General features: G+C 39.5%; 3 protein-coding genes and 4 non-coding genes across 10 annotated transcripts in view; 3 read left to right on the forward strand and 4 right to left on the reverse strand.

Annotated features, from left to right (window-relative positions):
• Positions 1 to 1,743: 1,743 nt before the first annotated feature.
• On the reverse strand, positions 1,744 to 31,333 carry UBE2V2 (ubiquitin conjugating enzyme E2 V2). Of its 3 annotated transcripts, none has more exons than XM_055704301.1 (4): positions 31,175 to 31,333; positions 12,708 to 12,853; positions 9,346 to 9,471; positions 1,744 to 2,610 (listed from the first exon to the last, which is right to left on the reverse strand). In XM_055704301.1, exons 1-4 carry the CDS (start codon positions 31,188 to 31,190, stop codon positions 2,464 to 2,466), a joined length of 435 nt encoding a protein of 144 aa, XP_055560276.1. In that variant the 5' UTR covers positions 31,191 to 31,333; the 3' UTR covers positions 1,744 to 2,463. The 3 variants fall into 3 exon arrangements, with proteins under 3 accessions (XP_055560276.1, XP_055560277.1, XP_055560278.1); XM_055704303.1 differs by having other exon boundaries at positions 2,473 to 2,610; positions 9,333 to 9,471; XM_055704302.1 differs by lacking the exon at positions 9,346 to 9,471.
• A 4,830-nt stretch (positions 31,334 to 36,163) lies between these two features.
• TRNAA-AGC (transfer RNA alanine (anticodon AGC)) lies at positions 36,164 to 36,236 on the reverse strand. Its single transcript has one exon. It is a non-coding gene; the product is annotated as a tRNA-Ala (tRNA).
• An 11,294-nt stretch (positions 36,237 to 47,530) lies between these two features.
• Positions 47,531 to 47,603, forward strand: TRNAA-AGC (transfer RNA alanine (anticodon AGC)). Its single transcript has one exon. It is a non-coding gene; the product is annotated as a tRNA-Ala (tRNA).
• Positions 47,604 to 48,474: 871 nt separating this feature from the next.
• TRNAA-AGC (transfer RNA alanine (anticodon AGC)) lies at positions 48,475 to 48,547 on the reverse strand. The gene has a single exon. It is a non-coding gene; the product is annotated as a tRNA-Ala (tRNA).
• A 2,750-nt stretch (positions 48,548 to 51,297) lies between these two features.
• Positions 51,298 to 51,370, forward strand: TRNAA-AGC (transfer RNA alanine (anticodon AGC)). Its single transcript has one exon. It is a non-coding gene; the product is annotated as a tRNA-Ala (tRNA).
• Positions 51,371 to 57,870: 6,500 nt separating this feature from the next.
• On the reverse strand, positions 57,871 to 69,822 carry MCM4 (minichromosome maintenance complex component 4). Its single transcript, XM_055704299.1, has 16 exons — positions 69,593 to 69,822; positions 69,208 to 69,366; positions 68,325 to 68,488; positions 68,141 to 68,239; positions 67,890 to 67,985; positions 67,708 to 67,803; positions 67,110 to 67,248; positions 66,447 to 66,667; positions 65,823 to 65,943; positions 63,800 to 64,059; positions 61,551 to 61,916; positions 61,088 to 61,215; positions 59,525 to 59,732; positions 58,747 to 58,975; positions 58,494 to 58,627; positions 57,871 to 58,130 (listed from the first exon to the last, which is right to left on the reverse strand). The coding sequence occupies exons 1-16, from the start codon at positions 69,660 to 69,662 to the stop codon at positions 58,038 to 58,040; spliced, it is 2,583 nt and encodes an 860-aa protein (XP_055560274.1). The 5' UTR covers positions 69,663 to 69,822; the 3' UTR covers positions 57,871 to 58,037.
• Positions 69,823 to 70,526: 704 nt separating this feature from the next.
• The window catches only part of PRKDC (protein kinase, DNA-activated, catalytic subunit), an 81,518-nt gene continuing 80,193 nt past the window's right edge, over positions 70,527 to 71,851 (forward strand). For both annotated transcript variants that reach the window (XM_055704292.1, XM_055704293.1), the window contains exons 1-3: positions 70,527 to 70,699; positions 71,306 to 71,382; positions 71,479 to 71,571. In XM_055704292.1, the coding sequence (XP_055560267.1) occupies positions 70,558 to 70,699; positions 71,306 to 71,382; positions 71,479 to 71,571 (312 nt within the window). In that variant the 5' untranslated portion in view covers positions 70,527 to 70,557. The remainder of the gene's footprint in view (positions 70,700 to 71,305; positions 71,383 to 71,478; positions 71,572 to 71,851) is intronic.

Raw genomic sequence — 71,851 nt, forward strand, 5'->3', positions numbered from 1 at the left:
CTTCAGGTAGTAAGAGTTTTGAGGAGGCTCTCAACTTTATGCAGCAGTGAAAGACACTTTAAAATTTCATAATTAATTACACTGAAACTATTTCAGTGGGAGCAAAATGGAAAAACACCACACTTAAAAATCACTGCAGGCATATTTTTATAGCCATCTTTTATATTACATACTCTGGTGTCAGAGAAAAGGTCAGTTCCCTCCACCACTTGATTTTTCTTCTGCAAAACCTATGTGCTGGCAGCTAGATAAGCAAATTTTCACAGATACAAACGGTTACAGACAAGGAGGAATCACTCCTGCGGAATCAACCTGCACCACATACAACCAAGGGAACAACCAGCCTTTTTCATGCTCTGTGAATAAGTCAGTCTCTAAAATTGTTACCAACCATGTAACAGTCCACGAGTATTTCTCATTCTCTCAATAGTTTATGCTGAAATTTTCCCAAAAATTCACCTCTTAGAACTGTACAGTTCCATTATTTTAATTGATTAAATATAAATTAGCAGTGCCAGTGTAAGAAAAAAAGATTTAATGGCATAAAAATCATTCAAATTATATCAAGTAAGAAACTGTTGCAATGCACTTCAGCCAAACCATCACAAATGATACGTTATATAAATACAGACAGGAGGTAGCTGGCAGCTACAAATTCACCAATTCTGAAGTGTCCAATTTGTCTAAAAAGCATAAACTGACAAATACTAATTAAACCTTTCAATTTAAAAAAAAAAAAAACAAACCACCTAGTTTATTGCTTTTAAAGGTTTGTTCTTTACATCAGAAATAGGCAAAGGCATATCAAAGAAAGCTACCTGGCTATTGATGGCTTTTGATTATATTCACTTTTTCAAAAGAACCACCAAATAAAATTTTGAATGCAGACAGGCAAGTCACTCCCAATGTTACATGTTCTTACCAAAATGAACAAAGGCTTGCATTCTCCAAGGGGGAAAAGTGGGAAAGGAAAGAAGGTATAATTTCCGAAAGGATAGCATTGACTACTTTCTTATGAGAAATCAGTAACAGAACTAAAACCAGTGTTCCCACCAGACAGAATACATTGAAAAAAACAGAACAACTGCAGGAGAGGCAGAAAGCATTCTAGCTACAAAGACAGTCGTGTAATGGGATACGATACATGGAATGCAGATGGAAATATGAAGATCTGTACCACTGGAATAATTTTTATTAAAGCTTCCTTTTTGTGTGTTTCAGAAAAGGCGAAAGTGGAACAGAAAGAAAGGCAAGAAACACAGAAGAAGAAAAGGTGCAAAAAAGCAAGAATCAAGGCAGGAACTGCAAAAGCAAAACAAAGGACTGAGAAGTAGGGGCAGACTTCAGCAATGTGGTCTGACAACTGCTTAGAGGTCAAGTAAGTGAAGTGAAAGTTATGCTCATTTCTCAAAAGAATCTGGAGGGGAGGGGAGGGCAAAGGGAGGTGGGTAGGCAAGGTTTTTTTGTTTTTATTTTGGAGTTGGTTTTGGGGGTTGGATTTTCTTTTTAAACATACTTATCTGCACAGTGCAAGCTTGTCTAAAGAATGGTACTACAGGTGACAGAACTTACTCCCCTGCAACAAACAGAATACTTTGACCTCTCAAGTAAACTAAGCATATAAAAGTGGTAAGAATAAAAGGTGCACGTAAAACCAGCAGCAATATTATGTCTGGCTTTCCACTACTTCTGCAAGTTACTGTACATATGTTACATCACTATTATAGAAATGGCACAACCTCAGACACTTTCCACATTTTATTTACATTTTAAGACTAACTTTAATCTCAATCACATATCCATACATTTCCTTTGTTTCACTAAAACTTAAATGCATGGTTTATTAGAACAAAGACTGTAAACAAATATTTGCCATGTCCGATACATGTAACACACAGGAGCTGCTTAACAGAAATTAATCCCCCCATTTTATAAATACAGGTATCAAAACAATCCTGAACATACTTTGTGACACTACTAGTAGTCGGCACCCACACCCTTGCAAAATTAAACAAGATGAGCAATGGTATCACTGTACCTGCTACTTTAAAACAAATCTAACTGCAGCTCTTTTACTAAGCAAGATGGATAAAGCATGCCATTTATATTTTGCCTTCTCAAGAGATTATTTTTGGAAACATATATTATTCCACAGCAATCTGACACTTTCTGTCATGCTTTCATCTTGTAAAACCTGAATTCCTATTTTAGGCTATTTCAGGCTTATGCTTAAATGACAGTGCCTCGATAAGAGAAAAAAAAATTGTGCTGCCTTTTTCTCCCATAGTGCCTGAAAACATATTGGGCATACATATATTATATATATTCTTACAAATGTCCAGGTCATGTATACCAGCTGAAATTCTTTTAATGTGTGGGTGTTTGCATTGTGAGATTTAATCAAGACATTAACATGAGTAGAAGGTTGTTGTTTTAAGACAGAAGTTTGAGAATCAGCTAAAATTAATTGTTGTAAGTTTGTCCCTCTGGAGGTTGTGGAAGCTTCATATTTTCTTTGGACATCATTAGACGTCTTAGCTCTTGAAGTACAACTTTAATGCTATAAGAATTTTGCCATTTTGCTAACACTGGTATGCTCCGTGCATCCACCTGGAAAAAGAAGAAAGAGTTCTAAAGTTAATGATGAAATAGAACATCTCTACATAAACAAATTCTATTGACCTAATTCTTCTAAGAGCAGGTCTAAGCATTCCCTGACACTTTCTCTGTGGCATAATGTTCCTGTGTTCAAGAAATATTTTAAGGAAAACCACCATATACTTACACGCAGATCAGATTCTGCAATAAAATTCATGCAGGTGGACCCTTCCATCTGCGCTGATACTAACATTAGTGGACAGGAAAGGGAGGAGAGGAAGACATCAGCGAACTGTTCACTACAAAACTGGAGCCTTATCTTGTAAAATTTGTTAATTTGTTTCAAGTTACCCAAAAAAAGAAAAGTCACCTTCATTATGCCAAAATACACTTGGATTTTCCTTGGTTCTTCAAAAGAACCTGCCATGCAAGAGTCCACAGAATACCTTTCTAAAGGAAAAATTCCCCTTGTTTTTTCCCTTGCTACAAGTATTGATTCCTCTCACATCAAAATTACATGATGCTTCTGATACCACAAGTCACTACACATAAGAAACGGCTTGAAATATTGAAATAACTGATCCATAACGTTTGGACATTTCTTAGCTCTTTGCATCCTTCTTAGAGCAAGTCATCTTATGGAGCCGTGAAGATTACTGTACATCACTTACCAATTTGAATATGAACTGAAAGGAAAGGACATGGGACTTCTCCTATGCGTTTATAAAACCTGTGGGACAATTTACACAATTGTATTATAACAGGGAGGTTTCCATAGGAAAAGTCAGCAATTGAAAGTCAGCTTGGAAATTCTTTTGGCAGCGGGTAAGTCCTGACTACCCAGCCCCTGCAAGGAGGAACTTAAGACAGAGGGGTCTACAGCTGTGCAACTGCAAAGCAGGGCCGTGGGCAGGAACATGGCTATTGCATGCTACTGAATTCCATTGGCAGAGTAGCACAGGCAGCCCACATGGCTATAAAAGTGCTGGAAACCACTGGTTTATGACTTAGCTTAAAAAATCAAGAAGTTTCTTATCCCATCTTAATTAGGGCAAACTGAAAGAAAAAAACAACATTGGAATCAGAAAAAAGAACATTAACACAGGTATTTTATTTCTAGATTGTTTGAAGTGAAGCTAGCTATTTTCAGAACACCAGATGAGACTAAACCTTTTTGTAGGGTGAAACTAAGGCTAAGGTTTAACAACATGCTGGCTTGGGCAGCAATACTAACCCAAGAAACTTCTGCTCCCTCTCACTAGGCACTTGTTCCTTTAACAGTGCTACTGCCTATCACCTCAGGTGAACCATGAAACTTATGGGGAGCAACTTTCTGACCTGAACTGATAGAACACATCCAGTTAAAAAAACACCTTAGAAAGAAGTCCCTAAGCAGGATTCCTTGATCCAATTCACAGCTCACGACTCTAAGTGTTTCTCTTCACACAAATAATGTTCTGCACGGAGTCAGGAACCCCTTAAACTCAGCAAAGCTGCCAAAGACAGCAACATCATCAAACCACAGTATAAAAGGCAGTCAGATTACTTAATAACTGTTGTAAACGTTAATAAATTAAGCAGAAAAAGAGCATCAAAAGGAAAGCTCCATTATGCAGCAAGATCATGCCAATTTAAAATACACGAGTGTATGAGCTAATATAGAAAGGTTTTGAAAGCACTTTAGTCAGACCATCACTGTAATTCCTGGGCTACAATTACTTCTTTTTTAAAGGGGTATTTGGTTTAATGTGGTAGATAAGAGGCAGTATCACAGCAGAATAATTTTTGCAACTGGAGAACAGGTTCCCTTTTCTTAAAGAGCAGACTATTAGATAAACCCACCAGTGAATAAAAAGGAAATTCTGACAAGAGATCACCTGTGTTATCAAGTAGCAGCTTAAGAGTAAGGCATCATTTAGACCGAATCTTTGTTTTAAGGCACCAAGCTCTTACAGATCTCTTCCTCTCCAATATTTCCAGATAAAATTAAAGAAAGGTGCTCCAGAGTTTCTATCCAATGAGTCTGACCCAACAGGTAGGGAACAACATTAATTCATTTCACAAGTCAGAACGGTAAATATCACTCTACTCAATATTGTTCTCCATATAGAAAATGCCATGAGAAATGTATGAGACCACCATTTTTCCTCATGGGGTCCTACAGAAAGAAGAAAAACTTCATTGTGGTTAAGTATCATAGTAACAGAAGAAACAGGGGTTCAGATCTCATGTTCAGTTTGCATATAGCTGCAGATGTTTTCTCTAGCTTATTTCTCCCCCTCTCAGATACAGACACACTCATTAACATTTGTTAATACTTCTCTGCAGCTAACCTGACATCCTCTTCAATTTAGCAAAATGGAACAAAATGTGAGAGTACTCCCTGAATGCTTTGGTACAGGTTCTTTGGCAGATCAGTAGTTTAATAAATTTCCATGTTAGTCTCAATCACAATACTTTCTACTAAAGTAGCTGAGGAGAGATCACAGTACATGTCACTGACCTGCCAATAATTTAAAAAAAAAAAAAAAAAAAAAATCAATACTTTCCCTGAGAAAACCGGGGAGAAAGCAGCCACAGAAAACCACTGTCAAGAACCAGGTAATGGTTGCCACAAAAGATTTCCAACCAGCAAAGATGTGCACTTGGGGGTGAAAGCCCACATGATAATAAACTGTTTTAGAAAATCACTGGTAAAGCAACATGGATAATAAGAAAAAGGTATGTTTAGATTTCAGTAGGTTTGAGGAAGGAAACCAATATAATTAAATACTTAGATAAAGACTGGGTAAGCAAAAAATGGCTGGAAATGCAGTTGCTCTGGGACTCCCCCAAATGATTATCTTGTCTTCAGCCTGGCAGTTCAGCTTTTATGCTGTCTTCCTTCTGCTCACTTCTCAACTCTTCCTTTGTAGGCTCTCTCAAGTCTGGAGATCTGTCTCAATTACAGCACACAGCAGTCTGTCACCAGTGCTGTTCAGACAATGCAATTCTATATACACTGGATGTACTGGAATATGAAACCTGATCACTTAAAAGTAAGCTCCTCCAGCTTTTCTTTCTTGGCTAGGAATTTGTAACAACATACTCACAGACTGTAAACTCTGCTTTAACAATGTTATGAATGTTTTCTGAGTTAAGACTACTGCAACATGACATTTTTGTTGCTGTTTATCTCAAGTCTCTTTTCTGCAAGTCACCAACTTTTTTCTTGACATCTTGCAGCAGTAAAGATTTTGGCTCAGGTTCCATTTTCTGTGTGTTGCAGAATTTATTTCTGAGTTAGGGCACAATAAATTCCCTTTATGAAGAACAATAATAAGATATTTGGAAGAATGACACAAACTATGTTCAAATCACACAAAAAGCATTAAGTAATATGAAAGTACACATCCTGGGACACAGAAGGAGAAATTTCAAGGTCATGTAAAAGCAAATAAAACTGAAAACTGCAACCTGAAGCCTATTTTCTTCTGGGGGTACACCACTGTAAATCCTTAAACAGCAGCACAAGAAGCAATATGTATAATGCATAATTTTTTCTGACATTTAATTTTCAACTGAAATTATTACAAATATTTTTATACAATATATATTCAGTGTTTATAATCTTCCCAGTATCTTAACTTCAAGAAGTAGCAAACTGCTTTAGTCTACAATAAACATATGCAAAGCAATAACTGGACAATAGTTTACAGGTTTATAGCTGACAGTCTCAAGTGAGTTTAAAGGAAACAATTCTTTCCAGCTGTAAATAATACTTAAATGAACAGAAGTGATTGCAAATCCTGCAAAACAGACTGCTGAAGAGCACTCTCACAGATGCAAAAATCAGACATTCTCAAAAGACCATGGGAAAATAAACAGCATGTCAGAATGCAACCTGTGTTTTATCAGTACTAGATGCACAAGTCTCCAAGAGAAGAGACCCCACAGCATTAAGAATGACAATTTAAATGCAGTTTTACAACAGTGATGCCATTAGCATATAAAGACATTTTGTCTGGCCCTACATAAGTACATGGACTAGCTTTTTTGAACTTGGTACCCTAATTCCGTATACAACAGCAGTAGTTCCAGAGCTAAACTGAAAAGCAGATAACCTCAAAAACTAACCTGCAGATAAGGAAAGCAATTTAACAGGGCGATTCAGAGCACCTAAGTTTAGTCTTTTGAGACAAAATACTTCTGAAGCAACCCTCTCCTTTCCCGCGTTAAATTTATCAAACAGCAGTCTCAGGGATCCCTGAAGATATGCTGGTGGAAGTTACTAGCAAAACTCCTCTCTCTGGAAAATCAACAAGCTTGTAGCTGTCAGCATTGATAAATTCATTACACACAATGCACTTTTCATGCAAAGTGTAAAGGGACTTACTTGTAAGCCAAAAAGGCTGAGAACTGCTGCCAACAAGGCAAGGAGACTAGCTTCCTTATATCCCAGTACCTCTAGCACATATCCATCTACCCCCCTCCACCACTCACTCTCGAACTCCACAGAAATTATCCCCCTCTAAACTCATGCTGGGGGCCCTACTTCTCTTCAGGTGTTATATGGCACAGGTCTCCTGTAAAGCATACCTTAATGTTACAAATGTTTTGAGTAGCATGGCAATCCTGCTACAACATGCCATTTTGGTTACTGTTTATCTCGGGTCTCTTTTCTGCAAGTCACCAACTTTTTCATGACATCTATAAGGAATGTAATCAAAAGCTGACCACGCATAAAAAAACCAGGATGCATGCAGAAACATGGATAGTAGAGGTTGTCTGAAAACTCAACCCTATCATTCCTTCAAAGAATGCAGAAAACCACTTAATGATCCATCAAATGACAATTAATCATACAGTGGGAGAGCAGCTTGGAAGAAACAAGAAGGAACTAAAACAGGAAGCAGCAACGTGAACTGTTCCAGGATGCTAAATGTGCCCCCAGTTTATCTGACAGATTCTAGCAAGCACAACAGTCAAATAAGCTAAAATGCAACACACCAGGACAATGGGCACCTTAAAAATTGCATAGTACCTGTGTTTAAAATTCATTAGTTACGAAACTGTTTTCATTAAAAATACTATCTAGTCAAATCTATTTAAGTCTACTAAAAAAATAAGGTATGCATTTGCATAGCAAACACTTCGTAAGACACACTAGTTGGGGAAAAACTGAATGAAGGTTTTGTATAAGCTTACAAACTTATTAAAATCAAACACACCTGCAGCAATGACTGGATTTTAACAGTACTTTTAAAACAACCAGGTGAATTTCCTGTCACAATACTCACTATTCCTCAGCAAGCTGAGCAAGCATAATAGACTTCTCCAAACAAAAGCTCAAGTCAACTGGCTCAGTAAATATGAGCCTTCAGGCACAAGTTTGGGATTCTGCTTCCAGGAACCAACACCTCTACTCTCAGGCATGCACAGATGAAGCAATGAGACCACATTTCTTTGCTGATTAAGAATAATAGATGTTACTAGGGAGAGGTATGAAAAAAGTATGATAAACATACTAAAAGCTCTGCTGCATTCCAGATTGCCAGCTTTTGCTAGTCACAACTTCTTAATAAACACATATACTTAGGCAATGAGCCATAGTTGTGATGAAGAACAAGAGCTGGTTTGTAGATAGCAGTTTTAATAAAATCTTCAGTTAGAGTAAAATTATACACAAAAAGTCCTTTCAAATTAATTTTAGATTGTCTGAAGTGTTAGTGCACTGGCTTTGGATGACCAGCTGCTCACCACCCTACAGCAGCTGAAGTGAACCCCTGAGAGCCTCACCCTCCACCTACAGTCATGGAGATACTTAAGCTTCACATTTCAGTACTGTTAATCACACAAATGCAAGTCCATCTTTCTTTTAAATCTTACACATTATTTAAAATCCAAACACGCTCTCTGACTCCATGTTAACTATTACCTTAACCCAATTACTCTGCATTCGCTAAAGACAAACAAACAGATGAGTGTGATATATTATTGCATTTCCTGCCAATATACACATATATCACTGTAAATACAAGACAGTTCACACCTTTTTCCACTGAGCAATGAGGTATGTCAGCCTTACTCACAGCATTAAAGTGCTAGTAAATAATGGAGTAACAAACTTGCTTGAGGTGCTATCATCACTCATCCCACCCTAAGGGCTGGATCAGTGAAAGTATCTTATTGCAAATTGATCTTTGAAATGAAAGTTAAGACTATCTATTTCAAAAGATCTTAAGACTGAAGCTCACAATCACCCTAGATTTGAATAAACCCACTACAAAGAAAGTAAGAGTTTAAATATATCAGTTCATTACAGATGAGTTGCTACCTCCAGAGACTCATCAGGAATAACCTCCATTTTTTATTAATGGAAACATCAGAAAAAGTTTGTAATACTCCTGTTACAATATGAATCTAATCCCCTTTTACAAGAGTATTACAAGGGAGATACCTACACACAGCTTGAACACTTTTTTCTGTTCAAAACTAAAATATCCAGCTTCATTTAAAAGAAACAACTGTTTCAATACTATAGATAGTGCTCATCTCATCGATAAGCCACCAAGAACCACTAACATACTGTAAATACCTGAAGATGTGTAGTAGTAGGCAACCAAAATTTGACTTAAACTAGTACTTATATTGGAAAATTTAAATATGAAAGCTATGTCCAACAAGCATATTCCTCACCTGTGTTTTTCACAGAAATAATTTATAGTACAGATTAACAACATGGTTGATCTTACCATTTCAACTTACCATTCCATTGGAATTATTTATTCCATTCATATTAATTTTAGTTACAAATCTAACTGTAGGAGGTGCTTCTGGATATTTAGGTCCACACTCTACTTTCAGACTGTATATTCTGTTTTCATAGTTTGTCTAGAAAGCAAAAAGACAGACTAATGCATCTTACTGAAAGCTGATATTAATAAATCATTAAAAAAAACAAAGCAAAGGCAAGAAGAATAAAGATTAAGAAATATGAAATAATTATAAATCTGTTATTATGTCCAATTGATGGTCTTGGATTACTGACTGATATTCCACTGTTTTAGTTACATTGATTACTTGATAAATATGTATAAATTACACTACTTATTGACTATACCATACAGAAGTTTTAAGATAATAAAATCCTTTTTAATTCACATTTACCCTTATCCTTCCTACCCACCTGCATTCCTAAAACAACTTTGGCACAGTAGGGGGCTAAAAGAAAAATCAATAATTTTAGGAAAATTACCGCTTTCCCCTGTTAAAAAAAAACCCTATCTGAAAAAAAAAATAGAAATGGAGAAAGACAAAGATGCCAATAACCCAACAGTTAAGACACAACCAAGTACAAGACAAAAACAGTATTTGCAAAAAACATATTCTGGAGGTAATTAACATTCCAACAGATATCTAAGACTTCACAGCTGAAGATTGTTTGGTTTACTAGAGGATTTAGGAACTTTGGACAGTAAAGTGACAGCTTGTTTGCAGAGACATCACTACAAAGTGACCATGGAACTGATCATTGTAAGTGCAAATTATTTCATTGAAAGTCCAATTATAAATGAATACAGTCCTATCATTTTTTTAATCTTGTCAAGTAGGCCATGCACAACTAAAAGTATCAGTGGCTTTGCTGGTCACGGATGCACATACCTCTGTGTTCCAAAAGGAAGATAAACCCATTTTCTATACCTGTCTTTCCAGTGGCACAACACGTAACAGCTAACATGAAGAGCAGTAACATGCCTCTGAACTTTCCAGAAGCACCATCTTTCAGCTGTTCTGTATCAGCCAGCTGTCATTCTCTCAGAGTAGAAGTATCAATCATGCAGTCAAGCTATCAAATGACAGTCCATTTTGTGGTCAAGGCAGAGTGGGAACTGGAGTACTGAAGTACCCTAACCATGTCCTATAATTTCAAGGAGCCACAGAGACCAAGCAGCATGTAGGTCAGAAAGAAACAAGGCAAAGCAGGACATCCTTTGTTAGAAAAAAGGTTTTTCTATTATTCTTTCACATTAAAAGCTAAAGGCCCAATGAAAGTAATCTTGTCCTGCTACAGGTAACATAGCTGCCCCTACTGCAAGAAAACACAGCAACAGAAATTCTCGTTATTCTCTCAGATAAAACAATTTACTTCCTTCGAGAGGGATGCAGTCCGTTACAGTGGAAAGAGGCAAAAATGTATATACGCTACTCACAACTCTGAAAAATCCTAAGAACAGCACTCATTCTCATTCCTTTATTCCTAACCAGGTGGCTTCTCAATTTTGCTCAGTTTTTCAAGTCACTGCTTTCCTGCAAGCCAAGCATCCCTGGCCCGCTCCTCAAAAAGCCTAAAACCTCATTTTTGGGAGTCAGAAAAATGTTTCCTTTAATCTAAACCAAATCTTCCCCTCCTCCCTCCATGCTGGTTCACGTTTCAAATTAATCAAGAAAAAAAAAAAACTGATAAGCAATTTTTGCACAGCTCTAGAGAAGCCATATATGTGAAGACATGTATTGTATGTATTATCTATTATATAATATATATATAATAACATGGACATTATTAGCAACCCTCTCTGTGTTCCGACTAACTGCATGCTGTCTACAGAACTCAAGCAATTCCAAAAACATTCATCTTCTACAAATCCTGAAATCGAATATGCAATTCAACTAAAGGTGCCACCACTGGCTTGGGAGCCGGTGGCTTTCACTTCCTACAATCACCACATACTGCAAGTCATTCTATCAGCAAGACTACATATCTCCAAAATGTATTACTTGCCCAAAATATTACTTGCGTGCACTGTTTCATAAAGAAAGTAAAATGACAGCAATATAAATTGACCAGAATTAAAAGTAACTCCCAGGTTGGTTTCTTTTTTTATTTATTTTTTAAAACATATTAGGTCCTACATAATAATCGCTCCCTTCAAAGATGTGCTGGGCATCTACCTTACATTGAACCAGAAAGCAGTCACAGGCAGTTCTGAAGGCTATTTGGAGAGTCAGGGAGGCACTACTTAGCTCATATTTGCAAGTTCTTTTCAAAACCCATAAGACTACAAATTTTCTTCAAAATGTATTTAAACACTGTGATTCCACACAAGCTACCATCCAAAGTGTACCATCATTACGCTTGTATTTCAGATTGGTTCTTCCTCAAATGCACCCAAATCTTAGAAGCTCAGCACAATTATGCAGATGTTCAAAACAGTCTGTGCAAGTTGCAACTAACTCTGACTTCCACAAGGAACTTGAATTACACTGCGTCTATGGAACTCTTACTGTGGAAGGCATCTTCACTGAGGCCAAGTTCTGATCTCAGTTCTTGTTTTGGATAGTTCTTCCAGTAAGTCCTGCAGTACTGAAGGACACACATGGCAGTAACCTCATGTTAGCAGTGAAAAATATATGCTAACTTACAGCTACCTGATGTATACTCATTTGAAGTTCTCATTTACACAGTGATCTTTTGCATCATATGGTAGCTCATGAAAAAGCATGCACAAAAGTCAAGTAGAGATGTGTCCATTCATATCTGACGGGAACGATACTCAGACACAGGAGATGGTTACATCTCTTGCAGGTTTTATCAGTCTAGATGACATCCTACAGAACTTAGAAGGTCAGAAGGTTTTGAACTTTGTGTATGTACTTTATCTTAATAGAAGTAATGAAAAACTGCTTGGTCTTTAGGCAAGATTCAACTGAAATGCATAAACTGCTATACTGAAAGACTATTTGATAAAACTTGTGAAAGTTGAAAATATACTGCCAGTTTACTACATAACTGAAATTACTAGGCAGATACGATAAACTGTGGAAAGACAGTTATCCTGTTTACTGTACTATCACTGTATACTTACGTGCAGTAATGGTGGAAATACAGACTAAATATATTCCAAACTCGGTAGTAAGTCTCAAATCACAACTGAAAACACTTACTAACATGCCAGGAAGTGATGAATTCTAATACAAACACAGTGTTTCTACAACTTCATACACTGAATTTTAACTAATCCTTTACACTGTAGAAAAATAATGGTTTGGGGTTGGTTTGTTGGGGTTTTTTTTTTGCATTTGGCATTGCCTAAAAACTTAAAAAAGATATTTTAATTCATGACACTTACCCTTGGTGGCCCAATAATCATTCCTGTCCATCTGGTGAGTGTCATATCTTCATCATCTTCAAGGCCCCAGCTTACTGTACCATCACCTACTCCTTTCTGCCCTTCTTCAAGTTCTTCCAACAAGCGAAAATTACGAGGTACTTTAACTAGATAAAAGGAGAAAATAATTAATACTGCTCACATCAAGGAAAAGGTAAACTATTTTATTGCTTTTATATGCTATGTACTAGCAACTGCTGAATATACTTTCAAAGCCAAACAGGGATTTCCTGCGTGAATTTATTTAGCACTCAAATTGTGTTGAAGCAAGTAACCACTGGAAGCTAGTTACTACCAAGTGACAGCAATACAAATTATAAAAGAGAAAATAAGAAAGGCCTCTTTCGTTTGAGATGGTTTAATTCAGATGCTCTTTCCCAAGAACAGTACTGTTCAGAGTCAGTACATTTCAAAACCAATTTCCTGTCTATCAAAGATTTAATCAACTAGAATCCACATAAAATTCATGTGGCAAATTCCCTCCAGAAATAATTAAAGAATGCAACATTTAACACAAATGACCTTAATAAATGCAAACTTTAAGAGAAATCTTGAAACATCTTGATTTCATTTGATTTAAAAAACACTACTATCTGAAAACTGATTAAGTTGTTGAAGAGTGATAATGACATATTCGCAACAGAACATGAAGATGTACTTCCCCTAAAGAGAGCCGAGGAATACTCACTTACTGAACTATAATTACTGAATTATGACTGTAATACATGAAAATAGACAGATATTGATTGGTATTAAACAAGTGGATGCTTAATTGCTTGACATCACAGAAGCTAAAATGGTATTTCAGCACTGATGTAGGGAACAAAGCTAATTAACACTTGTGCATTCAATCATAGTATGCTTTTATTTTCATATAAAATATACACAATTATGTAGTACCAATATTACAATACAATCAACCTTCAGTTTTCTTATAGCTGCTTATAGCTATATATTTTTTCTCATAGCTACTTACAGCTATTGTGTTTTCCATGTTTTTTACTACAAAACCTTTCTTGTACCAGAAGAATCCAGGTACTCTATAAAACTAAAACTCTAAGACTGGGTACACACAAAGTTCTTAGCAAGGAATACATACTATGCAAATTTGAAAAAGATGGGGATCAAAGAAAACAGTTTTTCGTATCAGTTATTCAGTCGCTGGGATTTCAGGTTTTATATTACCCTATCCTGTATTACAAGTGGTCTCTGAGAAAAAAAATTAAGACCAATAGGACACAATATGATTATTTAGTCAATATATATGCATATGGGCCAGTATAGGTAAATAGATAAAACACCCTTCCAAAACTGTTCAAACAGCTTATCTCACAACTGCAGTTTCTCTCAAACTGTGTTTAAAACATTTTTTTTTTTTAAATAATGCTGACAAGAGAGAGGCTCCTAAAAATTGCAGAAGTTATTGCTTCCAAGTTTTCCAAATCCCCAGGGAAAAGCATGAAGAGTATAGTTATCAAGATAGCACAAGGAAATTAAATCACTCATGTATGGCCTCACCTTCCTTCCAACTTTGGTATTGCCACTCATCTGAGCCATAATGAGCTACTTCAGCTTGCTAACTGAGCAGAAGATTATACATTTTGGTTAGTCTCCTGACAGCTTAACAAACCAGCCCAGCTCACAGAGAGATCTAAGAACTAGCATGAAAGTGCAGCCATGGCAGCAAAAACTCAGATAACCTCAATGTAAAAATATGTTTTAATGGAGTCAAACTACTCTGGAAGCTTATTTTCACAGATAAGAGTTCACATAAGATTACCTGAAAGCACTAGCACAGTACATCAAGGAGCAGATCAGCTGGCATACTTCCTTTTAAAAAGCTTTGTTGAAATTCATTTGCCCATTCTTCTGGTCCCATCCTGACTTGTTATTACCATTAGATCTGTACATTTACATATCCAGTTCAGGCTAGGGATGAGAACTGACAATCATGCTTCTGTCACATTATAGAGCACAAGACATTTATTTTTGCTCCATATTCATACATTCTCTGGAATCAAATCTGGCAGTAAAAGGCTAATGCTCATCTTTTTTTATAAAATAAGTAAACCAGCAGAATAAACTTCTACTAAACTTCATGGTTTGCATCACATGACTGAATAGTTTCTGACTGGTACATGGAGCCTCAAACACAAAACCCCCACAAACAACCCCCACCCACAAACCCCATGTACTTAAGCCCCAGGAGAAGATAATGATTGGATTCTAAATTCCACCATTTCTCAGAATGCTTGCTCTGACTGCAGAACTTCTGATTTAGAATTCACCTCTTTAAAAAGCACATAAAGACAGCAGCAAACAGGCTTTAAGTTTGTTTCTGATCATTACTACCTTGCAGTGCAGCTGAGACGACCCAACTGCTCACAGCCGGGGGAGAAGACATTCTATGCCTTCTCCCAAAACTATGTTGCTCTTGCACTTAACAGGTTCCTCTATTATCCACTTTGGCACACTAATTTAGCAAAAAGACGTCTTTTTTCTTCAGGCAAAAGTGAAATCCAACCAGTTAATCAAATTTACTCAGAAAGCAAGATCAACAAATGCCAGAGCTGACTGCTGTGTCTTTCAGTGCCTTCCTTTGCAAAACCATGGATGCGGATAAGGGAGCTTTATGTAGCAAAAAGCCACTGGACTGGCTCAGTTCTATCATAAAATTGTACACAACACACTGAACTATAGGAGATGACAGCTGTTAGAAAATAACAACCCTTCATGACTGTCTTGTGTTCATCACATTTTTTCCACTGCATTGTCTGTGCTCACTAGATCCCCTAACTGCCCAAGGGGAGCAGTGAAGGGCTTCTAAATTATTTTCTAAAGGTTTCTGATCTGCTCTAAAAAGAGACAAAACTATCTGACAGCAAATGCCATGCTCCTCACACTAACATTCCTATCAGTGCTAGAACTATGTAGCAAAACGCTACTCTGTATTTAAGAGTCAACACACCTGGTGTTTAAAAAAAAAAAAAGCCCACAAAACCCACACCACACCACCCTACTGAGATTCCAACCCATTAAAAACACTCCCAGAAAAAAATAAATGTTAGTTTTCAAAACTGCACGAAAGTTATGTTCAAACAGGTTCCCTTTCAGAAAGTTACACAATCCTACAACATTTGAGTTGGGGTGACCAGAAATGATTGTATAAATCAAGATAAAACTACCATTTTGTAAGAGTACTTCTATATTTAAGGTACTTAGTTCACTTCTGCAAACATATTCTATTCCTTTATTTATGAGTTCCTAAGAAATGTGCAAGATCTTTCTGTGGTGGGTTGACCTTGGCTGGATGCCAGGTGCCCACCAAGCTACTGTGTCACTCCCCTCCTCAGCAGAACAGGGGCAGGTGGAGAAAATGGGAAAAAAAACACAACCTTGTGGGTCAAGACAAACACAGTTTAATGCAGCACTAGCAAAGGTTGCATGCGTGGAAGAAAAGGAAAACAAAAGATGTTATTCTCTACTTCCCATCAGCAGGCATGGGGATGCCCGGGAAGGTGGACTTTAGTACACATAGCGGTTGCTCTGGAAGACAAACATTGTAAATAATGAATGCCCCCCCTTCCTCCTCCTTTCTCTTAACTTTATGTCTGAGCAGACATCATATGGTGTGGAATAGCCCTTTGGTCACTTTGGGTCAGCTGTCCTGGCTATGTCCCCTCCTGAGATCTTGCCCACCCCCAGCCTGCTGGTGAGGATGGGGGGAAGGTTGGGCAGACAGCCCTGATGCTGTGCGAGCGCTGCTCTGCAGTAGCCAAGACACTGGTGCGTTATCACCACCTTTCCAGCTACCAACACAAGCGCAGCACGAGGAGGGTGCTATGGTCCTCAGCCAGACCCAACACACTTTCTTTAATGCAATTCTGTATTTAAAATTTGGACCACCTCTCCCAGATACCCTGATCAGTCAACAGACGTCAGAGGGGCAGAACAACAAGCTGTGCACATCTTAACTATAAATGTCTACTAGAGCTTTTTGCAACAAAGGATTACCACATCACTATTTCCTAGCTTGGAAAAAAACAAAAAAAAACCAAAAAAAAACAAACCACCAAACAAAAACACACCAAAAAGACCCCACTAAACTGCTTCTATTGCCCTGGCATACATGATTAACATTTTATCCTCAATACTTCAATTGAAGTCACTACTGAATGCTCTATTGGAAAACCACTGTTGATAAAATTTCTGGTGACATGGAATACTTTAAAAATTAACACAGTGGATAAAAAAAACAACCCTTACCTTTATAATTACAGTCCTAGAAACTACCAGCAAAATGACATAAATACTAATGCCGTTCTGAGCATTCCCTCATGCACTTTTGCCTTGGTCATGCTATATAACCTTCACACAATACAAATCTACCTAGCTTGAAGAACAAAACAAGCGTGTAAGATTGGGCTTTCTTTCCACTAAAACAACTGCAAGAACTTCTACCTATCAGGTAATGACAGTCTGGATCTTTTGGAAATTAAGGTTGCAAGTATAAAGTAAAAAATTCTTGTTCTTCCCACCACTTCAAATATTCTAGAAGGCACAACCTAAGTTGTATGTTAATGGTGCATACACTTGCAGTTGTCTCTAATTGAGGCAATACATAAAATATTTGCTAAAAAAACTTTGAAATACTCCTTCATGGAATCTGAATATTTCATTTACAGAACTTGGACAATGAAACAACATCTTTCTGTTCTAGTTTGCAGCTCTTCAGAAATAGGAAATCACAGAAACTACCCCCATTCTTCAGCGGACTACCAGACCTCAAGTGTACCTTCTGGAACAAACTGGCAATTGAGAGAAATGCATCTAGCCTTTTACCACCACGGGCCTGCCAAATACTGTTCTCCCCAGTTCCACTTCCTGATGGGACCACTAACCAGCTTCAGACAAATGCAGACAGGTTGTTTTAGTTCCCTGTAACAGGCATCCATCAGCTAAAACCTCTCAGTTCCAAGTGAAGGGGATTAAAGCAGTCAGGAGTTTTTATCACTGGCTGAGCTGTAGGACTGGTAAACTCCACTCAGTAGGCTGTGACTAACCACTAGGTACAGCATTGCATCCAGCACAGCTGTTTGCAATGATAGACTAAGGGTCTCCATGTGAAAATATAGCTGGGTTCATAAAGATTAAAAAACAAAATAAAAGCAACCTCACCCCCAACCTCTTTTCAGTTTCTCCGGAAAGCTTACCTCACTATGGATTTTACTGAAGAATACCTCCCAACCCCCCAGAACCATACACAGGAACTGTCAAACACTATCTACCAAGTTTTCACAAAGAGTTGAAGTAAACGTATTTCACCTAAAACAAACAACACCCAGTCATGCTTACATATACCAATGGGCTTTAATTTAGAAGTTTAAGCATGAAACTGGACTACAGAAACTGGTAGCTATTAGATATTCATTAAATTAACAGTGAATTTAATACCTTGGAACAATGAGAGAAGAATAAAGTCAGAATTAGTAAATAAATTAAGCAGGAGAGTCTACTTTCATACATATGCAGCTACTTCAGACATCACATTCTAAACTATTAATAGCAGCAAGCAGTACACTATCCCACAGCACACATTAGAAGTTTCAGCTACGCTTTCATCCAGAATATCTATAACCTGAAAAAACACCGGGGTGGGGTGGGAGCAGAGAGAGGAAAAAAAAAGGGGGGGGGGGGGGGAGGAGGAAATCTTCAGTATCCTTTAGTAGCACAAACAACTTTCCAGCCAACTCCCCTTTATTGCTCCAGTGATGGACCTGCTTTTGCTACTATGTCAAGACACAGTTCCACAGCTGGCAATGCCAGATCACCCACTAGTACAGAGATTTAATCAGCATCAAGACAGAACACACAACCGCACTTATGTCAAATTTGACAGAGCACACTGGCTATAATAAATCACATTTTTAAACAATTCACATGGACATACTCCTTCAAATACAGCTGGGAGTCCAAGCTACCTGCACATCAAATGATTCTTTACTGTGTAATAGGCAAGAGTGGGATAACCTACACTCTGCTCTTCTCCCTGCTGCTTGTAAGAGGGAGCCATAAACCTGATTTTTCATAGATTGGCTCACAACCTGAAGTGTGAGGTTTTCTGTTACATCCCAAACTATTTTTTATAATAATTGTCTATTACAGCATCATTGTTTAACCCCAGCTGGTAATTAAGTACCACGCAGCCGCTCGCTCACTCCCCCCTCACCCAGAGGGAAGGGGAGGAGAGTTGGAAAGGAAAGTAAAACTTGAGGGCTGAGGTAACAATTTAATAGTTGAAATAGAATGAAAATGAAAGAACAATAATAACAGTTATGACAATAACAGTTATAATGAAAAAGGGAAGGGAAAGAATAAAATCCAGAGGGAAAGGAAGAAGGAACACGTGGTGCACAATGCAGCTGCTCACCACCCGCTGACTGATGCCCAGCCAGTGCCCGAGCAACGACCTGCCTGCCCCGGCCAGCCCCCGGGTATATACACCAGGCAGGGAGTCCCATGGTATGGAATGCCGCCTTGGCTAGGTCAGGTCAGCTGTCCTGGCTGTGTCCCCTCCCCCCTCCTTGTGCCTCTCCAGCCTCTTTGCTAGCAAGGCCTGAGGAACTGAAAAGTCTCAGATCAAAGCCAAAACAAAGTACCATACTAGCTCCTTAAGAAGATAATTAACTCCATCCCAGCTGAAACCAGGACGTATAGTATCAATACCAACATTCAGTTTCTCTTAAAAACTCCCTTACCTCTTGGCTTCAATCACTCCTGGAAGTTACACCCGTACCAGGAGCCTTTTACCATAGTTACACCAGCACACCCCATACTACCAGCACGCTCCCCAAAACCACCATAAAAACAAACTTTAATACAGACCCAAGAACAATTATATCAATAAATTACACATTAACAAGCTAGGATACTGTCAGGGATACTGTTCTTCTTCATTAAAAGAGCTATGTCAGGAAAAGTCTGTAGCAGAAACGATTTTGAATGAATGAGTTACCTTTTGCTCACTGACGTTCAGCTAACAGAAACTGAAAAAAAGATATGTATAGCATGGTAACAAAAAGAAAAGCTCTCAAATCCCATTTAACAGCTTCAGGCTGGCAGAAAAATTAGTGTTTTTTAATGACAGGGAAAGGAAGAGGGATGTCAGCCTTGCAAATTCAAAGCCATAACACAATTTCTCCTGGGGCAAGGAAAGGAAGAAATAAAAAAATCCAAAGAGAAACACAGAAAATAACAGGTTCCTTTCAGCCTGAACAATTCAGAAGGCATCTTGCCCTTGACAAAAGAAAGCAAGAAACTGAAATACTGTACTAACAACAAAAACACACCATACACCCACAAAAAGAGCATAAAACAACCAAAACCTTAAACAGGCCCTGAAATGGGCAATACACAAAAGAGAGAGGGAAGACAGCAAGGGCATGTGAAATGCTAACATATTCTAAAAAGATATTCCTGTGGAATTAAGTTTTTGGAAGACATTGTTCTCTGAAAAAAACTACTTTTTAAAAAACATCATCTATACTTTTGTTTGCCAGTTACCCTGCTGATATCACATACTCTTTTGCCTAGCAAAATACTCTGTGAATATGCATACAAAAAATGGGTGACTTACTATTGGGAACCTACTGTCAATAAGTATTACCAGGTTTACTGTAATTATATGGTAATTACCTGAGGTTGATCACAGTAACCTGGCTCCAAAAAACAGAAGTATTTCTAGTAACCTGCCTATTAATGAAGTTGGACACAGGAATTTTGCCTACAAAAGAACTCCATCACTACCGTTAGTAGTGGAATGCAGCAATTCAATAGTAAACCACACTTTTTTTGTTTTAAATCAGAAACGTTACTACACACATAGTAAAAGCACAGTTTCCAATAATGATAAAAACATGATTCTTCAAGGCAAATAGACATTTTCAGTGAAAAGCAATACGTGTTCTTCCAGTAACTACAAAAGCATTCAGCTGCTGCTGTGGAACTCAATCTCCTCAACCATGCACTACCGAATGTACAGTGAGCCCACACTGAGAAAACCGTACCTTCTTTAAAAGGGTTTGATACATCTTGATATTTCTGTTAATTGAAACTTCTGCTCTCTTAGAATTACAGGTACGTTCCACTTCTTTGAACTGTTTTCCAACCAAGTTTCAATGTACTTCAGTAAAACTCAAATCCATAATTCTATATATCAGTAGTATTCATAAAGCTACATTTACTATACGCTATTTTTTCTACATGGCCCATACACATTGATCAGGATGGCGAATAAGGTACTAAGCAATTCTAGCATGTATGGATGAAACAGCCATATAATGCAAGTATAATATTTTCCACAGAATCATTCTAGTCATCACTGATTTAGTCACATAAAACCAAGTAGATGCATCTCTATCAGTGATAAAAGAATACAGGACTTTATTAAAGCTACTCAGTACAGACAGATGATACCAGAAGAAAACAGAAAACAGAGACCCCAGAGCACTCTGTGCTTCCAAAATTAATCACGCACAACCCCTCAAAAACAACAGTGATCTTGAATGCTTTCTGCCCCATTTTGCTGAAGTATGCATTGTGTCAGATCAATTGAATAGCGTCTTATTACTACTGTCCACAACTGGCAAAGCTGTAGGCAACAGCAATACAGGTTTGCAGGCTCATGAGGACTAACCTAAGATTACCTGTGGAAAATTTCTAGGAATAGAAGTTCAACAAAAACAGGTCTGACATAATCATGTAAAAATCCATTTCCATTATTTATCCCAAAAGAAACAAAACAAGACAACTAACTATAGGAATTAGTAAGAAAAGAGATGAGTAGCAGTAAATTTTCACAGCTCAAGTAAACAGCTGTACATCAATGAACACATATAGAACAAATTTATTCAATGTGTTCAATGTTTATCATAATTTGGATTATATTATTACTATCATAATAATTATTAATTTGGAGCCAGTTTTGCTATAATCCTAAATGTTAGAAAATTATCATCTTGCATGAATTAAAGAAATTGCCTGTACTCAGCAGAGCTTCTAAGAAGTGAATGGGCTATTCTGCTTCTTTTCAGGACTTAGGTTTTTACACATATATAACATGATAAATTTGATTATGTAACTGGTTAACTTCTTTTGCCTTTTACAATATTTAAAAATTAAAGAAAAATAAAGCACACGTTGGAAGACTTCACGGAGGTGGTGCAATTCTAGGAAGCACACTGAAGGTAAAGTTTGCATTTCATCAGTTTTGGGTTTTTTTCTTATGAAGACATACCACTTGCTGAGGAACATTTCTTGGCAGGAGCCAAGAAACAGTCATAGCAGTGTGGAAGTTACAAACTTTCATCTTAATACTTACCTTTTAGTTAAAGCTATATACACATATAACTAAAGTAATATTCCTTTACAGAATTACATTGGTGGTAATCTCTATTTATTTCACATAAGTGAAATTATACATTTGTTAGTCCAACAGACACAGTTCTGAACTAAAGTTAGGCTGCATGAAAACAACTTTGATAGGGATTTCCTTTATATTTTAATCTAGTCACAGCCATAAACATTCTATATATAGCTTATGAGAAACTATGTTAATACAGCAGAAGCTTCAGTCATTTATTGCAATCTAGCATGCACATTTTGGCAGAGGGAAAAAGGTCCAGAGGGCTGAAGGGGTATTTATATCTTTAGGGTAGGGCACAAAGACTAGTGTTTAAAAAAAAGCAGTAATTTCACTGAAGACGGAACACAGATTTACAGAAGCAGGTATTTTTACTTTTACTTTCAAATTCATTATGCATATTCATAACATGAAGACATTGTCAGTTATGTACCAGCAGTAATACTTGAAAATTATGAATTCTAAATAGAATGACAGTTGCATGTTGACCTGGTTTTTTGGTAGTAGTTCTAGTTGCCCTGTGTTAAAATTTGCATTCAATACAACTTAAGCTGCTTCATGTCATACTTTTGAGTTCAGCTGCCAAATACAGCACAACAGGTCCTCAAAGGAAAAGAGCTTACTTTATACTTGCATGTTTAGGGGGCAGGCAGACTACCAACTCAGAAAGGAAAGGCCATAAGCACATGTACGGCCCACTACCCATCAGCTCCCACTTTTGAGGCTGAGCCCACCTCAGAAGCACATGGTGCTATCCAGTTCTCTACCTTTCACATACATCCTACCAGGGGCATTCACAAAACAGAGGTGGCCAGCTTCATAAGGAAGGAGAGGTAATAATACCACTTTGCCTTACAAGGCCCCAACCTACATTTAATTCAAAACAAAAAGAAAGAAGTGTACTTAAGACACCAGCAAATCATAATAAAGCTTTTAATATATGAACAATATTAAAGTTTATATAGTTTGAGGGGTGGGAAGTAATTTTTATAGATTTAGGCATTAGTAGTTGGGATGTCATGAACATGCATCTGATTTACTAACACATTAAAATGGCTTAAACCACAAACCTTGATGCAGGAATAAAAGATCTCAGCATAACAAAACTGCAAAAGTGACATCAGTTAATTCAATGTGTTTCAGTTGCTGTTGTTTTCACACTAAGGATGCCAAGACCTCAAATTTGACTCTCCAGCAGAGTGAGCATTCCAAGTGTATAACTTCATAACTTCAAATAACTGCAATTCTAGGTTTTATTAATTATATTTGTAAATGTGAGACATTACTAACAGAACAAATAGCTCTATTATCAAGGCATCCTCACCTAAGTCCTCCCCTTCCTTTATCCTGCCTCTTGGATAACCAGAAGGAAGTGAACTAATTGCTCCTAGTAATTTTGAGTTCTACCAATTCTGTTCCATAATGCATCAGATTATTTACTGAAGGCAGCCTTTTAGACAGGACTCTTCCTGTGATGGTCAACAGCCTCCAGGATCTGTTTAGTTTTTACTCACTTCTAACCACGCTCATGGCCACTCCTCTCTCACCTCCTTCCCTGCTCCCCACTGTCACCTCTTTTGTCTTACCCTTCTCAGAAAAGCAGCAGAGGGAAATGCAGCTGCCATTAACTATCTGACTCATCAGAGCTGTTCCACCCGTTGACCAGCATCCACGGAGAAGCTCTTTCTCACAAATACAAAACTAGCATGTTTTTCTGATTCTGTGCTATCTCTCATTACCAAAGTTCATGCCTCACTGAAAACCTCCATTCCTCATCTCCTGCAGTCCAACTTCCAAATGACCTCTTCACTCTTCTGATTTTTTATGCAGCAATACCCTAAACATTCTAAAGTTGTATAAGGTACACCAGTAATGAAGTGTAAGAGCCAAAACGTGTATGTCAGTAAGCATTAGCACATAGAGTAGTTAAGACTGGATACATGCACACATAGAATATAGTCCAAATCTGAGAGAGATTCCAATTGGACTAACTTTGCAAGCAAAGATGCAACACTTAGTTTGTTTCACTCTGCCTCTGCATTTTCATGCAAATAAGATCATCTTGAGTACAGTTGCAGGCATGGAATTACTAATTAATGGTCATAAAAATTGCACTAATGAAGAAGCTTGCTCCACTACAGACACAAATGTTGTTAGACTATGGAACAGTGAAGGCATAAGCAAGTTCAGTAAAAAAACCTACCAAACAACCCAAAAAAAATCCACAAAAAAAGCTCCCACAGAACAAGTTTTAAGTAATTAAAATACCTCCACCGAAAAGATCCTCAAAAAATAGTTATCACACCAACACAAAACTATACTATAAACCCACTCACTAAACCACACTGCAGTTCCAAAAGAAAGTTTGTGTAAATTGCTTAAAATTCATTTCAGAAATTTGCACCAATATTAAGGGCATAAATTCACTAGTCTATACTATATCTAAGGATAATTTCATTGTTACAAACAAGACCATTGCTAACTCAAGAGTTTAGTTATATCAGACACCGCATGTCCAGTTGTGCCTAACCATAAGAAAAACCATACAGGAATTAAACAGTTAAACAGCTCCTCAAATGACATCCAAGCAGTTTTGGTGAAGGGTGGAAATGCACAGGCTGACTTCGGTTTAAAAGTTAACTCCTTATAGGCAACCTTTATATGTGAATGAAACATAAATGAGATATTAAATGGTTCAACTGTCTTCCCATATGCTTTAGTATATGAAATGCTAGATTATGAATTGTGATAATTAGCAAAAAAACTGAGAATTTTATTACTATTTCAATTTTGTACAAAACAATTGAGGCAGGAAACCAGTAAAGAGGGTTTAGAAAATATATCCATCATTTCAGAAACCACCAGGAATATTAATTGTGATTTAATAGTCTAAGGAATCAAGATTTTATCAGGCAAATCTTTCCAATTTCTCTTGTCAGAAGCTTAAAAAAATACAAAACACCAAACTTGTCCAGTACAAATTAACCCCACTAGTAAAAACATAAAAGCTATATAAAGCTAAAAAAGCTAAAGTAAAGGTGTAAGCACATAGGCTCAATCTCTGAAAGTTTTATTTTAAACCTGAGATTGTGTTGGCAGAGAGGAAAAAGGATTTCAAATACATAGTTTTTAAGCTATCTTTTAAAGTATGATGACGTAAGATATATTTTTTTTTCAGATAAAGGGACAGCAATGGGAGACTAGAGGAACCCAGCAGAGGGCAATATCTAGTCATGAAATGGCTTTCACTGGGTCTGCTTTAACAGTAAGAATGTAATGTGTGACCCAGATAACAAGAGTAGCATCAAGGACTTAGTTTAGCAAAGCTGTAAAGCTGTCTAAAACGGGTTATGTCATTGATTAGCAAACAGTTGTTCTAATATTTGCATGAAGGTCCTTTCCAACATGACTCAGCATGCACCCACCCACAGGCCAAAACAGAGATTCTTTATCTATATCAAATAACTAACACGATCCATTGTTATTCTTTCAGTTATACCCATAAGCGTATGTACATCAGCAATTGTACCAATCACCATGTATTTAGTAAAAAGAACTGCCATTAAGTTATTTTCCCACATTATTTTTATGACAGTCATATTTTAGCTTGCTATCCTCTATATGCTGTGGTACTCAAAAGTTCAAATTACTTAATATTTACACAAACATATATTCTACTTCAGTAAGAAGAAAAATCTTAGAAGTTTTTCAAGGAAGAAATTGTAAGTTATATGAATAAAACTGGACATTTTACTAAGACTGTGTTGGTATCCTGAGTAAAGGACACTCACTATTTTTACATGTATTGGGAAAAATGTTTTTGATTTACTCAAGCAAACTGCAAACACACAACTATCCAGTTACGAATAGTCACAAATGCACGGAAAGGAGGTGATTTTTCTTTGTGCAGTTTAAATGTCTAATGCAACATTTTTTTAAAAAAAGGAGATACTGAGTCTATCTAGATGTTAGACATCTTTTTTTAAAAAACCTAGTTTAAGCTTCCCATCCTTCTGAAATAAAAGAATTAATTTAGAGCTTAGAATTCTAAGTGTTGAAGGTTCCATTTGTTCCAAAATGCTAACTAGAAATGATTTAGTTACATACTTAAAGCACCACAGATTTTCAAAAAGGCTGTAAAACAGAAGCTCATGTTATTCAGAACCAGTTTGACAGCTTCACAGTCATAGGGTTTTGTACTGATTTTATTCAAAGTAGTATTTGAATTATATCTCATCAGTGTCTTCCAAATGACAAATACAAAGAAAAACACTCTTTCGGGCAGGATAGCATGTAGCAAAACCCTTCTGAGTACAGCTTAAATCAAGACCATTTTGAATGCTTTCCCCACAGCACCTTCTTGTCTCTCCACAATCTGTGCTGAGGCTTTCACAAGCTAATTGAGACAGCAAGGCAACAAAACCTAAGTGACATGAGTAGCTGAAGCTGATCTAGGACTTTTCATAAAGTTTTGGTCAGGATGAAATACAAGCTACAGTCTATGAAAAAACACGTAAGAGCAGGGAGACAGGGGAGGAAAGGTCTGTCAATAAAATGAAGCTGAACACTTTCACAGCACGTACTTAACACTGCCTTTAAGAAAGTTTTCCATAAGGCAAAACACAAACACTTAACAAATATGCATGTACTTCAACTCCACCAACTACTCAAAAGACCTGGAAATCCAGCTCTCTCACATGAGAAGCCTTTTCGTCCATGCTTAGATTTATGGTCCATCTACCTCCAACTGCTGAAACTGTGTGTGTTTTATCTATATTCAGGCTAAAATTTTCCAAGTATGTACAAAATAGTTTAGATAATGGGCTTATGCTTGATAACATCCTTGAATTTCAAACAAGCTCTTAAAACAAATAGAAGATTACAAAGTAGGCCACTTTTTTATCTCAGAAGGAAGGTGTTTAGCCTGTGTGGCAGAAAGACCTAAGTTGGGGCTTGTATTTAGAGACAGAGTTGTAAAATACCAGCAACAAAGACAGGAAAATGGTACAGGTAAAGCTCGGAGAAGAAACAAGAGTATCCTGCCTATTGCAAAGAACTGATGGTCTATAGGTAGTTTAAAAGTCATTTAGAAGCCAGATTGTTCTCAACCCAGCTGAAGCACATCTAAATTATTTGTGGTTTGCCAAGATGTTTTTAAGCAGGCAGAACAATCACAGTAGCAATTCCTTGTGCATAGGACAGGATGGAAAAATGCCCCACACAGAGTGCTTGCTGCCTCACAGAATACAGTATTTTACTTCTTTTGTTTTGTCTGATTACTTGCAGCTTCAAGAAGCCTGTGCTTACAGAGCTAACTTTATAAATACACGGAACAAACTTGAAGGAGTGTAAAATCCTAACAGCTTTTAAACTGACTTATTGGACAGGTTCTGGATAAGTGAACAATGTGACAGAAGCATAATAGAGAAAAGGGGAGAAGTAATACAGTCCTGAAGGTAAACTATACTAGATAAAAAACAGACAATTTTCCTCCACATGTTAAAAAAAAAACCAAACCAACCACCTCACAAGTGAGGAAACAGGCATCCAACAGGTCAGAGGTGAAGAGAAGCCTACCTGTGCAGTTTAACACACAAGTTTTCTAGATACAAACCTTAAGTTATACCAACTCCTATACGGAAAAAACAGTCTTTAAAACATTACTTATACATTCTACTTATGAATAAATTCCTTTATTACTCCTCTGAATGGCTCTTAATATCTAGGAGTTTCCACACAGGTTATGGTGATCCATCAATCCCTATCCCACTAAGCACAGAACAGACAGACATCAGCTTGATTTGGAATGGAGAAGAGTTGCTAAGGATTTAGGGGCAAGTATTACAAAACCTTATCTCACATTACAGAATCTTTTTGAATGGAGGATTTGGGGTGGGGGGGGTGGGGGGAGCTTTCAAACCAAACAAGAAGAAAAACCCCAATCCCCAGGAAAAATACAGTTAGTCCTTGCTTCATAACTCAGGGAGTTAGGCTGAACACACTCAAGACCATTTCTAGCCCCTCATTTTTAATATCAGCCTCTTTACAGCTGCATTCATGCACACTCAGAACCGCTTTTACCACCACTAAATGTTTGCAAACAGAAGTGAAAATCAAAGTTAAGAAAACAAGGCACTGACATAGAGCACTGTGCCATTTCTATTCAAAGAATGAAACCTATATAAATTCAAAGGAAAAGATCTTTTTCATGGGCAACGAAAGTCACACAAAGAAGCCAATTCACCCTTAGAGAACAGAATAGCTGGAAACGAGAAGTATGGATTTTACAGAAAAAAAATACTTGTTTGGGATCTAACTGCACTCCTTTAAAGACAGTAAAAGCACTTTCAAAAAAGGTTGCTTGTGACTACAAGCTGACTGTAGGTCAGTTGATTTCCACCCCCACCCCCCCTCAAGTACACAGTTTCAGCAAACGGAGGGGAGTTTGCCTTAATTTAGCCCTATTCACCCTCCCCTAAGCTCTTGAAGCCCTCAGTTGACAGGGAAGGAGATAAAAGCTTTAGCAGCCCATAGTTAGAGGAAAGTATTAGACACTGCTGCCTTAATTCTCATCTTTTCACACATAAGTTCTAACTGCTTAGTGACACGATCACTAATTTTAGAAGACATTAGTATTTTAGATAGGTATATCTATATCCTATACACATACGGTAATTTTAAGTAAAACCCAAATTATGGAAATGCAGAAATTAACTTCTGAATTAACTCCTTTTAATGATGTTACTGATCTGTCTCTCAAGTTACACAAGAGATTTAAAATGGCATGCTTTGGTAAAATTTCTTTTAACCTGAAACTATGCTTAATTACATCTTCTGCTCTGTATTCTCAAAAGAGATTAACACAATGAATCTCCAGGTAACCAATATAAAAATCAGCTAATTATATCAAAAATAGCTGTTTCTCTTCTTTAAAAAAATTTACTTGTTTCTCCCCAGAGCTCCAGCAGTAGCTACACAAACAACCTAGGTCCAGCTTCAAGCAGATGGAGTTGCAATATTGGAAGATGAATCAAACTGCAGCTTACAAATGTCCCATTTCCAGGACATACATATTTACATGTAAAATTAGACAATATAGGAGATTTTAGAAAGCAGGTAAGATACTTATTCAACAATAATACAACACTGACATACACAGTTTCTTTAGCACACATTAAAAAACAGCTACTTTCAAACTAAATTATTTGTTGTTAAAGGCACATATTTTTTTACATGATTTTTCAAAGAACTAGTGAGCCCAGGAAAGGAATTTCTGGGATGAAACTGAGACAGTTGACCTTAGTAAAAGTTTTGCTGTTGACTTCCTCAGGGCTAGCATTTCATTCCTGGCCTTCATGTAACCAAAACATTCTTTTTTTCTGAAATAAACAAGGATCAAGTTGAACTATAGCAAGAGCAGATTACATTCATAGAGCTAGGTAGAGTTAAATGTTATGTCTATAGCAAATCATTCCCTTCCCTCCTCCACAAAATACTGTAACACAGCTTCCTGGCAAGAGCAGTTCTTCTTGGCGAAGTCTTAAAAATCTGAATTCCTGCATACTATGTGGAAAGAACAAACCAAACAGACACATACACACACACGTCTGTGCATATAGCCATAAAAAGCCATCAGTACTTTCTCCACATGAGAAACTTCAGTTTCTCCAACATATCCATTCTAGTTCAGTTTATCATAGGCAATAACGTATCTTTCTGGACTGCTCTTTCAGAGTTGCAAGAGCTGCTCTATGCCCCAAAGTTTGTTGTAACCTTACCAAATTCCACTCTCTAAATCCCACACCCCCAAAGTTATGTTACCAAGTGCAGAGGACTCTCCCACCCCAAAAAAATCTGCCCAAGTTCTCCTTACAGAATCAGCAGTAAGGTACCACAATCAGCTTCAATACAAAGAAGTTTCTTCTGTTTTGCTATAATCTCAATCCCTCCATGATCCAGTGGATTGGGAGCAGAAATAAATCAGTGGTCCACATTCAGCCTAGACTGACCACTGAGGTAATTTCATTCCTCTGTGCTGAACTCTGTCAATCCCACTTACAAAGTTTCAGGGGTAAAAGAAGGGGAAAAAAGGCCCTGAAGACTTCAGCTTTTTGTATGGGGAAAGGTCTTTTTATATTTCAAGCCCCTCATGAAACTGAGGCAGTATAATTGTGCTTCTTAAACTTCTGCATTTAGTACCTGAAGCAATATTCTTGTCCCTTTCTTTGCCACCACCTTCAACAATATTCTGCCATGCAAATGCTCAACACGGGCTTTACTGGTTACTGATATGGGAATCCTGGTACGACTTACAGCTCTTTGCCTTTCTGTTTGCCTATAAGAGAGACCCTTTGGCTCCAATGACTGTCTAGCAAGACACAGCAAGATGCTTCATCGCTCTTCCCCACCATGCTGCAGTAACCACCAAACTGAAGTACCTTTGCTCCAAAACACAACACAGGCCCGACTCCTTTTCCCCTGCATCAACATGGGAAATAGCCAATCTTTATTTTAGACACTGCTGCCCCACAACTCGTATACTTACCAGATGGTACACTGGGACAAATCTTTGGTACAAATCTTTTTCCTCCATCACTTTTACCAGGCTAGCAACATCTCCTCCCTTCCCTGTATGCACACGCATCGACTCAATCCTGTCTCTCAGCAGACAGTCTTCTCTTCCAGCACCCCACCACTTTCATTACAGAACCAGAGCCCTTTCTCTCACCATTCACGCCTCGGGCCAGGCTCTCACTGGGCTGTCGCTGCCCTACAGACGGGAGGGCCCGCGTCTAGAGCGCACCCTGGCCCGGCTCCCCCGCAGCTCCCCTTCTGCCCCTGTCAGAAGATAACTCCTACCCGCTCCGGTCGCTCCCCTCAGAGGCAGCTCGCCCCCCACCCCCCGAGAAAGGAGACCCCCCCCCCCGGCCCTTGCCGGGCCACCTCCCGAGCACGAGCCCAACGCTCCGCTCTCCCGCCCCAGGCCCACCGGGCCCCCCTCACAGACCTGTGGATCCAGCCATCTTGTCCAAACCCCCCCGCACCGGTCCGGGCCTGCACGCGATGCGCGTCACTTCCGCTTGACGCACCCCGTCACTTCCCACAGGGCAACCGCAGCTCCGGAGCGCGGAAGCGCGCGCGGGAAAGGGACGGGGCGGGAGAGCGCACGAGCGTCGGGGGCGGGACCAAGGCGAGGGGGCGGAGCTAGAGAGGCCGATGGGGCGGGCCCAACCGCCAGCCTCCTGCGCGGCCGCCCAGCGGCGCTGTCCCGCCAAGCCTTGGGCCCCCGAGCCGCCCCGCGGCGGTCTGGCCGCTCCCGTGTCACCGTGTAAGGCAGCCGGGCTTAGCTTTGCAACTGCGTGGTCTGTGTCAGTGCAGTCACCACGGCGAGATCGCTGAACAGCCCTGGCTGTGTCGTTTTATGCCAAGAGGGAAAGAGTCGTTTACAACTTAGGGTCGCTGAGGAGACCCCCGTGTAGGTAGCTAGTGAAACAAACCTGGATCCTCCTGGGACTCTCCATACAAGGGAAGCAAATTAAGCTTGAGTGATCGGTCAGCTGTGACTATAGGGTCGACTATTGTTTGAGACCCCTTAGAAGACTGTGATACCTGCAAGGAGCATGCGCGACGCTTCATTAACATAGTACCGCCTAGTAAATGAATATGTATGATTTTCCGGGAAACGTAACGCGGAAACATACGTGTGGACTATATCATTTCGGTTGAACGAAACCTACGGCATGCGCGTTAGGTGGGGCGATCCCCCGCGCATCCAGCGCTGCAGTAAAGGAACGCCTGCTTCTTGATGCTACACTGCCATTAAGGAGTTTTCTTATTTCCGATTTCGGTGGCTCCCGGGAGTCAACGCCGAGCTTCCCCCCGCCCTACCCGGGAACCATCCCTGCAGGCCGGCACCGCGCCCGGGTCTCGCCGGCAGCTGCCAACCGGCACCTCCCGTGCGGGGAGCGGCGGGCCGGGCCCGTGGGGGCAGTGGGCGCCCGGGGCAGCTGGCGGGCGCCTGGCACAGAGCCAGCGCCGGCAGCCACCGAGTGGGAGCAGCCGCCGCAGGCTCCGTGACGTTGCAGCGAGGACTCAGCCTGAGCACTGGGCTGCCGCTAGCAGCAGCTTCTCACAGAAACGACTGTCCCCCACACACCTCACTAACGAGCGACGACACCCGTAGGCTGTTCTTAACATCGTATTTTATGAATAGACTTCATTATTTGCTTTACAGTTTATACAAAGAGAGCCTTAAAATCATTTACAGATTCTTCTGGTAGGGATCGACAAGCAAGGTTGCAAAATATTTTTCCCTCCGGCTAACCTGAAACACCTCCACCAACGAGGAGTCACTACCACCCTTGCACAAACAAGTCTGCCTCCCTTCATTTTTCCTTTGTTAGTTTCTTACGGATCAAATGGCGTGGTTGCTGTCTGTGCGTACATAAAAATGAAAAATCTACTATAGCTTTTAACTCTGCCATTGATTTCCATTTCCCTTTATAAAGTTACTGGCTTTGACTAGATTTCTGTAACAAATAAAACAGGAGTTTCAATATTTACACCAACAGAATTAGAAGTAAGCTTTCCAAGTATTTAGTGAAACTGTTTCTGAAGCTGCATTTTAATGCTCTGTGGAGCTTTCTGCTGTCACAAGCTGACTGCAGGGATTCCCTTCTGTGGCCTATTTCAGTCTTTCTTTTAGTGAAAACAGCTGGGATACCGACAAGAAAGTCACAATATTTGAAGATTTTTCTCTGCTACTATAACATAACTGTAGAAAATATTGTGGACTTGAACAGAAAAAGAAAAGCTGTGAGTTGTCCCTTTTTTCCTATTCTTTGTGATTATCAAGAGCAAGTGCAAAAGGGGTATCAGAGACTGCTACACAAGCCTGGTGTAATTACCACCACAGTGGTGATCCTGAATGTAGTCAGGAGAAGCAAAATATATTTATTTCCCCAGCTGGTGCTTATACTTGCAGTAACACTAGAACCCGCCTGTCTCCAAGGCCAGAAAGGGGCACTACAGCCACCCAGTGCCCAGGTCCTCATTTCTTCAAGATTCATCCTTCTTTTTTGGATGATCCTATGCTAACAATGAATAATAAACCTGCATATCTTCTGAGACATGACAAAAATGTAGTTGTGGGCTTACCAAACAAAAGCCAACTTGCATTCCTTGAGTCTGTGAAAGCACACAGCAGACTCCACAGTCCATCCATGCCTACACTCATCTACCGAGTGTAGAACTTGCTTATGTTTAGCAGGAACAAGTTATTTCAATAGTAACTGCAACCACAGGAAATAAAGACAAAACAGGGGCCAAAAGGTAAAAAAAGTATCAGGTCACCGGCCTAGGTGAGGAACCCCCTGTGCTGAACAGCTATTTTCTTTCGCTCTTCTGCTGCTACTTTATTTATATGTTTAATTTTTTTTATTTTTTATTATATTTTATTATGTTTATTTAAATTTTTATTTTATTTTATATGTTATTATATATAATATATAAAAATAATAATATAAAAATATACAAATATTTTTAATTTAATATAAATTATAAAACTATAAAAATATAAAATATTTAATTAATAATAAAATATTATTATTTTTTATTTATCATATTATTATATATATTATTTATTATTATATATATGGCACTTTACTTGAGGCGGTGGTGGTGGTTTACAACACTGGACTTGAGAGGAAAAATACATGACAACTAGAAGCTGAACACATTCAAAGGTGCAATTTCCTTCTCTTCCAAACAGTCGAGTGCTTACACCCAGTAACGAAGTCACCTCTCACTCTCTTCAAGAGTTCTTTCTCCTTTGACCAAGTAAATATAACTTGGTCAAAATAGGGTAATGGTAATCACTACAGCAAAAGCCTTTTACAAACTTCGTTGTAAAGTATCATATAGCACCCCTTATAAGAAAGCTTAGAAATGAAGTGTGCTTAGCTTAGAAAACCAATGTACTACAATCTTTATTTAAAAGGAGCGTTTCACGGAACTGAGGTTTTTGAGTGCAGGTTCTACAAATGGTCTCTTGCTGTAAAACACTGTCTGACTCTGAAGTTGCCAGATGATGGTCCCCGAACTCCACCCCCACCCAGAAAGATTTTCTAAGTAATACTTGGAACAAAGTATTGATACAAGTAAGGAGAAATTATTCCCCTTTCTCAGAACACAACAAACACAGAGGATAACAGTATCTTCCAGCAAGTTTAGTACAAATGCTTTTTCACAGAATGAGTAACTAACTTGTATAACTCATTGAAGCACAATATTACAGAGGACATAGTCTGTGTGAATGGCAATAGCAACAAAAATCAATCAAAGCTTCAAATCAATCAAATTCCCACATAGTTCTTTACAATGAGTGTCTCTATGCAACTTATGACTCAGAAAGTGCAGACAGAATCAGAGTAGTCACTCCTTTGACACAAGGCTCTGGAAGCTGTATAGACATCATCAGGTAATTTCCTCCCACAGGTAGTGCTTTTGGGGTCTAGGACCCTTGCTCCTCTCAATCCAGTAAATTCTACACAAGATAGTTTAACCTAAAAAGTAAGGACATAAAACCATCACATGGAATGAGAAAAAGCTTTTCCTTCTATTCATATCATGGTGCGTTTACAAGCCCCAAGAGACAGACGAGCTCCACTGTAGGAAGCTGGGCATAAATGTAACAGTCATTAGTCTAGACAGCTTACAGCCAGAAGCCATAGCTCTGAGGGTCATTGCAGAGTGCCTCTGTACACAGCCCCACTGAATTCTCTCATTTCATCAGTGCACAACTTGCATCTGATTAGCTGACAAAGAGCAACATTACTCATCCTCTTTGAAGGACAGAAAATGTCAGGTATTGAGCAATAATAGAAACATAGAAGCAATAATAATTCACATTGAAAACTACGGTAAGAGTCTCATTCCAAGCAAATGGATATGTAAATCTTTACCTAAGCCCAGAGAGAACTGAGGACCATAACATTTTTCTCTCCAATAGGCTTCATTTTAACAAGCATCTAGCAGTCAAAGTCTCAGTAACTCTTTTCTCTCCAATATGTGGTGAATACAAAAGAAATAAGCAAATTCAGTTTCTATCCCATCCATCCAGAGGTTAATATCTTTCTTGTCATGGCATGGCAGATTCTCCAAGCTCCCCTACTTTCTCCACAGGTGCTATCTGCACACCTATGCAGCACAGTATCTCCTCCTTCCTTAACCTGAAACCCAATTCACAGGTTTTGTTTCCCGATTTCTGTTTCATATGGGTACACCCAAGATCCTGATTGCATGAATTCACTGTATTTATAGGAAGTACACCGTACTTGTTTCCTCATGCTGCCTCAACCTGGAAGTACAAGCAAATACCTGAGTGAGCAAGCAAGAAAATCAAATTAGAATTTTTAAAAAATCTCATAAGACTTAAAATGCGCAAGCACAGATTTACATAGAAGAGGAAACTTCCATGACATTTCACAGATGCGAAAACTTATGAGCAAAGGACACAACCTTGCTACCAGAAGTAGCAGTTATATTCTAGCCCACTGTTTCTAATAAATAGCCTAAACAACCAAAGTATAACAAAAATAACAAACATTACAGCAGAAATACAAAATTTTGTTCATTGTACACCAAACTATAATATCAAACACAAATTTAACTAATGAATCAAACCATAAACCAAAGATTTAAGGGCATATTTCCAAAATCCATCACTTATTTTTCTCTATAATTTGTTCATCTCATTTATTATTGTATTAAAATGCTAGTAAGTTTTGTTACGTCATGCAAAGATGGTATTTTTTTCTCCCTGTATGCAAAAGATCAAACATGATTTGGAAAAAAAAATTAAATATTTAATACCTTAACATTTTTAGAATACAATTATTTAAGGTTTCTTTACCCCATCATACAAGAAAAATCAAGAGTAAATATTTTTAAAAGCTGCGGGTTATTTTATAAATAGTTAAATGTTCAAAACATACACTGGAGAATGCGGGCATCGATCCCGCTACCTCTCGCATGCTAAGCGAGCGCTCTACCATTTGAGCTAATTCCCCACCTGAAAAAAAATGCTTTGAAACTTTTAGTTATACATGCTACACTTATCGAGCATTATAACGCAATTATGTGTGTTGATATTGTCTCTTGCTGAGTCATTCTTGCTACTTGCCAACAACTGACTGCAACTCACAGCTGGAATCATGCGATACATCTTTTATCACATACACTACCAGAATAATCTTATTCGTCTCTTTTATAACACAAGTCTTTGTTGTTTAGCTGTTTTCATACAAGAGGCTCTCCAAAAGACCGAGTTATTTACATGAAACTGGATTTGTTATTGAAAAAAGCCCCAACTTTTATGGAACAACTGTTCCAAACTCAAGAAGGAAACCCATGTTCTTTCTGATTTTCAAGGCATACACACAAAAAAACTGCTTTGGGAAATGTTTAATGAGAGGAAAATACTATGTTCTTCATTGAAACAGTTTTCCAATCAAATCTTATATATATATATATGCGTGTGTATATAGATATACACACACACATCCTTTTGGAAGGTATCTGGGGTGACAGTCAAGTGAAATTAAAACATATCTGTAGTTTCCTTATTTAGTACCTTATTTTTCTGATTTATTACCTCACCAAATGCACTTCCCAGTAATTAATAATTACTTTTAACAGCCTTAAAATACTGACTTTCTGAAAAATGAACACATCCAGGCATGACAAATGCTTGCATGACTTGACACAGAGCATAAAGCCTATATCGTAGACAGGGAACATAATGATGCATGGTAACAGACCTTTCACATTTTAATTTTCATCTTTACTTGCCGACGGCAAGTAATTAACTCAAAACGTAGATCTAGAGAGAGAGTTATCTATTACTACTGCTAGCTCAATTGATACACTTGGTAAAAGCTTTCGATTGCACAAGTCCTCCTTCCCACCCACCCTAACCACTAGCCCCACCGGCGCCCCGGCCCGCCCCGGCCCGCCACACCGGGTACGCACCGCTACGGGAGCAGCGCTGGCACAAGCGCTCGCCCCGGCAAGCGGCGCTGACCCCGCGGCAGCAGAGCCCCCGCCGCGCCGCCAGGGGGCAGCCAGGGGAGGCCGGCCAGCTCCGCTCCCCGCCGGTCCGGGCGGGCCCCCGCCCCGCTACGGCACCTCGCCCGCCACCGGGCCTCGGGCATCCCTCCTGCGGCTGTGCCCCCTCACGGACCTGCCCCACGGCCTCGTCGTCTGCCGCTCTACGCCTGCATTTGCTTCTCCGGTCCCTCAGAACGACCCTCCCGTTCCACATACTCTCGCCCTCGGTATTCCCGACTCCCCCTGCCACCCGCCCCCCACCCTCTTCCATCCCTTCCCCCCCCCAGCTCCGGCTGCTGCTCCCTTCCCCGAACCCAGCACACAACCCGAAGCACAGGTGAAAGGGGGGGGTGACCAAGGAGTCCGGAGAGGGGCCGGAGAGCTCTCAGCACAGCCTCAAACTGGAGCTGCTGGAGTTTGCACGTGCATGCAGTTCATCAACCCAGGTTTTTCAAGCTCAACCAAACCCAGGCTGAGTTCCAGTTTACATCTTCCCCCTACTTACTACTATAACAACAGAAGTCTCTCCAGCATCTCCTGGAAACATAAGCTTGCTACCGTGTATAGTGATGCAGCCAGCAAGAGGAGCAGGGACTATGCTTCTCTAAACTCCTCCGACCCCTACAAACTCTGCCTGATCAGACCCAGCAGCACGCACTTACCCTTCTCCGTAAGCTCCATGTACTCTTGCACATACAACCAAATTACATAGCTCATAGTCTACCACATGGTGACATTCTGACTGCTGCTTAAACATCTTCATTTACAGGTTAGATTGCTCTTGTGGTGTGCCAGCACTACAGTGGACAACGACTCTGCTAGAAGTTAGGCCCCATTCCTCACTCCACAGCAGAACAGGAGGTGTTACTCACCCATCGAGTCTAAGTCAGGCTAAGAGGAAATACTCAAACCAGAGTGTGAGTGGAGGCATTGCCACCTGAACCGGTTTCTAACTGGCCTGGCATGTTTTCACATCATCTTACTGGCTTCTGGTGACGCTCAGTCTGCTGGTTGATGCACATTAGCCCTAACACGTGACGGATGGCTTGGAGCTACTCTGCATGCACATTTGTTTGTTCCTGGAGCTGGATTCTTTGGCAGGTGACAACACATAGCAGGAATAACTGCAAGTAACCCACTGTGTTTCCTCTGTGTGGCCGTATTCACTCAGTGCTTGACAAGCTTCAGCACTGATGCGCTACAGGTTTCTTGATGGTGCCAGCCACAAGAAAAATAGGAAGGAGAAGAAAGAAAAATGGTGCGCATAAGAAAAACATAGTTGTCAGCTCTAAGAGCATGAATGGTAGAAGTGAGAGTAGTAATTTGAAATAAAGCTGCTGTGGATTTATGGCCATCTGTAAGTTTAAGCTACGTTAGATGCTTCTTTTTTTTTTTATTAAAGCTAGTCCTGCCAGAGTTCAAACCAAGACTTTTTTGACAAGAAATGAACAACTGTGTATAGGGGTTTTTATGTCTGTAGAATGTTTTAAAGGTTAAAACCAGCATGAAATTGATGTCTTTGTATCACCTGAGATGTAAGGTGGTATCTTTGACATATAAATAATTAAATTTTCTATGGCAGCTGCTAGAACATGCACAGACACTTCAGCAGGTTTTCTGTGTTGAAAACGGCAGGTGGAAAACATTACAGTTTTCTGTGTCTCAAAACCTCCTTGTCCTTTCTGAAAGTTTTGATCTAAAACAATTGATCAACTACTGGTAATAAAACTTAAGGAGACCCTTGGAAGGCATCATCAACTGCACATAACCATCAAATCAGACTTGCATGAAAAAATTCAACCCAGAAGTGAAGTCTTTGGGTGGTTATGAGGAAAGATACAAAAGCCACAACCCTATTTCTCACTTGGGGAAGCCTTCTTATCACAAGCATTTCATTTGTAATAGATACTGTTGATACAAAATCCATCTGAAGTAACTTTTTTTCCATGTGATCTCATTTATGCAGAATCAACCACCTTTGGACTCTGATCTGGGCCTGATAGCACCTGCTTACTTGATCATCTATAGGAATTTAAGAGTGAGGTAGCTAGCCAACTAACTATTCCATAGCAAAGGACAATTATTTTTAGCAGTGATAACAAAGAGCGTATTTAGACCAGGCATTCCTGAATAACTTCATGGTTGGGTATTGTTATTCTAAAATAAAAGGGATTTAAAAAAAACCCTACACTTTTAGTTTTTATCTTCAGAAAAGATAAAGCTTTCCTCACAGAAAGGTGTTTAGAGATAGCTACTATCAATTCAAGTGCTGCTATAATCTAAAAACGACTGGTAAACAATTCAAAGTCTTAACTGATTTTATTTCAGGTTGTCTATTGCATTAGTATTTTTTTCATAACCTTTTATTGATTTGAGAAGTGTTGAAGTAGCTTTAATTTTACTAAAGACATTTAGCAAAGGGAGCACTCATGAGCTACAGAAATGCTTTTACCATCAGAAAAGTATCTCAGCTCTTGCTGAAAGAAATTCTTGAATGCCCATTTTTCCTTAAGTTGTGGTTTGGTTTTTTTTTTTAGGAAAAAGATCTAGCAATATGCAAAGGTTATAAATGTACAGTAGATGTGTTATTGTCAAGACTTCACAGACCCTAAGGAGCTGAGGAATAAAGGCGCATGCTGGAGCGGCTTAGCTTACACGATTTCACCAAGCCTGCTAGCAGGAAAAATCAAAGGTGGTTTTCCCATCTTGTAATAAAACCTGCCAGCAGTTAACCTGATGTTTTGTGTCAAAGGTTCAGAGGCTAAGATTTTTTTTGTAAGACAAGAGAAGCTTGTATAGTTGCAAATGAGCCTGAAGTTCTGTAGTCTCTTTAAGGAAAAAAAAAATAATATGGAGTGACAGAGAAATATACATATCCAAGATATTTAAAGGTCATACCCTCAAGTGCTAGAAACTACCAGGAATTTGGTTGTAAGATAAGAATTCTGTTCTCCTTAAACACAGATCAATATATGTATTTTTAAATTTTCTTCCAACCACCACCCTCAAAGCAAAGCCTAAAAAGACACACAAGCATAAACCCAATTATGAATTTACATTCTGAAAAAACACCAAGGTTCATTTAAAGGCATACGCACTCAGCTGTTACGCACATAGCTTACAGCCATCACGTGGGGAAATCTAGGACAACACCAGCTTTTCCCAATACCACCTTCTCCCCTCGACGATACGGAAGACAAGGCTGGCACCGGGCAGCTCCGCAGGGCACACCCAAGGCGGCCGCCCGGCTCACCGCACGGGCCAGGCTTTGCTTCTGAAGACTGACCCGCCATCCCAGCCACAGCTTCAAGGACTAGGAGACCCAGCTACAGCACTTCCCTGTTCATCCCACGACAAGTCTTCCAGCGCAACCTGTCCGCCGCGCCATCTGTACCTGAAGGAAAAAAGCGGGGCGAGCGGCCGCGGGCGGGTGGCAGGGCGGGAACCTGAGGGGCGGCGGCGCCGTGTGGGGTTTGTCAGGGCTGAGACCGTCAAAAGACGAAGTCGGCGGTGGAGGTTTGGTTGCGGCATTTTACTCAGGGGTTTATCGAGTCGTTGCGGTTGGCTTTACTGGGCCTCGCGAAATCTGGTTTTACAGGCGCGGGGGTGCTTGCTTGAAGGAGGAGATGCAGGGAGTGGTGCTACTGCTCGTCAGGGGAGCGAGTGACTTTGTAGGTTTTTCTGGGGCATGTCCTACTGCTGTGCTGTGCTGCCAGGACTCAGGCGCCAGCTCTGCTTCAATCACTCTCAACATGTGCCACAACACCAATTCTACATTGTATTAGTAAAAATATCATAAATTATGTTTTCTTTCACTTCTGATACAGTTCAGCCAAGAGTTCGCTCAGGGTGTACTGTTAAGCCCAAGAGAAAAGTGGAAGAATTGAATCAGAGGATAAAATGGGCTGAAGAACTTGCTGAAGTGGGTGCTGATTTAAACTTAGTGTGGTTTTAATCCAGCTTGGTTGTGACGTTTTTGTGCCATACCTGTGTTCAGAGTACACTGTAAGCAGGTGGCTTTATCAGTGAACACATCTCTTCTAGTGGCACATCTGTTCTAGTTCTAAAATGACTGTACAGTATGGTGGTGTATAAGTACGGAAAAACCCACAACTCCTGAATTTTCATATGGACCTAAGCAATCAGATGCTAAACATACACTGAACTTTAGTGAGTTCTGTGTACCTTAAGCCGCTGGTCCTTGAACACTGCATCCAAGTATATTTTTCAGATCATTCTATATAACCAATTCCTTGGGGTTTTTTACTGGTTGTTTTGTTTGTTTGTTTGCATGAGGTTATTGTTCTTAAAGCTGCTTTTATTATTCTGGAGAAATTCTCATTTAGTGAGTGGATAGCTTTAGTAAATCCACAGGATACAGGAATCTTAATCTTCTTAAATCTTCTAAATTAGGAAAATCTTCATCACTTTCCTCCCTGTTAACTTTTGCACCAAAAGTGAAAGACAGATAAAAATCCAAAAGATAAAGAAATTGTCCTGTGTTTTGTGGAAATCCATGGCTCAGAAGAGCCACTAAAGCAACATGAGGAGCGTACTGTATGTGCTGTTAAGGGATAGCTGATTAGCCAAATGTAACCAGCACACATTGTCTCCTTTGCGGAATTGTAGGGGATGTAGAGAAAATTGGAATTGTTACAGTGGTGATTTAGAAGAAAGGTTGCAGATCCATTGGAATTCAGGTGTAGTCAATCTTACAGCTTCTGTAACAACTTATTATTATTATTAAACTGTTTGGAAGGAGTAGCTGAAGCTGGATAGTATGTAAAATTAATAATACATTTTTTCTGTACTGTCATCTTAGTTCAAGGAGGGCATTGTACATGAGTCCTATGATGTTGAAACTTTTTTGAAACCCCCGTTAGGCTTGTAGAGATGTCAGGTGTTCCAGAAAAATGGAAGTAATTTGTGACGTGTAAGTTGAGTCTAGCCATTTTCCTAGAAGAGAAACCTAAATGCATAATCATATTAATATATGACTTACTATTTCCCCATCTGAAAACAGAATGAAATCTTTGTGAATATGCAATCCTTATGTTAATTTGGATGGAAAATTAAAACTCATGGGTGCTTTTAAAGAAAGGGAACGGTAACTCAGATGTCTTGCTCAGTACTTCAACTTCCCTCTGAAGTTTGAGACGTTACAATTTGAAATCATAATGGTGATTTTGTGTGGTCCAGAGGGAGATCACAGAGAGTAGCATGAAATGCTAGATTGATCTCACTCTGAGTTATCTCCGAGCTCACTGTCTCAGTGCACAGAGAGCATGACATTAACTTAAATGCCAATCTGGTAAATACTCACAAAGAATGTTGTGATTTGTAGTTCTCACAAAAGCAGCATATTTAATATGAATTATTTGGGCTCTTGCAAATTGCTGTTGTGGCTGCTGATGAAGAGGTTATGCAGGATGCCTGGCTAAGCTGTTTCTAACATTGATTCTTTGATCAATGTTACAGAATTTTATACCAATATATTACATCCCGGATGGACTGCACTGATTTTCCTCAAACAAGGTATGTATTACTAATAGTCGCAAATCTTTAGCATTTTTTTGTTTGGTTAGTTATTCTGGGTTTGGGGTTTTTTAACAGGTTTTTGTCCTGTGGTTTGGGTATGAAATGATGAGTGATGGTAAAATGGAGGCAAAACTTTGGGAGCAAACAGTAAAATCTGCATCAACAAATCAAGTTCTATTCCTCTTGTGCCCCTTAAGAACAGAAAGAGTCCTGGGATTCTGGGAAGAAGTTTCTTCTGACTCGTATCTGCTGTATGGCTTCTTATGTGATTTACAGTACATTTTGTGGGGGGTGTGCCTGTTGTTTTGGGTTTGGTTTATTTTTTTTTCTCTAGAGGAGGGTGTTGATTTTTTTGCCGAAATCCGTATTTGTATACTGCTTTTCAGTAAAATTATTTCAGAGCTCCAGAAAACATTTTCTTCAATGCTTTAAATACAAATTTGGATACAGAACTGGAGACATATTTATTTGTTTCATTTTAATGCTAAATCTACCAACTTGAAGGTTAGGCTATTTAAAAGAATGAATTGAATGTACTCTAGCTGTACTTAGGTTGTTTTGCCACTGCTCGATTTATAGTTAGTTCTGGATTTTGTTTTGAGTTTAAGTAAGTTTTCCCCTACTTGCTGTGTTAAAGGCTTAGGACTACCAGTGCTTGGTAACAAATTAAGAAGTTTCATAGACAGCAGAACTTGCCAGTTTGTGTGCAGATGTAAGCCTGCTTGGGGTTCTCCTTAATTAAGAGATGTAGATGTGCTTTACCGTTCAAAAACCGGTGTGATGAAACCCTGTTCTGCCTGGGCTGTGTTCATACAAGCCTAATATAAACACAATTAGAAGGGGTCTGGTTTTTTGTTTGTTTTACAACATAGGTGTTTTTAAGACTTAGGTGATCTTTTATTCAGAAGGAATACTAAGGAAAATTTCAGAGAAACCAAACAGAAGTGAAAAACTGTAAGGATTACAGTTGTTTGGTTTTGGTTTTTTGGTTTGTTTTTTTTTTTTTTTTTAGGTCACCTATTTTTGTCAGTCGTACAGAGAACAGAAGGCCTTATGGCAAAAACAAAGTAAAATACTGAGTGGAATTTTTAGTAATCAGGACAACTTATTTAAAGATAGTTTTTATCTGTAGTGTACTGAAATGTATAGTGTCACAACTGTGGCATAACTCTGAGTCACTTCTGAAAGTAGGATTTAGTCACTCGTACTCTGGAATGTTTTCATTATAACCAAGTGCTGGGTTTCACATTACTGTATTACTAAGCAAAGGAACTTCTGGACATTTCAGAGCTCTGGATTCAAAAATATGACGGGTCACGTGAAAACATCCCAGAGCATAAGTAGCAGAAAGCTTGCTTGCTTTGCCAGAAATATGGAGTAGTGGGGCTTTCAGTCACCAGTTGCTTAAATATCTGTAGTATCTGCAGAGTAATTCCAGCTGTAAGAACTTAAATTATCTTCTACAAATTAATTTCAGATGCTTCTTTCTGCATTGATTAGGTTTTAATAGGAGAGGGAGAAATATTTTTTTTCCCCAAAGCTGGCTGTTTCAGTTAAGAGTGAGGGAGAAGGTAACAAGATGCTGAGGTTTGTTAATGGAAGAGTGCGTACAGGACTTCAGGTACATGGATTTGGGGTTAGACCAGTGGGCCTCATCAGGTAGTAGTGGAACTGACATCTTGGACGCTGCAGCAGTATTTGATAATTTCAGAAAGTGAGGTTAGCATTAGTGATTTGTAATTAATGAGATTGCTAGCTTGTGAATTCTATTTCTTTCTCTGGTCAGTGATAATTAGCGTCTTGCTGTTGCTCCTTCACCTGTCTCATTCTGCCTTCTCTAGCAAATTCTGCTTTCTATTCCTTTTGTTATGATAATTGGTTTACTATTCCTAAAATAATAATGTTCCCAGAATACCTTTGAATAAAAAAAGCTCCGTGTTTGTCTTCAACTGCTGCTGTTATTCTAGCTTGAAAGTCAATTTGCAAACTGCAGATCTACCTGGGCTTCCCTTAGTTGAGCACATTTTCTGTGCTGTCTTTAGAAGCACTGCAAATTCTGAGCCATCTGGTGATGTGAAGTTTCTAAAATCTGTTGTCAGTGTTTTAAGAGTTCAATGTGTATGGTATTCAAAAATTACTGATGCCATGATGAGCAAAGGAAAAAGAAGAAGGAAGGTACTTGTATTGCTAAAGAATGATCTGGGTTGCTTGAACAAGAAAGCCAAAGGTTCAGAAAAAAACCCTGTCATTCAGAATTTGTCTTGTGGTGAATGGAACTTGCAAGAAAACTAACGAGAGAATAGTGTTGCATTAGAAAGCCAGAAGTATCTTCACAGAGCATCCCCATCCTTTCCACAGTAAAAACTTTCTTAAGAGTAAAACCACTCATATATGTACAAATGTAAACTTGAGATGTTTTCCTTTAAATGTTTTTCTGCTAGCACCTTTCTTTCCACCCTTTTTGAGATTCTTCTAGTCCTAATGCCACAGTACCATGTTCTCTGGGATCTTCTGGAGCCAAAAAAAGAAAACAAAGTTTGGGTAATGCATTTGGAAGTCAGATCTAAGTTGGAAGAGCACAATGGCTAGGAGCTTAATTGTCAGAGTTGAACCGGTGAGAGTCTGGAGGAAATGCCATAGAAGTAGTTGTTTCTGTGTTAAAGTCAGGATGGTGAAATATTTTTAAAGCATGATTACATATAGGTTGACTTGGAGGGATTTGATACTCTCATAAAATTCAGTTGTCTCTGAATCTGTAACTTTTGGTTATGGCTAAGTACTGAGTTGCTGACTCCAGAGAACTTCTGGAGACATTGTTGAATTATATATGGCATGGCACGAGCTGTATGTGCAGAGGATGACTTAAGATGTATTCTTTAAATATTTGTCTCAGCAAAATTTTCTAAAATTTGAGACTGATTTATTTTATGGGCACAAATATAATCCCAGTGATTAAAAAATCAAATACGTATTATTCAGGTATTAACTTGGATGTCCTGCAAAGGCTGGAGTTTGGTGATTGTATGTTCTGAAATCACTTGAGTCCTTGGAGTGGAAAGAATTGAAAGATCTTTTTTATATCAGTGTGATTCATGTGTCTTAAAGGATCTTGGGTCAATCAAGAAAGAAACTGTAAAAGAGTTGTTTCTAGAGTTATTTAATAAATTTAATTTCAGATAGTAATTTTTCCAGAAAGGCAAAGATGTACTACATTTATAATATTAAATAGAAGTTCACAATTCTCTCTCACCACCTTTTTTTAGAACCAAAGCAAAAGAAAGGCTCAGACTATTACAAAATTTCTGAAGGGTTCACTCAAATTCCCCTTCCTCTTTTTATAGGGAAAAGAAACATAATTTCCAAAGGTTCCTTTTCTTAGGGTTTTAACAAAGTCAGTTGGATGTCTTTCCATTACTGCCTGCTATTTGTTTTTTTTAACCATTTCAGTATTATTTCCTCACTAATGAACAGCTGACCACTGATTATTAACATACACAAGCTATGATTATTTCCACCACTCTCAATCAGCAGGGATTTGTGCAAATCTGTATATTAAATGACAGTATATAGAGGCTGAGGAAGTAAGAAGCTGAAAACACATGAAGTGTGTAGATATGTGATTGTTGCGATACCTCAGTCACATTAGGTCGACAAATCTGCATGTTCCAGTTCTGGCAAAGTAGATCTATTTTGCCTGCTTTATTTCTGTTTTAAGGTAGTGTGAGATCATAAAGAGTTGCTCCCCCCACCCCCCCACCCTGTTTCTCTCTACATGCCACTTTCAAAAGGAGAAAACATAACTTCAAATAACAGGGAACATTGGTGACCCTACTTTTTTTTGTGGTTTATGACTCTGATCTAGCAGAGCTGAAACTAAACCACTGAGCAGCGTTTCCACTGCTGTTCCACTACAGCCATGGGGTTTTTACAGTTTAATTATGTATTCTTGATTTTTTTAATATGTATCTGTGATTGTGTATGCCTATCTGGTAATACAGTCACACCTTAAAAATTCCTGAGAGATGTAAATAAATAATGTGAACTATTACTTTGTTTCCCAGCGTTCCATTTGCCTGGGTGCTTTTCTTTTTCCCAGTCTTGTAACTTGGGCACAGACTTGGTTGCCACAAAAGAAAGAGCTGGAAGAACTCTACCTATTCTGTCACACCTATTATAATGTAAAATGTGGAAATGGGTAAAGTCATTTAGCTGATTCTTTTCCACCTAGGGATTACAAATAGGAAAAATCTGTTTTAGAAAAAGACAATCCCTAAATATATCCATATTCCTATAAACAGTCATAATTGTTTGGTGTGAACGTAAAAATGCAGTTGCTTGGAAACACAGACCTTCTGTTATCCAGATGTAGCTCTGCTGAATAAAAGACGTGTAGGACACCAACGCTCCAGATTTCGTGTTATGCAAGATACCCACTAAAGCTGTCAAAAGCAGTGTTTTAAGAAAGACCTAATTGTTTCTGCATTTCACTGGGAATTGTGTTCTGTTATTGACTACCAGTAACTTCAACAGGGGATTAGAACTCAATCGGTGGGCTCTAACTATCCAGCTACTGTGTTTTTGTCCGGGGGTGGTGGGGGGGAAATTTTGTTTATACTGGAAACAGCAGATGAAATTGAAACCCAATGTTGTAGAAGTGTCTGTCAGTGAGCAACATGAAAGTAGGAAGGTAGGTAAACAGAACCGGGCGCCAGGGCAAGGGGAATTAGCTCAAATGGTAGAGCGCTCGCTTAGCATGCGAGAGGTAGCGGGATCGATGCCCGCATTCTCCATTTGTTACTTGCAAGAGTTGCTTTTTATCACTACGGTAAGCAATACTTTTTTTCAGTTACCAGTTGTAATTTTTTTCCTGTTTTGAAAAAGAGAGACTTGTAAATTTCTATTTTGTCTAAAATTAGGGTAACTGTGTGCACCAAAAAGAAATAAATACCTCTTAATGGCTTTTGTTCCTGTTAATGGGTAATTGACAGATGCTGCCATTTCTTCTGGATTTTGGCTGTGATACAGATTTAGTTCCCTGTTTACACTACCTTATATTGTGGGGCTATTTTAATTTTAATCTTTACAAAACTGCTACAGAAAAATGTCTCTAAAATGAATTTTAAGAAGCACGTGCACAATATGCACGATTTAAGTTGTTAATGTTGATCAAAGATGAGTTTGTGCTTTTTTTTAAGTGCTGCTTATTTTCTTATAATGGGTTGAGGAAGAAATTGAGTGAAATTGTGAGAGACTGAGTGTCACTTGCAGCTCAGATTAGGAACAAGCGTGTTGTGCCCATCCTAGCTACAACAGGTGCAAGGTAGCTGAAGAGACTAATTCTGTGGTAAGCTGATGATTATGTAGACAGCCACATGCTTCTACGTTTTCTTACAGACAATTTCACTAACTTTTCATATAATGAGAAACCATGCTCACACCAAAAGTGAACGCACTTGTAAGGAACAGAAGCATATTTTATTTCCTGTATTACCGAATGCTTTTGTGAAGGAACTGTTTTTCAGAGAGTTCATAAGTATTTCGGAGTCTGCTTTCCTGTTTTATTTGCTGTAAGAAATGGTATGTGTTAGTAGCTACGCTTTTTCTTTCACAAACCAGTATGAAAATGTTGTCCTACCATAAGTACTCAGTCTCTCAAAACACTGGAGAATGCGGGCATCGATCCCGCTACCTCTCGCATGCTAAGCGAGCGCTCTACCATTTGAGCTAATTCCCCTTGCTTAAGAGCGCCAGGGGCGGACTTACTTCTGCTGAATCATAGCTTGGCTGCTTTAGAATTATTTTTGAGTCTGTCTGCCTATTTAGCAAGACCGAATCATCGTGGCATTTATTTGGAAAGCCTGGTAGCTTAAAAATCAGAATACTCAGTTGACATATGAGAAGCATACTGATGCATTTTCTGCTGTGTGACTCTGATAATACCTTCCTTCCTCTGCTGTTTATTCAGGAGGGGGAGAGAGCTATTTTTTTTACCTCTGTTACAATGTGTGTACCAAAAGACTTGTAAATCTAGAAAGTATACTGCCAGAAGTCATTGAAGGGTAATGAGATTTTACTTTTCCTTGTTTGTCAAGTCTTTTTATTTTCTTTTCCAGCTTTATTTTCTAATTACCTTTATATAAATTATAAATACAATGGTTTAGCAGTTCATGTTTATCATAGTTTGTGGAAAGTATTCATTTATATCCTACCAAATTATATTCTAGGTATTTCTACTTTTTTGTATTGACTTTGTTGTTTCAGTTAAAATAGTACTGCATCTTAAATATATGGGGTTACTAAAAATATTTCAGAAATTAAAAAATACAAGTGTAGTCATACTGACTTTGCAGTAAGAATCAATTCCCAGGTTATTAAATCAAGGAATGCTTTCTGGATTTGAAGAAAGAAAATGGAGTTTACAGTGAGCATGGTCACACTGATACACTATACACAACAAAGGCAATGAAAATTATGTAATAAAAAGATTTCTCACTTGCTGTTTAAATGCAGAAAAGTAAGTTCTGCTAGCAAAGTAAACTGTGCAGCACACACACACAATACATGTGCTAGCGGTGTTCCCTAATGGATTTAGCTTCCTGGATCACAGCATACAGTCAAAAGAAAATAAATTATGAAATTAAGCATCAGATAGTTACAACTTGTCTAAAGTAAGGTAGTACTTTAAATCTATCACAATCCAGATTCAGGCCAAGATGTGGAACTAAAACCACAGTATCACTGCAAATGTTCTAGAATGTAAATAGTCTCCTGCCTTACCTCAGTCTCTGCACAACAATAAATAAAAAGTTGTTCTTGCCATTTCTTGCACTATATTGTAATTGACTTTGTCTGCCTCACTGGAGTAAACTTGAGGGGGAAAACATATGCAAAAGTGTTTTCAGTCCTTCTCACAGGCACATATCTCAGGCTTAATGATGGCGCAATGCACATCTGCAGCTGGGATCTCTCCCATATCATGTTTCACAAGGTTCAGCTCTATGTACAGTTTCTTTATCTACTCTGTGCAGTCTGATTCAGTATGAAAATGGCGGTTTACTTCTCCCTGGTTTTCATGCCCAAATCGCACTCTGCTGCCCTTGAAAAGGCCTAAGGCTTGGACAGGTCAGCTCACGGAAAAACAGTTTATTTGATGCCAAAGTTAGATAAGGGTAAGGAAAGACCTCTGCAATAGTACTATTTTCAGTGATTAAAATATGTATTTCATATAATTGACAACCCATTATTTTGTGATCTTGAATTTGTTGAGATTGCTAATTTTTTTTCTAAGATGATGAGTAAAACTTTAATTTTTCCAGTTGGTTGAGAGAACTCCCTTACCTGCATGGCTGAAAATAACTTGACCTTCTTAGTCCCATTTTTAGCTTTCTCAAGGTTATTTCAGCTGTGAAGGCTTTTGTGTCTGCATAGTTTCATTTAACACAGATCACTTTGATGCATCTCTTTGACAACACTAATGTAAACTGATGCGAGCAAACTTAATGAGGTTTGACTTTTACTTTCTACATGGTCTTCTTAGGAGATGTCAGGGAAGATGCGAGTTTTGTATTATCTTCAAGCTGCTCCACTGTGTTTCTCTGTTGTGACTTTCCTCAACACAGAAGAAGCAACCGCTCTCTTCAAAGAAGGTGAGTTGGGTGGCACTGAAAGGCTGCAGGTTGTGAGTTTGTCATGCAAATTAGCATGAAGCATCTTACCACATTACTTGGGGACTTTGTCATCTTGGACAAAAAAATATACAAGTTCAAGGTCAAATGGTCATGAGTGCTCTGAACACTTGCCCTGGGGTTACTACCCATGATAAGGGAGCAGTCGGTAAAGGGAAGGAGTTTGCATTTGTGGTTAGTAAAATCTATGGTTATGGGATAAACCAGTGTACTGTGGGAGGAATTAGCTCAAACGGTACAGTACTTGCTTTGCATGTGACAGGTAGTGGGAATGATGCCTGCATTCTCCAACTTTGTGTTTTGTGGTGGGAGAAAAACAAGTTAACCACAAAGATGTTTTCATGTATTGAATTGGAATTTTGAAGTAAAATAAGCTCTTATTTTTTAGATGTACATGGTTTATTTCTTAAACGCTGCGATATGTTTGACTAGAATAAATTAGAATAATTAACTTGTATTTAGAATAAAAATAAATAGAAAATTACTTTTATGGGGAGAAACCCAAATGCCAGAATGTGCTTCCTCTCATGAATTGCAAGTAATAAACTTTTAAAAAATTATTTTATACACCTGGAAAACACGTCTTTTCTGGATTGTCTTGTTTCTTACTGCTTCATTTGGAAATGCTAAATGAAATTCTAAAAAATTGTCACCTGTTTTGAAATCAAAGTGGAATTTTCATCTGTGACTAGAGAAACCAGAGCAAGAGAGAAAACTCTTTATTACATGCATAGAACTGCAACTTTAAATACACCCTGAAGATCACAGTTTTATGTTTCCTACTAACATTGACCACCAAGGGGAATTAGCTCAAATGGTAGAGCGCTCGCTTAGCATGCGAGAGGTAGCGGGATCGATGCCCGCATTCTCCAGTGTTTTCTTCAACAGCAGTTGTTATACTGAGAAGTAAAAACTACCGAAACAAAATACGTAATTATTCTGGTAAACTGTCAGTTTTGTTTTAATTGGGGTAAAACCGGTATTTTTTTCCTTCTTCCCTTCCTTCCTCTGCTTGCTGTACTACTAAAATCAGGCTTACATAACCACATATATCAGTCCTCTGTCGTAACTGTTGACTCTTCCTGGCCAGTTTAAGCCAAATTTCTCAGAAACAGAATTCTGTCATACAATGTTTTCCCATGCTTTATGAAAAATAATGGATGAATGATGGTTAGATACCTGAATCAGCGTGTCTTTTGGATCAGACAGTGGAAAACAGCAGTTTAGGAATGCTTGCTCTTCCCTAGCTACTCCTTGTAGTCCCTGTCCAGATATACAGGATTTTCTTTCCATTTACAGTCTTTGTGAAGCTGTAGTATGATCTGGATTGGTCAATTCAAGTGTAAGGGTAAAAGTTGTCACCTCTTTTCCCCCCAGGTCCGTCTCCTAGAAAGCACACTACAGCAAATGTATCTTTTAGCAATGACCTGTGTGCAGGTTATAATTGTGCTCTTTAGCCTTCTTGCTTCCACTTTCACAGAGCTGCTTTTAAGAGGCTAATGTTTGCCATACTTGTGTTAGAACTTCAGAGATAACCTCGACCATCTAACTGATTCACTGACTTCCCCTAACACCTTACTGTTTTCTTCTGATCCTTCTCCAGATGTTGTGTGTTTCTTCATAGTGCACTTGCCCCTGACCCTTCTAGAAGCAACTGCAAGCTGCACAGCAAGTGCAGCTTTTTAGGTCTTAGTGACCAGTGCTGCTAAATCTGTTCTGAGTGTTAACTAAGCACTTTACAGTGTGCAAAAAGGCCTACTTATTTCCTTACATCTCCTGTCTGTTCATGGCTGATGAAGAAAACGTGCATGGAACTAGCAAAAGACTGTTATTATTCCAGTTTTTGGCATGTCTCCCTTATACTTTGGAGGCTGAAAACTTAACCTTCCCCTTGAACTCTTGGGCACACCTAAAAAAGCGGTACCAGTCTGGTGACTATTTTCAGTATGATTAGTAGACAGAAGATGCCTAGAATGATCATACGAAATGCCATCATTCTGGCAACGGTCTGGGACACACTCATAGCTACAGTGTACAGGCTTATTTTCAGCAGGGTTGTTCTCAGCACACATCGTGTTGACACTGGGTTCTTGTCCTACCAACATCCTTTAGTAAACCTGCCTTGTATAAAATGATTTCTGATCATTATCTTTGATACGCCATTTCTTATCAACGGTTGTAAGAAGCGTGGACGAAGATAACTTGTGCACCCATATCTCAGGAATATCTAATGATAAACCTTTTCAGAGAAGGAATACCTTTCCTTCTTTTAGGATGACCACTGAGTATTCCAAGATCTCTTCCATTAAGAGAATAGATTGATTTATTGTTTTTCCCTCTTACTCTTCATGAAGTGAGGGCGGAGTACATAGTTTGGAATATCTCTCAGTAACATCCATCTTCAAGTTTGCCAAAAGGGCTATGCAAGGATTCTAACCTGCTTGTTGCACTTTAGAATGGAGTACATAAAGCAGTTGTGCTGCTTTGTACAGCTAAGGGAGATCTACACAGCATTGTATTTTTCTATTAAAAAATAACCAGTACCAGACACTTGGGAACATTATTGCTTATTCCACAGGAAATAGCTTACCTGTTGGGGTCATTCTCACATGTACAGTTAAAACAGCGTTAAGTCTGCTTTAGCTTCCTGATCCTGGGAGTGCTTTTTTCAATAATTGAGAGGAAGCTGAGATCAATAAGGAAATATTTAGATGGATTTCTACAGCTAGCCCCTGTATTGCTTAGAACCTGAATCAGGCCCATAACGATGTTTACTTTGTATTTGTTTATATTGATTTCAGTTTGGTAGGAGTGTTTATCCATCATGCAGATTCTGTGAGAGACTACTAATAAGGGTCAGAGAGGCAATTATTTTTTAAAAGTGACAGGAACCATGTGATCTGGGTACGTAAGTGTTACACAGCGATGGAACTGGCAACCAAGCAGATGTTGCCAAGACTGTTTAAAAAGATACTGCAATGAAAGGCCCAACTAATGAAAAAAATTCTGCCTATATAATGTCCTTTAGCTTCATTGTTACTGAGTATCAGCTTAAGAGCCTAATGGCTGTTCTTTGCATGCCAAAATATAGGCTAAGAACTAGCTGGATGATGGAGGTGCCTCCCCTTTCTTCACCTTCCCACCCACATGTACATGTACTGAGCAGAGGTAACATACTACAGGCCTAAAACTGAAATAAAGTCATAAATACCAGTGCAGGTACCCCCCTAGCCTTAATATATTGTTGGAGGTTGAAAGCTCAGCTCACTCAATGGACATTTTGTGCCTGAATAGATAGGTTCAGTTCTTTCTGGCTTTAAATTGTAGATGTAGTAACGTGCAGTTATGTCCTGAAATCATATTTGCATTCTCCAGGTTGAAGTCTGGATCTGGTGCTGCTGGAAAAGATTGGCAACTGGAAAGTGCTCCTGATGAAGAACTAGAACCTGGAAGGAAATCTTCCCTGGCTCCCAATTCAGTAAGCTTGAGCCAACCTTTTCCTCATTGGGTGAGAAATGCGAACTCTGAGGGGTCTGTTGTGGTTACTACTTTTGGGACGGGAAGGAAATGACACTTCAGTACTACAGCACTAGGCAGCATGAAAGACTATGACAAGAAAAAGCAATTGTAAGAACAGCCACTTCATCAGCTTTTTTTTGTGTGTGTGTTTCTGAGGTGTTCAAATTGGAAACTTTATACTTAATTAAGAAAGTGGTTCCACTTTTCTAATGCAAATCCAAAGATGCAAAGAAAAGCAATCCAAACCTCTTACCCTAGCTAGTAGAGAGGTGGGACGTGATAAGGAGTCATTGAACCAACCAAATCAATGTCTCCTCTGCTATCAAAATGTAGGGCGCAGAGAGAATGCTTTTGGGATTTACAAGTAATTATATAAATATAATTAGGTCTTCTGCTCAGATTTTGTGAACTACTATTTCTCATAGTAGCAAATACAATGCTTTCGTTTTCCTTATCAGTTTGGAGTCCAAAGATGCCAATCAGAAGGGAAGTCTGGTTGTGCTTGTACAGACAAACTGTACTCTCATAACCTTACAACCCACAACTAACTAGCATTTTGGTTTTGAGCATTAAATAATTCCAGCTGATGCAAGACTGTCTGTAAATGTTCTTGTAAGGTGGCAATGCAAACTGAGAATTGGATGACAGCCTCCATACTGGCTGCCAGTTTACCTCACAAATGATTAATTCCATGCTTTTAAAGTCAACTATGCATGTATTTTTACACTACGTGTGGTCTTGCAGACTCAGAATAAAAATGCAAAATGCTTACTATCTTCAGTCCATATTGCTGTATCCAGATGGCAAGTTACGTAGCAACTCTCATTATGAAATTAGATAAATACAGTGCAAAAGTGAGATAGAATCACTTCCCTGACCAGCTATTTGATATGCAGTCTTCAGTGCACTTTCTTCTTTCCTGAGATAATCCTGAAGTCCTAGGGCATTCTAGGAAGATAGAACTGTAATTCCAGAGTGACTACCAAACATAAGACTTAAGTTTGATGAGGTTGACTAGAACATAGTCTTGAGTACATTATCTCAGTTATGATGGGCATGGGATAAACTTGACAGATGTTTCTCACTTAGGAGTTTACATCTGTTCCTACTGAAGCACCTAACAAAACCAGGGATGACTAGGATCAAGACACTTTCCTTCCTATCAAATCTGTGTTTGCAGATGAGTGCCAGCTTTGAAACCAGTAACAAACGAAGTTTTTCCCATTTATCTTGTATAACTTCCCCACCTACCTCAAGTAACCATTGATTGCATTCTATGCTGGAAAATAGAAGGCTACCATTCTATTTCACTTGACCAACAACTTTTCTTTATAGCATTAGACAAGATAGCAGATCATTTCAACTATGGTCTCTCGAAGTGACTTACTAGAAATATAATTTCTGCCAATAGGCTTGTAACTATTTTTTTTAATGCATTTTGTAGAATATATATGAGACTTTCAAAGAATAGAAGAATGTCAAGTTTCTGGCAGGAGTGCTTTTCCTTGGTTGCATATTTCAGTCCTTAAACTGAGTTTTTACAATAAGCTTAATTATAACTACTAACAGCATCGAGTAAATAGAGCAGTAAATTATGATACAGAGTTTGAGGCTATTGCAGAGTAAGGAAAAATAGCCTCAATTCAAGTAGATTACTTCTCCTTTTGCTTTGTATGCATTTCAAATTATCATACGGATGGTTAAAATGGTTTAATCAGGTGGTGCTTTTTTAAACCAAAACACAGTTTATAAGCATCTCCACTCTATCTGCCTAATTGCAGAGTGGCATTTGCAGTCCTTGCTTATTTAAAAAACAAAAAACCCACTACAGACTAAAAACAAATAATCTCAATCAACTACTACATACAGGCTTTAAGAGCCACCTAGTGGGATTGTTCTGCAAGTAACCCTGTAAAAACAAGTAATTCCTAATAAGCATTTTACTTCAAAAAAAAAACATGAACAAAAAAACCCCCCAAAGAACTAGAAGATGGTGAATTAAGAGTTACCTTAAATCAAAATGGAGCTGAAATCAGTTTTACACACAAAACTTTCTTCCACTTCCTAGAACACTTGATTTTGTGGCTATGCAATTCAATATGCATTTAGAATTTGCAAGTAGATGAACAGCCCAATTTCTGTTTTACATTAATAGTTTCCATACGGACAGCCAGTTTTAATTTGAGGAATTTTGCTGCTGCAGCCAGATGTGTCACTATTTGAATGTCTTTTTTTAAAACACCAAATCAACTTTCTTAAAAACATAATTAAGAAACTTTCTTGGTGCTGTTTTGTCTGACAAGAGGAGGTACCAAGTAGTTAGGAAGGGTAGTCTTGTTATAGCTATGAGAGCAGAAAAACAGCAGAGAGAAAGGTTTGTGAACTGAGGTAGTACCTTAAGGACCAAGCAGTGTAAATGGGAAAAGTATGCAAGTGATACTTCAAAAAGTAAAAAGCTTAGAACTGTATCAGTCTCATATAAAAGGCACAGTAACTATGAAATAAAGGTATGTTACGGTGGGGAAGGAAAGAAGAGGTCATGAGACGGTTGTTTTCTGAACAAAATATGTAACTAAATAACATGGCAGAGAGGAAAATAAGATCCTGTAAGACAAGTGCCACTACAGAATCTATGATACCAGTATTTAAGGGAGTTTGGAATTTTATTTTGCAGACTTCTTTTGAAAAAGGAGAAGTGCCAAGCTCCTGACATCTCAGCTTACCTGTATCTAACTTTCAAACCTTGAGTCATGGAACCTCGACTGCCTCTACAGAAAAGCACAACATGAACTACATCTTTCCAGTCCAAGAAGCCAAGAAGATGAGGCAACAGTGACTTGTTAACTAATAAACCTGGGGAGAGATGGCTGTGGCTTAACTGATCCTTCCAACATACACTGTATTTTTAACTTTAGCATAGACCGAAGAAGTACAACTACAGTTAAGCAGTATCTTGCTCATATAATGAACCAGTAGCAAGAAAAACTAGGTTTTAAGTTGGCTCCTTTTCACATGGGGGAAATTTGTTTCCCTTCTGTTGGAAGCAGTGGCACAGAATATAGAAGCACTTAATTCAGCTTAAAAGGGCTATGTGAGCCATTGAGATCAGCCTGCTGCTGTCTGTACCAAAGTTAACTGGGCAACTCTTCTGCTAGCTCAGCTGTGAAAACAAGAGCAGCTATTGACATGCAATGGCTGACAGCATCTACCCTGGCTAAAACGTGGGAAGATTCTCTAGTCATGCACTACTAGACCTTGTTCTTTCAGGACAGATTATATGACATTATACCGAAGGTGGTGGGTATCTTGATTTATCCAGTCGTGCTTAAAATTGCAGTAAGAGATTCTGCTTAAAACCAAATTTAGCTGCCTTTCTTAAATTAAGGATACTACCAAAGTACACTCACATTAAAGAAAAAAAAATAAAATCCCCAAGGCTCCTTTCATGCTCTCACAAAGAACTTCCTAAAAAGCACAGAATTCTATATTGAGAAGTGCTCAGCACAGAATACGCTTATTTTTCCTTGAAATGAATGCTAAAAAGCCTTTTTAAGTCAAATAACTTTATTTCAGATTACAATAATACTACTACTAAAATTGCATTTCCTAAAAAGTATTTTAAGATGAATTTTTACAATTCAATTTGAAAAGCATAAAACATTGTTAACGTGTCCTACAAAAACTCATAAAAACACAACACTTGACATAGGAGTAATTACATTTAGCTACAATGTAAATAGCATTACTCAACTGAGGATTTTTAGGTCCAGCATAATATCTTGTGCTGACAGGAGCGCCATTTAATCGATGCTACAATTATGATAGCAAATGATAGCCCCAAATCTTGAAAATCTGGCAAACTAGCAATATTGTAAGGCAACGTAAAGCCATGACAGTTGGTTGGCAAGGAAAGGCTACACTTGTCACAGAAACAATAGTCCAAAATATGAAAGATCTTGCAGACTGATGCTATCTCTTAGTAAAGCAAAGTAAAAGTTTGGCTTGCAAGGAAAAGCTAACTTACAGCAGTCTAACAGTTTTTCCAGTCACAGTTAAGAAGTCATCATCAGCCAAAGCACGAAGCGCTTCTTCAAACATTTCCTTCGTGATAGCCTTAAAGAGAAGTAAATCAAGTAAAGATTGGGGGAGGAACACCTGAAAAGCAGTAAAAATTCCTTACCTCCTACCAATTTTCTTAACAGGTTTTTTAAGTTTTAGTTTGTTCTTTTGGCAATTTGAAATGTGGCCTGGAACCCTGAAGGTGAGCTTGCTATTTCAGAAGCTAGAATAATCTAAAGTACAGTAAAGATTCAGCTCGTTTATCTGTTGTAGAACTGACTTTCTGGTCACAGCATCTGAAAAAGTTAATGTCTCCCTTTCCCTCCATAATGTGATTGGAGGACAGAAATACTCCTTTGGAAAAACACCATGCTTTTAAAAATTAATTAAAATGTAAAAACAAAGCAGGAAACTTACTGTATCAGACTGTGCTCGCAGATCATCAAAAAGCTGTTGGTACTTCAAAGCTGGTGATTTAACCTTCGACTGGATAAGCTTCCTTAAGGCTTGAGCCAGCTCTTCTTTCCGCTTACGAGCTGTTGCACTCATTCCTTTTAAAAGGAAAGAAAATACCTTTTAGAAATCAATAAGGAGGACAGGTTCTAAGTTACATTTAAAAATTCCAAAAACTCAATAGCATCTGAACTTTTAACGCTACAAAACCACAAACCTGTAGTGAGAATGGATATGTCCACAATTCCGGTCCTTGGATCAGTAGCAGATTGTTTCAGTGCTTCCCGATGGAGGCGTTTTGCTTCTTCTACATCGACTGTTTCAACTTTCTCAGAAAAGCGTACTTTAGCATGTGCTTCTGCCAGACGGATCAGAGACTCAAGTTGTCGAGGATATGCAGAAACCATTCCCCTGCCACTACCAATCTTTCTCATGTCCACGTATGCCTGAAAAGGAGTGTCATTAAGTATTTCAGTAAATACTGTTATATTCACTGTTTTCAGAGTCCCCTTCATCCCTCACCTCTCATTTCAGAATATGAGCAATTCTGGCAAGCCATTCCAAATACTGTATTTCTGCTCGCATTCCTTCACAATTCTTCTGCAATGAAGGATAACTACATCACATATACTTCTTTGAGTTATAAAGTAATTAAGCCATGATAATGAATGAAGTTTTGAATCACTTCAAAAACTTAGGACTAGTCTTACATAATAGGGCTCGTGTCTGTGATAATACGTTTGCTTTTGTTTCAGTAGAATTTTACGCTCTTTATGTGATGGAACCAAACGAACACATCTGAAAACTAAAGATTAGAGAATGTGGAATGACTTCTATACTGATCCCTCTTTCCTTTTAAATGCTGGCAATTTTTAGGAAGGATGTTACAGAAAATTGTATGTAGATAGAAAGCATACATACTAGGGGATTTTGCCATTTTTGACAAGTCAGGAAGGATTCTGAACTCTGAACATTCTTAACAGCAATTCCTTTACCTCAATAAGGGCTTGGCTTGCTTCTTCACTTAACCTGGGATTTACATAACCACGAGCATACGCAATGTAATCCCTCAATACTGCCATATCCATGTATTCCTCCTCCATCTTTTCTTCACTTTGGTAGTACAGTGAAACCAAATGGCGAGCGAGACGTCTGTCATAAGCTTCATCACGTGGATCCAACATCAAAAAGATCAAGTCAAATCTGAATAGGGTAAGAATCTGGTATTAGTGTGTATACTTTTTTGCCATTGAAAGTAGTTTGCTTTAGGCGTTTTGACTTAACAAGTAATAGTCAAATAACTCCTCTGGTTAATTCCTACTGTAAGAAGGAGTTGCTTTATTAAACTCAAAAGATAATTCTTCTAGAATTTGCAAAGTACAAAACAGCAAAGTGGATTTGCTTTAATTCTATGGACTTTAAACTGAAAGAGATAACATTCTGCGAAAATCAGATCCCATGTTGAAGACTGACAGTTTTTGCTTTTTGGGGCAGGGACAAGGTGGGAGACAGGACAAGTGAACCCCAAAGAACGCCACCCACCCCACACGACCGCACCATACCAAATACACAGAACAAACTTGCTGCTAAAGAAACTGCCCTGAAAGGCAGCAGCAAACAGGGTACATACATATATAGTTATTTTATGCATATAAAAACCATAGAGTAAATAAATCTATGTATAAATACATAAAAAAAACCCACTTGCAATTTAATCCTGAAGGAACTGGTTTATAATTTTACAAACAATATATTAAACTACACTCAACTGTAGGCAGATATGGATAATACATTTTTAGTCAGCCAATCCTGTATTTTCATAATGCAATAAATGGTGGAATTGAGATGCTGCTCAAGCCTAGTTTCATTCTGTAGACCTGTACTAAGGTACTGTTTGTCACTAAGTGGCTAAATTAAGCAGCTCTTAATTAAAATCTAAGCTGTAAGCGTTCTCAGAATATCCAGTATACCACTAGCGTACTTCAAATTTACAGTTGTGAGAATTCCTAACAAAATGCAACTGCAGGACACAGAAAATTAAACTATCAGCAGACACCAGATGTTGCTCTAATAGCTGTTGCCCAAAGGGCTCGCATTGCCACCTCCACAGCTGAACTTTACAGAACAACATGAAGCTGGCACCCATCTTCAGATTCTACCACCACTTCTGCAAATTCCTTGATCATCAATATTTCACTTCAAAAGTTTTACAGAGCTAAGAAAAACATCCTGAGTTTTTGCTGAAGTTACCAGTACCCATAGTAGAAATTTCAGAACAACTCTTTTCTAAGAGATTATTGTGAAACAACAGAAAAAACAACAATATAGAAGTAAATAGATTATACAGATCTCATCACATTTTCTTTTTAAGATCAGCGTGTAAATACTAAAAGGCAGTTATCCGCTCACATAGAAACTGTAGGAACAGCATTTAAAATGCTATAGAAGTTTTCCATTATGCTACAAAGAACACAATTGTTCCGTTCTACTATAACCATTTTCACAAAAAGAAGTACAACATCTCATAAAAATGAGACATGCAAGCAACAGTTCAGTACCTTGACAAGAGCGTATGAGGAAGCTGAATGTTTTCAATGGTAGTCTTTTTTGGATTCCACTGTGATTCTATAGGGTTAGCTGCTGCTAGGATAGATGTACGAGCGTTCAATTGGCAAATAATTCCAGCCTATACAAATGAAAAACACTTCTGAAACCAGCTGCAACTATGTGCCACCAAATCTTTTTTCCCCCAGTGTTATGAGATCACCAGTGTTATTAAATGGGGTCTGTAATAAAAAACCTGCATTGCAAAAGCCTTTTAAAGCAAGAACAAAAGCATCTGGAAATACTAGTTTGCTACAAAAGCTGTATTCTTTTGTAAATGAGTTTTTACATAATCTAGGACAGATCCACTGACCAGAACAGATAAGTGTCATCGTTTGTTCTGGTAACTTTTTGGTTTCAGCTGCCTAGCATGTGTCACGCTTAGTGGAAAGACCATGGTGTTAAACAGATGCCTACCTTTGCAATGGAGAGAGTCTGTTGTTCCATTACTTCATGTAGTACCGATCTTGTGCTCTCATTCATTTTATCAAACTCGTCAATGCAGCAAATGCCGTTGTCACTAAGTACTAGAGCACCTGTCTGAAGAACCAGTTGTCGTGTTTCTGGATCCTTCATCACGTATGCAGTAAGACCAACTGCACTTGAGCCTTTGCCAGATGTATACTGGCCTCGAGGAACCAGGTTATACACATACTGGAGCAGCTGTGATTTACTAGTACCAGGATCTCCGCAGAGGAGAATGTTGATCTCGGCACGAAAATTGCCTCTTCCTGTGTGAGTAAAATCCTTTCTTGATCCCCCAAAAAGCTGAAGCAGAATACCCTATGAAAATAATTCTATTTAGAAATCAAAACATCACCTCTTGTATAACTAACAGAGAAAATCCAGCTGTTGAACAGAAACACTGCTAAAATTAATAGAACTCAGACATGAAAGAAAACACTTGAAACTTTTTCTAAGGTGTAAAAGGGTTCACAGAGTTAAACTGCTAGATCCTACAAACTTAGGTTCCAATTAAAAGTCTGTAATTAGATTAATTCCAAATCTATTCCAAAACCTACGTAATCAAACTTTTGATAACAAATTCTGCTGACAATAGGAAAGCCAAAATAGACTACTGTTTCCTCTAAGGCTATGTTTAATCTAGGCCCAAAGTTCTACTATTACCTCTTTTGTATCATTAGAAAAGTGCCATTTTTATCAGCTTTGTAGTCAAGACCAATCAAGTGTAATTTTCTTTTCAAGAAAACTGCTTTACTGGATTCACAGCATTACTTAAATAAGTTCTTTACTTGCCCATAAAGAGGAAGTTTAAGGTCTCTTATTTCATCAGACTTTACCAACACTTTCGCCTCCATATTTCCTAATTAAAGCCTATGCTTGCAGTGGTAGTACAGAAATAAAAGTAACTAAATTCCGGTATGTTGAAAGTACTGGAATAATTAGTATAAATACATGCTTGTAATTTTATCAGCCAGAATTATCAAGGAGGATTTTTTCATTTTCAAATTTGCTAAATTAAAAATTCACCATTTCCCAGTATTCTTTTTATATTTTTTTCCTCTAGCAGCATATATATGCTAGAAAGTCAATGAAAAGAAGTGACAGTCAGTGACAATGACAGCTGAAAACAGCAAGGAAAACTGTACACTACTTCATGTAAAGCCTCTGCACAATTTCTTACAGCACAAAAACATTGCAGAGGCATGGGGTGAGCTATTTTGTATTAGTTCTGTTCTCTTTTCACTTGGAAAAACTTGCAGAGATCAGTAAAACCTGTTCTGTAGTTACAAGTATTATGACCTGCCCCATTTTATTTTCCTCGAGGTCCCAAATATAGAGTATTGGCGCTCCAATGCACATGGGTTTCAAGCACTTTCAAGTATTAAAGATAGAAACTTTTTTTATGTTGGAAACAGATTTTGGTCAGAACCTGAGCAACCTCCTTTGATGAAAGGTCCCTAGCTTGCTTTAGCTCCTCACTAGACATCATGTGCCTTGTTAGTGTGGTGAGGAGGTAACAATAAAGGAAACAGTCATTATCATATTTCCATTTCAGTGGGAAATCATTGTGTGGCTTTGAATTCAACTTCTAGCCATTTCAGAAACCTGTCAACTATGATAATACACAAATTAAAAACAAAAGGAGTATACTTGAAGAGGATTGTTTGGTGTCTGACATCACCTTGAGATCCACTACTGACTGTAGTTTCTGCAACAATGAAGTTGTAGTACCTCAGGTCAACATTTTGTTGGAACAGTCCCTTCTCGGATACATGTAAGTAATTGTTTTGACATCCCACAAGTGAGAGCCGAGCGAATGCCATTTTAAAGCTACTGTTCTCTTGTGGATGCCTCTTTTCAATCAATTACTTCCTATGGTATAGCTATTTACTATTCTTGGATCACCACTAATCTGAACATTTGAGAAATGTCCAAGATGCATCCTGCAATTAAGTCTTCTCGGTTCTGCTGCTTTCCTACCTTACCAATCTCCTTCCTCTTAATTAGCACTCCTTAATGCTGTGAAAAGAATTAGGATACACTTACAACCAACTGCATCCTGACAAGACCATGGCATTTTAAGGCTGCTCAGGATACAGTTTTTTGAATTCTGAAGCCTCAGGTCATTTTTATAACAATAAATACAAAGCTACTTGCATATAAATACTTGTCTTACAAGAGAAATACACACTTTTTCTCACCTTTTTGATATCTTCATGCTCATAGATACTTGGGGCCAATGCTGAAGAAAGTCTCTCATATATGTCTTTTTTTTTAGAAAGCTCTTTCAGAAGTTCCACACGTTCTTCTGTGAAGATTTTTTGCTCTGTTTCCTCATCAACACCGTGCAAGCGTTTTGAATCTGTCTTGCGATAGTGTATGACATCAATGTGGGTCTTGTAGACGGATTTTACATTGCTGACCCTTGGATTAACTCGAATTGGGACTGCCCTGTAGATACCTAAATCCAATTTTTAATCACAGCATTAGATATTAAGAAACATAGTAATTTGAAAACCTGAAAATTTTACATGTTCCCTTTAAAAGCAAAGTTTTTAAAAATACTTTAGTCACTTGGTTTCCCAGTACAAGTTACATAGAAGTCAATCTAGACCTTATTTTTGCAGCTATGTACATGTTTAACATACTGTCACAAGTGTTCTCAACAAGGAAAACGCTTAAGCATTTTTGAAAATAATTAAGGCTTAATGCTTTTGAAAGTCCTGCTCTGATGTCTAAAGTCAACATTTTCCCCTTTTAAAAATGCCAAGTTTAACAGATCAGTTCTAATGCATTACTAACAGCTAGCAGTACAGCAGTTGTTTTAAAAGCAAAGTGGTTTATAACACGTGGTTGCAGTATCACAGATCTAACTTTTATGTTAACACTCTCCTCACAGCATATTTAAGATATTGCCTCTTCCACACATACATTCTCAGAATGACTGAATCATCAAGGTCAGATGATCTGGATGTTGTCTAGTCCAACCATGGGCTCAAAGTGGAATCAACCAGAACAGGTTGCTAAAGGCTGTGTCCAGTCAGGTGTTTAACGTCTCTAAGGATGGACACTCCACATAGCCTCTCTAGGCGACCTGTGCTGGGGCTTGACCACCCAAATAGTAAAAAAGTTCTTATGTTTAATTGCCTGCATTTCAACTTGTGCCTACTGCCTGCCAACAGGCACGACTGAGAAGTGTCTGGCCGTTTTCTTCACACCACCACCACACCAACCACCAAACTGGGTATTTATAAACACATTTGTAAGAATCCCCTGAGCCATCTCTTCTCCAGGCTGAGCAGTCACAGCTTCCTCAAACTTTCTGTATATGACTGACTCCATTTATCATGATGACCCTTTGCTGAATTCACTCCAGCATGTTCACATCTCCCTTGTACCGGGAGAACCCAGAGCTGGACACAGTACTCCAGATGTGGCCTCACTACTGCCGAATAGAGAAGGATCACCTCCCTTGACCTGCTGGCAGCATAATGCAGCCCAGGAAGCTGTTGGCACCACGCTCACATGGTCTTACCAAGCACTTCGTCCTTCCCGTTCTGCTTTGGTCTGCAAGTCTGCTGAGGGCGCCTTCTGTCGCACCATCCAGGCCATTAGTGAGGATATCCACAACAGTATCTGGCCCAGTATTGACCCCTGGGGTACACCAATGCTGACTGGCCTCCAGATGGACTTTGCGCTACCGACTATAATGCTTTGAGCCCAGCAGTTCTGCCAGTTTTAAATCCATCTCACTGACCACTTATGTAAGCCATACATCACCAGTTTGTCTTATGAGGATGTTATGGGAAACAGTGATGAAAGCCTTGCTGAAGTCAAGATAAAGAACATCCACTGTTCCAGTCATCTCATTAGTACAAGATTGTTACCCACTAAATTCATACTGACTATGCCCAATCACCTTCTTCTTGTCCTTCACAGACTTAAAAATGGTTTCCAGGATTATTGGCTCTATCACCTTCCCAGAGGTCATGATGAGGTTGACTGGCCTGTAGTTTCCCAAGTCTCCTCCTTGCCCTAGGAGTGACTTTGGCTTTCTTAACAGTATCTTTGCCAGTCACCGTGACCTTTCAAAGATAACCAAGTGGGCTTGCAAAGACAGTGGCCAGCTCCCTCAGCATTTGCAGGTGCATCCCATCAGGTCCCTTTATAGACAGTTACGATCTGTGAAAAAGGAGGATGCAAATACTCACGACTAAATTTTACCTGTGACATTAACTCTATCACCTGGCTGGACTTTATCAACAAGGTCATTGTGAGCAAACAGCGCAACTGTATGTGGCGTCTGTCCAGCTGGCATATCTTCAGGAGACTCCTGCAGTTTGATCTAGCAAAAACATCTAAGTTTTAGTTTCAAAAAAGCAAAGCTTTTCCACAGAACATACAACAGAATCCTGTATTAGCATGGTCTTCAGAATAATTTTGAATCGGGGAGCACTGCTCAATAACACAATACCCCCACCCAAACAGCAAAATGATTACTAACAAAAAGATATAATGAAAATGAGAATTCTGCTGGTTGCTACTGATATGGCTAAAATGCTGTTACAGCCAAGACTCATCTAACCCAGAGAGAAGTGGACATACTATATATAAAGGGGCTTCCATACGGAAACATTAAAATGCATACATACTTCATTTCACCCTTTTAATGCATTTCTTCTCTGAAGTAGACTTACGCTTTTGCTAAGTTGTTTCATCCATTTTCACTTTCCCCTTTTGAAAGCATTCAGTATCAAGACACATACATCAATGCTGTTGATATTAGGGGCATGGTGCAGCAAAAACTAGGAACTGATTAATTTTAACCACCAACTAAGCACAACATACCATCTGTTTGTCAGAGAACATAGATCGATTGTGAATCAGCGCCATACTGTGCATTGTGTTACAATTCTTGCATACTGATGGTTCAGCAATCCTGCCACGATCAATTTCTACTCTGGTGGTGAAAGCGCAAACCTGGCATTTAAAGAATGCTTCCTGCATCTCAGGAATTAACTGGGAGCTTCTGATGACCATACCACTGATGGTGATAAGCTGATCAATATCTAAAAAACGTAGAGACTCATGTTATGACTTCATACTCGTAAGTTTTAAAATAGCCTTCAAAACTTCGTATTACATTAGCTTTTAGGTGGGAGGTAGACATTCAGTCAGGTACTAGTATTTTGTCTATGACAAAGCAAAGAATCATAAATGCATAGTGCAGATACTCTAGTTTATGGGAGTATTTCTGCAAAAAAAAAATCCTTCACACTCGCAGAACTAAGAACATGAGTAGCTGATGCCAAGAAAGATTTATTTTATGGATAAATTATTCTGCATTTGGGCTCTAAAGCATTGCCTTCTGAAACAGACTTACACAAATGAAACACATTGGTCTGGATAGACCATAAGTACAGTTTTATACAGTCTTCGTGTAATTCTATGTTAACATTAAGTTTATAGAAAATAATCTTAAGGATTTATAACATGGTAATCAAAATTTACCTTCTGGGTTTAGACTTCTCATATTCCTAGTCTTCAGTGCATTATATGGCCTTACTTGAATTTGATGTTCTAATATCGAATCAGGGTAACGATCAAAAAAGATCTCATTGGCAGCCATGTCAAATGTTGGAATAACTTCCTGTATAAAGTAATTAGAAACAGTTCAGCCTACAAATAATAAATAAATTAATTAAAAAATCACAGAATGAAATATTTTGGCATAAAGCATTTGATGTGCTGCTGATCAGCCAGGAATGACTAAAAGTTATGTCAGCTGAGCTTCTTCCTACATAACAGAAAACTTGCTGTTTAGATCAGATTTATTCATTTGAGTATGGCAAAGAAAAAAAAAGCGCAAGACTCCAAACACTGCAGTTTACCAGCTTATTCTGCATGCATGAGGTACCCACTGTAATATCTCTTATCAACTACTATGAAACAACACATTTTATATTAAACAAAGAAGTCACAGAGATTACACTGAACACAAATTTACAGAAACATACAAAGTACGCACTGCATTTCAACAAACACATTAAAAGACAGAAATATGAAAGGGCCCCTTAAAAGCCAGAAAACAAGTGCAGCAGTACTTCACCTGAGGATAGCAAATCAGTTGCCTATAAAGATTTTCATCAAATGATCTGAGGTGGTCACAGTTTACATTCAGGAATGGTTCCCCAACCACATTAATCTGCAAGATATTTGAAAGGACATCTTTAGCTTTCAACAGCATGTAAGACAAAAAGAAAAAGTTAGATTTTGCTGTGTTACAAGTACCTCTTCAAGTCGTTGCATATAGCGTGGCTTGTTAAGATCCAAGCCAATGTCTTCATCCTCTTTAGCCAGTGGATCAATAAACAGCTGAAGAAATCTCTGAATATTAGAGGTACAGGGAGACAGATGGGAAAGATGAGCAGAATTTAATGGTAGGAACACGTACTTTGTATCAGATTCAACTAATATTTGTTTAAATCAAACTAACTTTTCAATTAAAAAATAAAAAGGAAAAAATGTAGTTGTTAACCTACCTGGAATTTTTCTTTGCATGTGGCTACATTAACATCTGTTCCCCAAATAACAAGCTTTTGTCCAAGAGATCTGTCAGTTGCTACCATATCCTCAGCTGGCTGTGCGGAAACAAATTAAACATGTAAATATGCATAATTATTTTAAAAGAAGTTGTCAGATACAAGATCAGAGACATCCACCTACCCCATCTGAGTGTAAATCAACTTGTCTGGCTTTACGGGCAGAGCCGAGATCTGGCCTCTGCCTAACTGGAGTTCCTTGTACACCACTTCGTGGCGTACTCTCTACCCGGGAGCTGGGTGTGCCATATGTCAGAGGTGAACTGATGTCAAAGTCAAGAGGAATAGCTATTTAAAAAAAAACAAGAAGGTTTATTAGGATTACCAAAACATTTTACATCTAGAGCAGTCTAAAATTCGGCCTCTGTGTTTGTCTCATCATTCTTTCAACTCTACCATCATAAAAAGAATAGCATCCATCAAATTCCACTGTTTTGTTAAAACAAAACAAAACCAATAAAGATGCTGCAAGTCTACCTGCAACTTCTTTTTTGCGTTAACATCTCTACTGAAAGATCCCAAGTTCTAGTAAAGCTTCATTATAAAACCTTAAAGCAACACTGCATTTTAAAACTACGCTGGTGTTCTGGCATAAAAGGTGAACATGCAGCATTACCGACGACACACATTTTTCAGTCTTTCTGGGGCTGTAAAACGAGTAACACAACAATGACCATCTACTGTAAGTAAAACCAGTCCTACCTACAGAAACAACTAAGGCTTTTTATGGCAATCTAATAATTCTTCCTGCGTTAATAGTTTTATGACTTACTGTATTCTTCCCAGATACACATAAAAGGGTCAGGTACAGCCCCCGACAATACTCCCCCGATAACATGAAGTTTCGCCAGCAGACCTGCACCCTGACGCCGACCACGCTCCCACGCTGCTCACTATGCGCAATTCGAATGAGAAACTCGGGGCAAGGCTCATTTCTGGCCCTTCAGCGCTCCCCAGCCGGGCGCCCCCCCGCCGGCCGGCGGCCCAGCAGCCCCGCCCGCACGTACCGGAATGGCGGAACTGCGGGGGGCTGGAGAAGAGAGCCTCGGCGGCGCCGGGGCTCCGCGCGTCTGCAGCCGGGGAGGTGGGCAGGGGCTGCAGCTCTCCAGTGGAGGTCGAGTCCTCTGTCCTGCGCTTCTGCGAAGGAGGAGACCGAGCATCTTGCGCTGCAAGACACAAGCAGAGCCGGCGTTCGAACCGTCCGCCGCCGCCCGGGGCGGGCCGAGGGAGCGGCGGCCAGAGAACGGCCCCAGGGCAGAGACGGCGCAGCTGAGCCCACCGGGCAGCCCGCACATCCCCCCCCGCTGCCAGTGAGCCGCAGGCTAGCTCCGGCTCCGACTCGGGCTCCGGCCGCCCGCCCCCAGGCCGGCCCCTTCCCACCGCAGCACTTACGAGTCGGGGGGTTGCTGCCCCGGCCGCGCTTCCCGCGGCGGCGGCTGGGGGTGGAGGCGGGCGACGACATAGTGCTGCTCCGGCTCCCGCGGCGATCCTACCTCCGGGGGTCGGTGAGAGGAAGGCGGGCTGCGGGCGCCCCGCCACCGGCCGAGCCCCGGGCCCACACCGGCGGGTTTCCTGCCCTCGCCTCACGCACGTGAGCGCGCACCTACCCCAACGACCCCAACCAACTCCGCGCCAAGCCAGCCGCCTGCGCGCGCTCTCGCGGGCTTTCTGACCAATGGGTAGGCGCGATCGCAGTGGGAGTGCCCAATGGAAGCTGAAGGGGGGGGATGCGGAACGGAGAAATAAGATGAACCCTCCAGGCCGCCGAAGCGAGGGTCGCAGCTTGCTCGACCTGTCACAGTAGGGACAGGAGTATACTGCAGGGTACTCCTTGTGCTACGAGACGGAGCCTGTTCTCAGCAATGGCACATCACCGCACCCCCCAGCCGAAAATGGAACCGCTCGCATCCGACCGAATTTCGCGGCAAAAAGTGTCCTGCGGTGTGGCTGGGAGGCGGGAGGAGGTCGGAGCAGCCCATTCTCCGCGCGAGGAGGGGGTGTCGGGACTACTACTGTATGTGCGGGTCCTGAGCTGACCCTGCGGCAAAAACGGGAAGATGACCCCGAACCCTTTTCCCTGCTACCGCCCGTGGCGCCTCCCTCCGCTCGGAATGGTCTGGCCGCTGTCTACACGCGTTTCCCCTCCGTCCGAGTTCACCAGTCCTGACGCCGTAGCGCGTGTCTGTCTGTGTCTGTCTGTGTGTCCCGCGCCCCCCCCCCCCCCCCGGCTGGCTGTGTTGGATCCGGCCGGGGGCGGGTCCTTTGCGCCCGCTTCCGCCTGCCCCCCTTCCCCCCCAACCCCTTCCCCCCCCCCCCCCCCCCCCGCGCGGGTGTTTGCGCGGTCTGTCCGGGGCGGCATGGCCGGCGTGCAGGAGTACCTGCACCAGCTGCACCGCTGCCTGCAGCCCGGCGATGCAGCTGGCGCAGCCCTGCACGGCTACAGCCTGCTCCGCAGCCTGGGGGAGACCTGCCTCACCAGCCTGGCGAGCGACGCGCAGGGTGCGCCTTCGGGCCCGGCCCGGCCGCGGGGGATGGGGACGGGCACGGGGCGTCTCAGGGGCTCTGAGCGTGGCTCTGGGGCGGCCGTGGCCTCGTTGGTGGCTTTAAAACAGCAACTGATCAGCTTGGGGAGGGCTTGTGGGGCGGCTCTGCTCTCCCTCCCTCAGTTCTTCACTCAGCACGACACTTGAGGGCTGCTGGCGTGAGATGACAGGTTGATTTCGGGGGAGAGACGGGGCTCTTGCTCCAGATAAACCATTCACGGGGTAAACGCCCGTGGGGCCCGCCCCTGTCCGCCTGCCGGCCGCATTTGGCCTTCCCTCGGCCCGGGGCAGGGGTAGGCCTGGGCCCGAGTCCATGGGACGCCGGGAGCGCCCGCCGTGTGTGTGTCCCGTTGTCTGGTGACGAGCATCAGGTTGAGTTTTTTCTGGTGACAAGCATGGAACCAATGCTTGTCACCAGAAAAAACCCATGGGACCCGTGCTTGTCATGGCCCGTGGGCAGGACCTGTCCCTGGCGTTCAGGCGCCCTTGTGGCCGGGGTGAGGGCCGCCTGCCTGGCGGGGCAGGGCAGCAGCCGCCTCACGGCTGGTTTGTGTCCCTGCAGCGCTGCACCTCTCCCTGGTGTTTTCCCAAGAGCATGGCTTGCTTGTCTTTATCCACAGATCCCTCGGCATCGAGGAGGTAAGTTAGTAAACTTTAATTTTTAAAGAAGTGTTGGGATGGTGCTGTATTGTTGTATTACGCACATTAAAACTAAATCTTTTTTTAACTGTTCAGTTTCGAGATTGCAGGGAAGAAGCACTGAAGTTTCTTTGTGCCTTTATGGAAAAAGTTGGTGACAAGGTTCATCCTTATGCTTGTAATATTAAGGTGGGTAACGGAAAAATATTTCCTAAAGGTCTTTGCCAAATGGTTGAAATAATTCTGGTGGGTCTCATGCCATAACAGATGTGTAACTATCCTTCACCCCCTCCCCAGTCTGCCTTACCCATATCTAGCAGTCTTGTTAGAGATGAAATAACTTGATTGGCATGAAGTGTAATTCATACAAAAGAGGAGTGTGGAATTGCTTCTTCAACTGTAGACTTAATTTTATTAACTTCTCTTTATAGAGCATAACAGGTATTGGTTTTGAAAAGAAGTTATTGAT

Source organism: Falco cherrug, chromosome 3, assembly GCF_023634085.1.
Source record: "Falco cherrug isolate bFalChe1 chromosome 3, bFalChe1.pri, whole genome shotgun sequence".
NCBI classification, from domain to species: domain Eukaryota; kingdom Metazoa; phylum Chordata; class Aves; order Falconiformes; family Falconidae; genus Falco; species Falco cherrug.

Coding starts and splice junctions, on each gene's coding strand:
- MCM4 (XM_055704299.1), bottom strand. CDS start 69,662: ATGTCGTCGCCCGCCTCCACCCCCAGCCGCCGCCGCGGGAAGCGCGGC. Junction 66,668..67,109: donor GAGAAGTCTAAACCCAGAAG/GTAAATTTTGAT, acceptor TACGTTTTTTAG/ATATTGATCAGCTTATCACC. Junction 58,628..58,746: donor CATATCCATTCTCACTACAG/GTTTGTGGTTTT, acceptor TCCTTTTAAAAG/GAATGAGTGCAACAGCTCGT.
- UBE2V2 (XM_055704301.1), bottom strand. Junction 9,472..12,707: donor TGATTATTGGGCCACCAAGG/GTAAGTGTCATG, acceptor TTTGCTTTCTAG/ACAAACTATGAAAACAGAAT. Junction 2,611..9,345: donor TAAATAATTCCAATGGAATG/GTAAGTTGAAAT, acceptor TTCTTTTTCCAG/GTGGATGCACGGAGCATACC.